Genomic DNA, 69,659 nt, shown 5'->3' with positions numbered 1-69,659 from the left:
TTCAACAGAAAGAATAATTATTTTAAGATATATTTTGTTGTTATCTCCTTTTCATTTCTGATGTTATTAACTTGAATACTGTCTCTGTGCCCTCTGGTTAGTCTGGCTAAGGGTTTATCTATCTTGTTTTTTCCTCAAAGAACCAGCTCCTGGGTTTGTTGATTCTTTATATAGTTCTTTTTGTTTCTATTTGGCTGATTTCAGCCCTGAGTTTGATTATTTCCTGCCATCTACTCCTCTTGGGTGTATTTGCTTCTTTTTGTTCTAGAGCTTTCAGGTGTGCTGTCAAGCTGCTAGTGTGTGCTCTCTCCAGTTTCTTTTTGGAAGCACTTAGAGCTATGAGTTTTCCTCTTAGCACTGCTTTCATTGTGTCCCATAAGTTTTAGTATGATGTGTTTTCATTTTCATTAAATTCTAAAAAGAAAATTTCTTTTTTTTTTTATTTCTTCCTTGACCAAGTTATCATTGAGTAGAGCATTGTTCAGCTTCCATGTGTACGTGTGCTTTCCGTTGTTTTTGTTGGAATTTAAGACCAGCCTTAGTCTGTGGTGATCTGATAGGGTGCATAGGATTATTTCAATCTTCTTGTATCCGATGAGGCCTGTTTTGTAATTATATGGTCAGTTTTGGAGAAGGTACCATGAGGTGCGGAGAAGAAGGTATATTCTTTTGCTTTAGGATGAAATGTTCTATAAATATCTGTGAGATCCATTTGGTTCATAACTTCTGTTAGTTCCACTGTGTCTCTATTTAATTTCTGTTTCCATGATCTGTCGACTGATGAGAGTGGGGTGTTGAAGTCTCCCACTATTATTGTGTGGGGTGCGATGTGTGCTTTGAGCTTTAGTAAAGTTTCTTTTATGAATGTGGGTGCCCTTGCATTTGGAGCATAGATGTTCAGAACTGAGAATTCATCTTAGATTTTTCCTTTGACCAGGATGAAGTGTCCTTCCTTATCTTTTTTGATAACTTTTGGTTGAAAGTTGATTTTATTCCATATTAGAATGGCTGCTCCAGCTTGTTTTCTGGAACAATTTGCTTGGAAAATTGTTTTCCAACCTTTTGCTCTGAGGTAGTGTCTGTCTTTGTCACTGAGGTGCATTTCCTGTATGCAGCAAAATGCTGGATCCTGTTTATGTATACAGTCTGTTAGTCTATCTCTTTCTATTGGGGAATTGAGTCCATTGATGTTAAGAGATATTAAGGAAAAGTGGTTGTTACTTCCTGTTATTTTTGTTGTTAGAGGTGGATTTATGTTTGTGTGGCTATCTTCTTCTGTTTTCTGTTGAAAGATGACTTTCTTGCTTTTTCTAGGGTGTAGTTTCCCTTCTTGTCTGCTGGTCCCAGTTACTTCTGGTGGTGGAACAGATGTTGCTCTCCTCCTCGCCCCTGACCCTATCCTTCTTTTCCCCATATCAAGCATTAAAAGTGTTCTTAGGTTTTAAATTTTATCATCTAATGCTGGGCAATGGTGGCGCACACCTTTAATCCCAGCACTCAGGAGGCAGAGGCAGGTGGATCTCTGTGAGTTTGAGGCCAGCCTGGTCTACAACAGCCAGGGGTGTATGAAGAAACCCTCCCTTGAAAAACAAAAATAAGTTAAGTAAATAAATAAATAAGTAGATATTGTCATCCAATGGAAAACAAAAACTAAAACTTGGAAAGGCTGGAGAGACAGCTCAGTGGTTAAGAGCACTGGCTGTTCTTCCAGCTGATCTGGGTTCAATTCCCAGCACCTTTATGTCACCTCACACTTGTTTGTAACTCTAGTTCCAGGAAACACAGCACTTTTACAGACAGACATGAAGGCAAAACACCAAATAAATCTTTTTTTTTTTTTAAAGTGGCCTCAGGTTTTAAATTTTATCATCTAACAACAACAAAGAGGGGCTGGAGAGATGGCTCAGTGGTTAGAGCACTGACTGCTCTTGCTGAAGACCCAGGTTCAGTTCTCAGCACCCATATAGTGGCTTCACATCCATCTAGAATGTCAGTTTCAAGGGATCCGACACCTACTCCTGGCAGCCTCTGGCACTGTATGCATATGGTGCACTTACATACATGCAGGCAAAACACCCATGCACATAAAATTAAAAACAAATAAACAAAAAAAAAAAAAACTTAAAAAAAAAATCTCCAAGTCTGCATGTGGGAACTTCACCAGCCTCTCTTGCATCGTACACAGGCACGGCTGCCGGTGAAGTGGATGGCACCCGAGAGCTTGTTTGAAGGGATCTACACAATCAAGAGTGACGTCTGGTCCTACGGCATCCTTCTCTGGGAGATATTTTCACTGGGTATGTGTGGCACTCACTCTGCAGGCCTCCCTGGGCTCTGGCTTTGTGTCCTCCACCCCTCTGTACCCTTCCTTTACCCTGCAAGCCAAGGGCAGGTAACACACCACTCAAGACCCTAGCTTCTACTCCTGCCTCTGTTGCCAGTGTTATTTGCTGACATCTGAGATCTGCCTTTCCCACACCCTGTTATTGATTAGGAGGCTTGGGGACCTCTGGATCCACTTGCAGCCCTCAGTACAGGGTGGGTCTGGCACTGGGGAATTCTCTTTGCTTGTTGTCAGACAGAATGTATACCAAATAGACAAATAGGAAGAACAATGTTTGTGAGGCCCCACTGAGCGCGTGTTTTTCTCAGGTGTGAACCCTTACCCTGGCATTCCTGTCGACGCTAACTTCTATAAACTGATTCAGAGTGGATTTAAAATGGAGCAGCCATTCTATGCCACAGAAGGGATGTGAGTACAGCCAGATGGGGGTTGGGTATCAGACATTTACCGTGTGCTCTAAGTCCTCTCAGATGCATTGCAAAAACAAAAGCTTGCTGGGTTTGTTGGTTTGTTTGTTTCTTCTTTCTGTTTTGTTTTCTTTTTGAGCCAAGGTTCCCCTGTGTAGCCCTGGCTGTTCTGGAATTCACTCAGTAAACCAGGCTGGCCTCAAACTCAGAGATCCAGCTGTCTCTGCCTCCTGAGAGCTGTTATTAAAGATGTGCACCGCCACCACACCTGGTTAAAACACACTTTCCTACGACATTGCTGAGATCTTATTTATTTATTTATTTATTTTTATTTATTCATTCATCTATCTATCTATCTATCTATCTATCTATTTAATGTATGTGAGTATATTGTCACTATCTTCAGACACACCAGAAAAGGCCATTGGATCCCACTACAGATGGTTGTGAACCATCATGTGGTTGCTGGGAATTGAACTCAGGACCTCTGGAAGAGCAGTCTTAACCACTTAACCGCTGAGCCATCTCTCCAGCCCTTGTTTGCTGTTTAAAAGCAGAGAAATCTTGGTACAGTGGCACCCACCTTTAATTCCCACAGCGAGGAAGCAGAGAGGCAGCCAGATCTCTGTGATTTGAGGCCAGCCTGGTCGACAGCCAAAGCTGTGTAGTGAGATCCTGTCTTGAAAAAAACAATCACCAATCAATCAATAAATTTGGCGGGGGATGGGGAGGGGGGCAAGGAGACACTTGCCTATAATCCCAGTACTCCAGAGGTGAGGTATGAGGCTGTAGGCTAATCTGTGCTAATAGCAAGACAAGAAAGAAAGGAAGGAAGGAAGGAAGGAAGGAAGGAAGGAAGGAAGGAAGGAAGGAGGGGAGGGAGGAAGAAACAAAGAAACAAAGAAAGAAACAAAGCAAGCTTCAGGTAGCTTGCGCCCTCTTGGGCAGCCTCCAAGGCTTCATTCTTCTGCTTGTGGTGCCTGAGGATTTGACTTCACCTCGCATCTATCTCACTCTCTGGTGTGGTACCAATTCTAGTCCGTGCTTCCCACAAAGCCAGCAGCGCACAGTGCACAGCGCCCCCCCCCCATGCTGCCCTGGGTGTGAACTGTGGGTGGAGCCCTGCCAAGTTCATTCACACCCCCTCACCTCTGCCTCTGTTTTGCTCTCTCACAGATACTTTGTAATGCAATCCTGCTGGGCTTTTGACTCAAGGAAGCGGCCATCCTTCCCCAACCTGACTTCATTTTTAGGATGTCAGCTGGCAGAGGCAGAAGAAGCGGTATGTGGAGGCTTGGCTTAATCATAACGGTCCCCAGGGAGATGTGTGGGTGCCACACCGGCACTAATGGCCTCAGATCCGGTTTAGGCCGATCATCTTTCTCACCTCACTTTGCCTAGATTACCCTTCCACAGTCCTGTGCAGAAGACGTACTATCTGGTGTGGGCTTGGGGGCGGGGCTTTCCTGTGATTTCATCCAAGTGATTAATAGGTTAAAAGCTCTTAAGGGTCCAGTGCAAAGGGCTAGACAACTAAATAAACCTTAACTCCTCCAGGAGCCACTGGCCTTTTCTAAGTCAACATGGTGTGAGGGTGGGTGTGGATGGGAAGGGCTTTAGCCCAAAGCCCTGAGGACCCATTGGGTCTCTGCTGCTCATTCCCCACTGATCTGAACGATGGCAAGTTTCTCCTTTGGCCTCGGTGTTCCCATCTGTAAAATGGGTTGCAAAGGTAAATGATCCTCAAGCAGCAGGATCTTGGTATTACGTCATTAGCCCCTCCTCCTTAGCACTCCTAGCACAGGAGAGGGCTGCTCCAGATGAGGGTGTGGAGCTGTGAACACTCAGAGCCCAGGTTCAGATCCTGCCTCCGTCACTAATGTCTCACATAGTGACTCTAATGTCACTAATGTCTCACGTAGCATTTGCAACTTTAGACTTTAATGTGGACATCTTGTGGGATGATAGGTTCTGTAAAGGACAAATCACCTGCCATCTGCCTTTTTCCTACCTCTCATTAAAAATGAGTGGCTGCTGTTTCAGAAAAAACAAAACCCGTGGAGGGGACTGGACAGATGGCTCAGTAGTTAGAGCACTGGCTGCTCTTGCAGAGGATCAGGGTTCACTTGCCAGTAAACAGGGTGGCTCACAGTCACCTATACCTCCTATTCCAGGAGCTCCAGCGCCCTCGTCTGGCCACTGCAGGCACTGCATTCACATACTGACAAACAGGTGCACACTCACGCACATAAAGTAAATAAAACTTCAAAACAAGCCTGGAAACTACCCAAATTCATAGTTTTATATTTATAAGATTATTTTACTTTTCAATTACATGTAGTAGTGTGTACAGGGACCCTCGGAAAACAGAAGAGGGTGTCGCATCCCCTGGGGCTGGAGTCACAAGCAATCGTGAGCCACCTCACATGGGCTCTCGGAACCAAACTCAGCAAGAGCAGCAGGTGTTTTAACCACTGAGTCATCTCTCCAGCCCCAAACTCATATTTCACGATCTGTATAAAAGTAAGGTGTATTTAAGTACTGTGCTTTCTAGGCACACAGGCGAGTCCTGCTCAGCCGGTCATTCTTGCTGCTTTCTCCCCCTTTCCAGATGTATCAGAACATGGGTGGCAACGTCCCAGAACATCCATCCATCTACCAAAACAGGCGGCCCCTCAGCAGAGAGGCAGGCTCAGAGCCGCCATCGCCACAGGCCCAGGTGAAGATTCACGGAGAAAGAAGTTAGCGAGGAGGCCTTGGACCCCGCCACCCTAGCAGGCTATAGACCGCAGAGCCAAGATTAGCCTCGCCTCTGAGGAAGCGCCCTACAGGCTGTTGCTTCGCTGGACTTTTCTCTAGATGCTGTCTGCCATTACTCCAAAGTGACTTCTATAAAATCAAACCTCTCCTTGCACAGGCGGCAGAGCCAATAATGAGACTTGTTGGTGAGCCCGCCTACCCTGGGAGGCCTTTCCAGGTCCCCCAGGCTTGAGGGGAAAGCCATGTATCTGAAATATAGTATATTCTTGTAAATACGTGAAACAACCCAAACCCGTTTTTTGCTAAGGAAAAGCTAAATATGATTTTTAAAAATCTATGTTTTAAAATACTATGTAACTTTTTCATCTATTTAGTGATATATTTTATGGATGAAAATAAACTTTCTACTGTAGAAATGTCTGTTCTTGTTCCTTTGCGTGAACTATAAGCTCATGGCCTCATCTGTGTGTGAGATTTCCTGTTGTTGTTGTTGTTGTTTTGTTTTGTTTCTCTTGAGCAGATGCATTCTTGGGGGATGCTTAGTGTTGTTTGGTTTTGAGACAAGATCTAGTTATATTGCTCAGGCTAGCCTCAAACCTGAGATCTTCCTGCCTCTGCCTCAAGTCTTGGGGTTAACGTCATCACGCCTGACGAAGGTCAGCTCTTCACCAGAGTGTTAAAGCATCCTGAGGCGACCAGGCTGAGGACCGCGGGCACCACATCTGATCTGTTCTCCCATTCCCTCCTCATTCACTTCTGATCTTTTGAAACTGAGCAAGCTCCAGCCCACAGGTTTATAAACTCACCTTGCTTTGTCCCTTTGTACGCTGGATACCACTGAGTTCTGTCCTTTAATTTCTTTGTTTTGTCCTAAGACAGGATCTCATGTGTCCCAGGCTGGCCTCAGATTGACTGTGTAGCCGAGGATGACCTGGAACTTCTGGTCCTCGTGTCCTCACCTCCTGAGTGCTGGGATCCCAGGGTGTGCCACCATGCCTGGCTTCGCCTGATTCTTTAGCCTCTTTGCCATCTAAGGCAGGGGTTCTCAACCTTCCTAATGCTGCCACCCTTTAATATAGTTCCTCATGCTGTGGTGACCCCCAACCATGAAATTATTTCATTGCTACTTCATAACTGTAAGTTTGCTACTGTTATGAATCGCAATGTAAATAATCTGATGTGCAATCGCTAGGGGGTCACGATCCACAGGTTGAGAATGCTGCTCTAATGTGTCTCTTAGCTGCTGCAAGTTCCATCTCCCTAGGCATTGACTTTGCATGTGGTATGGTATGGTGTCTTGTAAGCACCAGGTCTCTCCATTGATCCAGCTTCCACCCCTCTGCCTCTTTGCCTCTTTCACCTCTAGACACTGGCTGCATAATGTTTTCTCTCTAGCCAAAACTGCCTGGATGGTCCTGGATGTGTCTGGGCATTTCCCAGCCCCCTCTTCTGCCTCAGTCTCTGTCTCCATGCCCATCAAGAATAGCTGCCTCCGTGGCAACCTGTGAGATCTTCTTGTCTATATAATTAGGTTGTCTCTGCACAGACAGCCTACCTATGTGATGCTGTAATTAGCTTCTGTGATAATGTCCTCTCTCTCTCTCTCTCTCTCTCTCTCTCTCTCTCTCTCTCTCTCTCTATTTATTTATTTAATGTATTTGAGTACAGTCATTGTCTTCAGACGCACCAGAAGAGGGCATTGGATCCCATTACAGATGGTTGTGAGTCACTATGTGGGTGCTGGGATTTGAACTCAGGACCTCTGGAAGAGTAGTCAGTGCTCTTAATTGCTGAGCCATCTCTCCAGCCCATGTCCTCTCCTTTAAGCTGGAGTTTGAGCCGTTTGAAGGCGGATGTGATTTAGGGGAATCCAAACACTCAGCTCCAAGGAGGTAAGAGCTGTAAACAGACATTTGGTTACTCTTTAGCCTACTCATGTAAAAGCATAAGATATGCTTGAAGGCAAACATTCAGCTAATATTGTTTTTTATGTAGGTGAGTGGTGATTAGCCATGTAACAAGCATTGGAACACCTCTCCAGCTGAGCTCCGGTTCAGGTGTATTTCTCCTACCTTCCTGTCTGAATGTATTCCTACCGCACACACATGAGCATGCACACACACACATACACGAGTGGCAAGCCGGGGCGGGGGTGTGTGTGTGTGTGTGCAGGATGCAAATGGGAGAGAAGACTTTGTATTAGTTACCGTACTGTTGCTATGATAAAACAGACCTTGGCTTGCTTCAGGCTCTTGTTTACTGCTAATATTGCTGCTGAGAACATCGTATGGAAATTGGAAATATGCCCCCATCTCTCTCTGTCTCTGTCTGTCTGTCTGTCTGTTTGTCTCTCTCTCTCTTTCTCTCTCTCTCTCTCTCTCTCTCTCACACACACACTTTTAAAAATGTTTTATTTTGGGGCTGGTGAGATGGCTCAGTGGGTAAGAGCACCCGACTGCTCTTCCAAAGGTCCGAAGTTCAAATCCCAGCAACCACATGGTGGCTCACAACCACCCGTAATGAGATCTGATGCCCTCTTCTGGTGCGTCTGAAGACAGCTACAGTGACTACAGTGTACTTACATATAATAAATAAAAAAAAAAATGTTTTATTTTATTCTGAGACAAAGGGGTTTTTTTTTGTTTTGTTTTTGAGACAGGGTTTCTCTGTATAGCCTTGGCTGTCCTGGAACTCGCTAGGTAGATCCCCTGCCTCTGCCTCCCGAGTGCTGAGATTCAAGGTGTGTCCCATCACCACAAGATTTTGTTATGCACCCCAAGCTGGCCTTGAACTCGAAATCCTGCTCCTCGGCCTCCTGAGGTCCTGCACTGCTTCTTCACATTGGCCTTCACAGCTGTCTCTGTCGCTTACACCTGAGAAGCTATTATGGAACCGGAGGCCAACTCTCAGCCTCCCAGGCACAGCCGAGTGGTTCGCCAGCGTTCCTTCTCTCTCTGTTAGTCTGCCAATGGCCTTTCTCGCTTTCTCTGTCTTCTCTGTCTTGATGGAATTGGAGGAGGCAGAAGAGATACAGGAATTTGCAAAGCCTCTTGAGCTACTTGTCCTGAGATGTGTGTTGATAAAGCAAGGCAGAATAGTGATGTGAGTTACCCATCAAGCCTCTTCCTTCTTTCAAAGTGACTTTGCCCAGGGCATGTGCATATTGTGTCTGTGACATCCCTCTGGATGGAGCCAAACACACAGTCACATCTGGAGTCATGTCCTTATGTGCAGCGTTAAAATCCTCAAAGGAGGGCTGGTGAGATGGCTCAGTGGTTAAGAGCGCCGACTGCTCTTCCGAAGGTCCGGAGTTCAAATCCCAGCAACCACATGGTGGCTCACAACCATCCATAACGAAATCTGATGCCCTCTTCTGGAGTGTCTGAAGACAGCTACAGTGTACTTACATATAATAAATAAATAAATAAATAAATAAATAAATAAATAAATCTTTAAAAAAAATCCTCAAAGGACTTCATTTCCATGGAAATGGATATTCTCTTGTGGGTTTCGTAAAAGTGGTTTTATAGCCTTTATACTACCAAATGCTTCTTTTAACAGCATGATATTGGAGGTGGAAAGACAGTTAATAGTCCATACTGCTATTGTGGAGGACCTGAGTTCAATTCCTAGCACTCACAACTGGGACATCACAGCCTCTGGCAACTCCAGTTCTGAGGGATCTGACGCCCTCTACTGGCCTCCATGGGCACTGCATTCATGTAGTGCATACACACACTCAGGCACATACACATAAACATAAAATACGTAAATCCTTCTTTATAAAAAGCATAATATTGACTTGTTCTTCATAGATGTATTCATGTTATGCAGTGATTATCCCTAATCTGAAATACTAAAACCCAGAATCTGAGCATGATGAACATCTGCATAATACGTCTCACACACACACACACACACACACACACACACACACACACGGAAAACTCAATGCCTGGCCTCCAGTGAACAGACGTTAGAATGAAGTGAGTTAAAATTATCACAGCAAGTTACCACCAGGCTGTGTACATAAGGCACACATGAAACATTAACTGATCCTTTGAATTATATGTGCAAAAATATTCCAGTCATAGCAAATTGAGTCTGGTTCCTGACACTCCAGCCAAGGGGTACTCTACCTGCCTTACCCCAAGCTGACATTGCCCATATTGCTGATGTCCTATGAAAACACACTCCTTGACCACCATCTTCAAACTAAGGACATTTGAATATGCTTCTGGGCTGTGTGGGGTAGAGGTTTGGAGCATATCCTTCATAGAAAGTGAAGTCAGGGGCTGGTGAGATGGCTCAGTGGGTAAGAGCACCCGATTGCTCTTCCAAAGGTCCAGAGTTCAAATCCCAGCAACCACATGGTGGCTCACAACCATCCGTAACGAGATCTGGCGCCCTCTCCTGGAGTGTCTGAAGGCAGCTACAGTGTACTTACATATAATAAATAAATCTTAAAAAAAAAAAAAAAAAAGAAAGTGAAGTCAGCTGAGGTGGAAACTTAAGGGCTCATTGGAAAGTCAGTGGTGTGGGAAGGTGTTTGCTAAGGCAGACACGTGAAGGAATATTTAGCTGAAGCAGACACAGGAGAAAAGGATGTTCTGCTAAAGCAAGCATGTGATGAAGGACTCTTTGCTAACAACACGCATGCATTGTCTTACGTTGTGTAGCTCTATTTGTCAGGAATCTATAGAGAGAAATGCACCAAAACAAAACAAAACAACAACTTCTGGTGGTGTATTGTGGCTTCTTGCTGCTTCCAAGGACTCTGATTGGCAGAGTAATGTCAGCTGAGACAGTCGAACAGGATGAGGCAAGACCCGTGCAGGACACGTGACGATTTCAGGGAGTATAAGTAGAACTCAACAGACAGTGACGGAGACTGAGCTTGGCTTGTTTATAGAGCTGGCTGTGCAATGTTGTTGGTCTCTTGTCTTCACCAGTCTTCGATCCCCCGAGAGAGGCACAGCTGAGAACTTCTCCTGTGTCCCTCCGGGTCCCTCTTGCTGACTCTGCTAAGTAGGTTGTGCCACCGCTGCTGATTCTGTTTGCTGTCCCGACTCTTCCAAACTGGACTGCTGATGTATCTGTGAAGTGTTTGTGAGTGGATCGAGCTGCTGACCTGTGAGCTGAACTGTTGATTTCCAGACATCACAGACCGGAGTTGCTCTAAAGAACCTTTCTAAACAGGTCCACTTTCCCCGTATCCTTCCCCCCGCCACCCCCCCCCCACACTTCCTCTGGTGGGTGGTGGACTAAAAGGGAGGTTAAAGCATTTAAGAGCCATCATTAAAAATAAGGATTGGCAGAGCCGCACTCAGGCACTGCAGTGCAGCTCAGGTCTGCACCAGGTGCGCGAAGGTGAGCCAGAGCCAAGATGGCTGTCCTTTCTAAGGAATATGGATTTGTGCTTCTCACTGGTGCTGCCAGCTTTGAGATGGTGCTCCACCTAGCCATCAACGTGGGCAACGCCTGCAAGAAGGACAAGGTAGAGTACCCTGTCACCTACTGCACAGATCCTGAGAGTGGGCATATTTCAACTGCATTCAGCGCGCCCATCAGAACATGTTGGAGGTGCACCCTCCCTACCTGTTTTTCCCAACAGTGGGAGGTGTTTACTACCCGCGCATAGCTTCTGGCCTGGGTTTGGCCTTGGTTCTTGGACGAGTTCTTTACACATATGGAGACCCTAGCAAGCGGTATCGAGGAGCCATGGGCTCTCTCGCCCTCTTTGCCCTGATGGGCCCCACCATGTGCTCTGCTTCCCAGCATCTCGGCTGGATTGGACCGGGCTTAGGCTGCGGGGCCAGATCCTGCCACTGAGGAATGGGGGGCCTTCCGACTCTCATTTGCCTCCAACGACTTATCCTGATTTCCAGTTCCACTGTTTTGTTTTTGGGTTTTTGTTGTTGTTGTTGTTGTTGTTGTTTTAAATATAATAAAAACTTACCTGGCATCAGCCTCGTACCTAAAAACAAACAAACAAACAAACAAATTAATTAAAATAAGGATTGAAAAGGTTAAGGTTACAGTTAGGATCACCAAGCATGCCCCTGTTCACTTTAGCGTGGGCTAAGCTGTGTCCCTGAGCGGAGGACACCTCTCTTTTTCTTTCCCTTCCTTCCTTCCTTCCTTTCTGTCTCTTTTCTTCCTTCCTTTCTCTTTTAAAAATGTATTTATTTTATTTATATGGGTGCTCTATCTGTATGTACACCTGCATAACAGAAGAGGGCATCAGATGCCATTACAGATGGTTGTGAACCACCATGTGGTTGCTGGGAATTGAACGCGGGGCCTCTGAAAGAGCAGTGTACTGGCTGGTTTTGTGTCAACTTGATACAGCTGGAGTTATCACAGAGAAAGGAGCTTCAGTTGAAGAAATGCCTCCATGAGATCCAGCTGTAAGGCATTTTCTCAATTAGTGATCAAGGTGGGAAGGGCCCTTTGTGGGTGGTGCCATCCCTGGACTGGTAGTCTTAGGTTCTATAAGACAGCAAGCTGAACAAACCAGGGGAAGCAAGCCAGTAAGCAGCATCCCTCCATGGCCTCTGCATCAGCTCCTGCTTCCTGACCTGCTTGAGTTCCAGTCCTGACTTCCTTTGGTGATTAACAGCAGTGTGGAAGTGTAAGCTGAATAAACCCTTTCCTTCCCAACTTGCTTCTTGGTCATGATGTTTTTTTTTGTTTGTTTTTGTTTTTCGAGACAGGGTTTCTCTGTGTAGCCCTGGCTGTCCTGGCACTCACTTTGTAGATCAGGCTGGCCTCGAACTCAGAAATCCACCTGCCTCTGCCTCCCGAGTGCTGGGATTAAAGCCGTGCGCCACCATGCCCGGTTAGTCATGATGTTTTGTGCAGGAATAGAAACCCTGGACTAAGACAAACAGCCAGGGCTCTTAACCACCGATCCATCTCTCCAGCCCTTCTTTTCTTTCTTAAGAAAGGTTTATTGACTATACCACAAGAGGCAGCCTGCTGGGACATAACTAGGGTACTACTTGCCATGTCTTCCCTTTAAAAATTTTTTTTTCGGAAATTTGAAATCTACCCCCCTTCTTCCCCTTCTAACTCCCCCCATGCTTCCCACAACTGCTTATCAAGTTCATGACTAACATCTTCCATAATTACTGTTTTATACACACACACACCCTAGTGGGCCCACTTAGTGGTGTTCTTGTGATCATGTGGTTAGGGCTGACACTCGGGATTGAATAGCCTACCACGGGACTCTCCATCAGATGCTGCTGACCTACCACGGGGCTCACCACCGAATGCCGATTCTCTCTCTCTCAGCCTCGACTGCCTTTACACATGGTCATCATGCAGAGACTACGTGACTATGGCATGCCCAGCCCCAACTGGTAAGTCTACAATGCAATCCCTACACTCAAGACCCAGGGAACATCAGGACTGAGGCTGTGGAAAGATTTTAAGAGTAGGATGTAGGGATGGGGTTAGGGGAATGGGGAGAGAGGCCATGTGAGGGGAGCCTGTGATTGGGATGTAAAGTGAATAATTAGAACTGTCTGTAACAGACACACATTCAGGCAAGACACCAATGCACATAAAAGAATAAATCATTAAAAAATAATAAATATGCCGGGCGGTGGTGGCGCATGCCTTTAATCCCAGCACTTGGGAGGCAGAGGCAGGCGGATTTCTGAGTTTGAGGCCAGCCTGGTCTACAAAGTGAATTCCAGGACAGCCAGGGCTACACAGAGAAACCTTGTCTCGAAAAACATAATAATAATAATAATAATAATAATAATAATAATAATAATAATTACATTAAGGGGGGAGAGCCAGAGAGGACCAGAATGTCTGCTGCTAGATAGTGCCTTTTAGACAGGAATAGGGAAGTCTCACCGGTCTAATCTCACCAACATAGTTGTCCAGACCTGTATAATGACATCACCGGCTGACATGCCAATATGGATGGGGAAAACTTCACAAGGTTTCACCCCCTTTAACATCCTTTAGCCTGCAGGCTAAGGCCACCCCTTCTAGCAGTGCTTTATAGTGATTGTACCAGCAGGGGGCACCCGAGCACCACAGTTTCCGAAACAGAGTGTCAAAACACCAGGTTTGACTTGTTACTGCCCCTTGGTACCTAGAAGGGCAAATACTGGGCGAAAGGAAAACAAGGTCTCTTTGGGGAGAATTTGTCCAGGGTGCAATCGTTTCTGGACTCGCGGTAATGAGCGCTTTTTGTGCTTGCTCCTAGTCCCACACTGAGTTCTCCTGAGATCAGAGCCCCTCTCCTTCCCACACACTAGGGCAGGGCGCCTCTTTGTGGCGCATGCCCCTACCCCACCCCCTTGCTGTGGTCTGTGGTCTTTCTAATCTTTTCTAGGCTCTTCTCCTCCCCCCCCCTCCCCGTGAAGAACACCACCAGTAACAGCCTTAGATAAACTGCTGCTGTGATAAAACACTTACCAAAACCAATCTAGGGAAGGCAAAGGCTTGGTTCAGTTTATAGTTTATAGGCTGATGTTGAAAGAATCCAAGCCAAGAACTCAAGGTGAGAACCTGGAAGGCAGATTCGACCCTCTCTTCTTGGGCACTTACATACACACACACACACACACACACACACACACACACACATATACATAATACACCTAATTAAAAAAAAATTTTTTTTTAAACGAGAGAAGATAGCACACTCCACCAGAGGCACCTTACCCTGTTCTGTTTACACTAATTAAGTCTATGTTGTGTTAAGCATTTGGAGTTCAAAGAAAGATTAAAACGCAGTGCCTGTGCTCTAGAGCAACAGCAAGGACAGATGAGGTGCGCGTGAGTTACTGTGTGGATGCTGGGGACAGAACCGGGTTGTTCCTGAGGACACTCTCCTGGTAATCCAGGCAGGTCACAGGGCCACCTATTTGGTCTGCAAGTGGTACACAGATTGCATGCAGGTAAAAGCATACATGTACACAAGACAAGATGGTAATGGCACCAAGTGTCTGTCTCATTACATATGACCACTGCCGCCACCTCTTGTTATGGCAACGCCTCGGGTGGAATCATTTGTTCTGTAGAAATCTCTGCTCTCCTGATCATAGCCTTAAGTGGAGGTGGCGGATAGCTCAGTATTCGGGTGCTCCTCGAGCATGTGTGAGACCCTGGGTTCTGTCTCCAGCACACATATTACCCCTACCACCAACAAAACAGTTAAACCTGTGTTTGCTCATTGCAGGACCGTTCTGGATAAGCGCCTCCCAGAGATGTTTAAACCAGGGTCAGCTGCCCTTGCACAAGGCCAGCATGTGTGTTCAGCAAACACAACCCATGACGAGGAATTAGCGTCACTCGCTCCATGAGAGCGGACCACAGGCAGGGCAGAACACTGCCTCCAGTCCAGGATCAGCCATGGACATGGTAAAGGTCAATTCCATGGACTTCGATGAATTTGTGGATGTGTTTGGGAACATTGTTGAGAAATGTCCTCTGATTGCAGCTGCTGTCTGGTCCCAGCGTCCGTTCTCTGGCTTGGAAGACTTAGAAAATCACTTTTTTACCTTTATTGATGCTCTCCCGAGATCAGGTAAGACTTCAGGACCATGCGCATGAAGTCATTTTCAATATCGTATATAAAAATATTTTAGATTACTTTAGCCTCCTTACTCAGTTATTTAGCCGGGATTATTAGAAGGATCTGTAGACATCCTTTCAAACACTAGTCTCTTGAAGGTGGACACAAAAACATGGGGGCGGGGTGGGCAAGATAGCATGGATGGCCAAGGACAGCAGAGGCAGAGGGAGGACAATCTCTGAGGTCGAGACCAGCCTGATCTAGAGCGCGTTCCAGGACGGCCAGGGCTATTGGAGGCCAAGAATGGGAACAGGGCAAAGGCGTTGGTGACTCAGAAGCTGAAGGCCCACTTTGGCAATGCTCTGGATGAAAGACAGGATAGTGAGAACCTCCCAGGGACCCCAGAGAGGAACGGGAAGCACTGAGCGATTTTCCAAAAAAGGGCTGGTTTAGACCAGACAAGGATGCATTCATTCAGATCCCAAGACTCTTTGCAGAAAGAAGTAAAATGGGAGCAAAGCGGTGTTTTCTGGGGAGAATGGGCCACGGGGTGGGAAGAAGAGGGGGTAGAAGTTTATTCAGGATGACACAGAGGCCGAAGGTCCAAAGGTACATAGTCCCTGTTCATAGGCTACTCTGGGTTCTGAGAATAAGCCTGACATGCCCTTGGGGAACAAAGTCAGAGGGCAGGAGTCACCTGCCCTTGAGACTCTTCTTAGTCTTCAGACAGGAGGGTGGTCTCAGGACAGAGCAGGCACTCGAAGCTGCGTTCAGTATGGCTGTGACACCCTGTGGATTCCCAGACTCCTCTGTATGGCTGCCTATGAGAACTTACCGAGGAAGAACACAGGTCCAGGTTATAAAATCAAGCTGAGGACTGGAGAGATGGCTCAGCAGTTAGAAGCACTGGCTGCTCTTCCAGTGGACTGGAGACCAATTTTAAGCACACATTCCCCACCCCACCCCCCAAAGATGCTCGCAAAGGCATCTAACTTCAGGATCTGGTGTCCTGCTCTGGCCTCCATAAACACCAAGGACACATGTGATGTGCAGACATACATGCAAACAAAACACTCAAACATGTGAAATTTAAGTGTGTGTGTGTGTGTGTCTGTCTGTCTGTATGCAAATCAGCTAATCAACTCAGGGTCTTTCTTGCTTATGCTGGGCACTCTACCACTAAGCTGTACTCAGTCTTTTTCACGATGTTTCTAGCAGAGAGAGAGAGAGAGAGAGAGAGAGAGAGAGAGAGAGAGAGAAGGAGAGGCGAGGCAAGGCGAGGCAAGGCGAGGCAAGGCGAGGCAAGACTCAATGTATTTGAAGGGTCATTTAAAAATCCTTAATGGGAAGTGGTAGTGAACACTGAGAAGGCAGAGGCAGGTGGATCTCTGCGTTCAAGACCAGCCTGTTTTACAGACTGAGTTCCAGGACAGCCAGGGCTCTCTCTATACAGAGAAACCGTGTCTTGAAAACAAAAACAAACAATCAAAAATCCAACATGCCTGTGCATGCCAAGGTGTGTCTGTGTACCACATGCACGCAGATGCCTACAGAGCCAGAGGAGGGAATCAGATTCCCCTGAAACTGGAGTTATGGGCAGATGTGAACCGTCTGATGTGTGTGCTGGGAGCTGAAGCCAGGCCCTCTGCAAGAACAGCGAGTGCTCATCACCACTGAGCCGTCTCCAGCTCAATCCAAAGGGTTTTGAAGAAAGTAGGCACACTAGGCTTTTCTAGATTATCTAAAACAAAATCTAGAAAGATGTGCGTGTGCATGCACATGTGGTATGTGTGATGTGTGAATGGATGCACATGCATAGGGGTGGGGTGCATATGTCAGCTGGTTTCTTCAACTAAGGTTTCCTCTTCACAGATGACTTTGGTTTGTGCCAAATGACCAAAAGGAACCAGTGTGTGTGTGTGTGTGTGTGTGTGTGTGTGTGTGTGTGTGTGTGACATGGAACTCTTCCTGGGTAAGGACTTGTTTGGATTATCTAAACAAACAAACAAACAAACAAGCAAGCAAGCAAAGGAGCGAAGAAACTTTCTAGCCAGACAGTGGTGCCTCATACTTTAAATCACAGCACTTGGAAAACAGAGGCATGTGGATTTCTGCGAGTCTGAGGCTAGCCTTGTCTACAGAGTGTGGTCTAGGACAGCTGGGACTACACAGAGAAACCCTGTCTTGCCAAACAAAATACTTCCTTCCTTTCACAGAACTGAAAATTGAATTTTTTGGAGGCAAACGGGATCTGAGCTTCCATTTAGGTTAAGCTATGATGCGTAATGGCCAGTAGATGGCAGTACAGGATTAAGATTGGGCTCAAGCCCTCCTTAACGCTCCAGCCAGTTATTCTCTCTGCTTCAAGCAGAGGCAACAGTCCTGGTAGAGGAAGAAGGGTGGAAACTCTACTGATTTGTGTCCAAAGTCAAAGACTGGGTTGGGGAAACAAAATACTAAGCTACATCTCCAAACCAACAGCAATAAAACTTCTCTCTCCCTCTCTTCCTTCTCTCCTTCCCCCCCTCCCCCACTCCACCCCCCCCCTCTCAATTTCTCTGTCTTTCTTTCTGGTTCCCTGTCTCTTCACTCTGCCCGTATCTCTCCATTGTGTCTTTCTGTCTCTGCTTGTATCTCTTTTTTAATTCTTTTTGTTTTGTTTTGTTTTGTTTTGTTTTGTTTTGTTTTGTTTTTTTCGAGACAGGGTTTCTCTGTGTAGCCCTGGCTGTCCTGGAACTCACTCTGTAGACCAGGCTGGCCTCGGACTCAGAAATCTGCCTGCCTCTGCCTCCCGAGTGCTGGGATTAAAGGCATGCACCACCACTCCTGGCTGCTTGTATCTCTTTCTTCACCCTCTGTCTCTCTGTCTTTGTCTCTAGCAAATAATATGCCCCTCCCCCAGGTGTGTGTGTGTGTGTGTGTGTGTGTGTGTGTACCTTTGCCATACCAATACCATTGTGTGGACTTTTGGGGGAAAGTTGTATAGAAGCTGCATAGGCACAGGGAGATGGGTCAAGGTGCTACTGCAGTAGTTAAAAGTGAGAGGAGAGGTTGTTTGGACTGTGGTTTAGGGAGCGGGCTTAGAGAGAAGCTGCTGGATCCTTGCTGTAGAGTTAAAAGCTAAAGTCAACAAGATTTAGGAGGTGGGTTTGCCTGAGGGAGATCAAAATCAAGAAATGCTAGGTAACTTCCCAGTGTGTGTACATGCATATGTATGCACGCGTGGGCGTGTGTGCATACATGAGGTCGCAGAAGTGAAGTCTGAGAAGAAAACAACACAAGTGAACTCAAAACACCAGAATCAGGAGCTAGAAAGATGGCTCAGTGGCTAAGGGCACCTACTGCTCTTGCAGGGGACTCCCAGTTCAATTCCCAGAACCCACACTAGCTCTAAACAACCTGGAAATTCAGCTCATGGGGTCAAATGTCTCTTGCCTACAATGCACTCACCTCTCTCTCTCTCTCTCTCTCTCTCTCTCTCTCTCTCTCTCACACACACACACACACACACACACACACACACACACACACACACACGTACATAGTTCAAAAGAAAGAGACCACAGATGGAAACCCAGTGTGGTAGAGCTTACTCATAATTCTAGCACTTCGGAGGAAGATCTGGGAGTTCAAGGCTGGCCTTGGCTAGATGAGACCCTGCTGCCCAAAAAAAAAAAAACAAACGACACTGTGGCTAAGAAGAGCAACTACTGCTCTTGCAGAGGATCTGAGTGACTTCAGCTCCCAGCACCTACACCCGGGACTCACAACCAGTCATTCCTGGGCGCCAGGCATGTGTGTGAACATGCTTACATTCACACACATGTATAAACACACACAAAACATTAAAATAAAATAAATATGTAAAAGAGCTCCTTTTAAAATAATGGAGTAAATTTTTAACAAGAAGAACGCTGGTAAAGGAACTGGTCTTTGCTAGGAGACACAGATGGTCCATTGTGTCAGGACTGGGAGCCTATGACAGGGCTATGGGCAGTTGCCTCTTGCCCAGGGGGCTCTGTTGCCTACCCTGCCCTTCTCCTATGGATTCTTAAAGAGTGCAAATCTCCTATGTACAGACACCTGTGTCCTGCGTTCTCAGTAACTAATGCCCCCACTACGTCTACTCTGCAGTCATGACACCCAGTGGCATAGCTGGAGAGACCAGAATTTCCACAAGAAGTTTAAGAGGTGGATGAGGGGCTGGAGAGACTGTGCCGTGTTGGGCCACCCAAGTAGGGAGACTCAGGAATCCAGGCTGGCCATCCACAGTGTCCAGCCTCCCGCTGGGATTAAAGGGCACAGCTGGGGTACCTTGAAGGAGATACTGTGTTGGTGGGGACTAGCAAAGGCCCTTGCTGTGGGCCTGTAGGTAGATGCTATCCAAGTACCCAAGGCATCGTGATTTGGAGCAGTGAAGGTGGGGTCTTTGGCTGGGCAAACCAGCTTTGTTTCTTTTGAGTAGGCTACCATCCCAGAGTTCAACTGAAAGGTGCGTGTGTGTGTGTGTGTGTGTAAATTTCGGTTCCACTAATTTAGCGTCGTCCCCCCCCCCCCCCCGCCCTTTGCTCTACCCTATTCTGGGCCTCTTTTCTTTCCCCTCCTCTTGTCCTCTCTGCAAGAGTAGAAAACACATCTCACTGCTGGGCAAACATTAACCCGGGCGATGCTTTCAAGAGTGAAGATAAACCCTAGGAAGAGTGAGAAGAGAGATGTAAGGGCAAGAAGGTTTGGGGGGGGGGGGGGAGACGCGGCTAGGCAGCGCTCTCTGGCCTCAAGCTCCACCCATGCATGCTGGGAGGCTGGTGAGGGACAGTGAGAGAAAAGACCTCCCCATTTCCTAGAATCCCACCCATAACTACTTTGTTGACAGCTTGGAGTGCCCGGAGGGAGGACGCACAGTAGAGCAATTGGATCCCCCTGAGGAAGGGGATTTGGGGGCTGTTTGAAACTCAGAAGAAGAGAGGCTAGATTGGGGGGTGTGCAGTTTTTTAGTAACTCAGAGATGCCTGACTCCCCTGCAGCAGCCCCAGCTGTGTGTCCATCCTGGGATTGGGTAGATGTGGGGCGACCCTGCCCAGAGTGGCGTGGCACCGCTAGCCCCTGGCCCTCAGGGTGGGGAATTTAACACTCACATTTTCGCACCACACGGAAAAGCCCAGCTACAAGCTACAGTATGGAAGAGAGAGCTACTCTGGGTGGCCTAGAATCAGGGTGCTCATGAAAGGGGAGTCGGAAACAATGGTGTTGGAAGACTGGGGTTGGTGGCCTGACTGTCCCTTACGTTGCAAGGGCAGGCATGGGTTTAAAGCAAAGGGTACAGGTGTACAGTGTGCCCTAGGGCCGATGACCTCGCGTTTGTTTTCTGAGCCCTTAGTGAATGCCCGATTTTAGAATATATTTTACTTTTAATTTTCTATTTATGAGTACGGTTGTTTGCCTCTTGTTTGTGCGCTGCGGTATCCAAGGAGGTCAGAAGAAATTATCCAGGATTCCTCTGGAGCTAGAGTCCCTTCCATGAGACTCTAGCCATGAGTTAGCTTTGGCAAATGCTTTTTTTCCCCCATCTTGTTATTGGGGAGGGGGGAGGGGGGGTAGGCTACATTTGAGGAATCCAGGGCTGCATCATGTTTAAAGGGATTTTCCTCTTTGTGGGGTATTGAGATACATTTACTAAAGGACCTTTGAATTATTTCCCATTTCCAACAAAGCTTCATCTATTCCCACTGCCAAAGATAGACACCTGCTTAGTGGAGATGGGGGGCGGGACTGGCAGTTATACCTTGTGGTTCCACTTTCGTGGACTTCCTACTAGCATGAACTGCTTGTGCATTCGGTGCCAGGCTGTGGGGAAATGAGTTATCTTTAGTTCTCTATAGTAAGTTAGGTGTGAGGACCCTTCTTTTTATGGAGAGCCGTCCTTCTGGCCACATTTGAGATCTTGTCTCTTCCCCAGAATTCCATTTCGTTCTTTAGAGTGCTTAAAAGACACAGTGTGCCAGGACACCCAAGAACCCCCCTGGTGTTGGCATTAAAAACCCCGGTGGCACTCCATAGCTAGGCTTTCAAGGCCTCCATGAACAAAAGCTTTTGTCCACTTGGGTTCTTTCGGGTTCTGAAGTCAGTCGGAGAAAGAGTCACAACACAACCCCAGAAGTGGGTGTCCGTCATTAAACACAACAAAAGAAAGCAAACAAAACAATAACAAAAGGTCGAGCCACTTTCATACAAGGGCGGAAGAAATCCCGGTGAAATGAGTTTCTTTGCCCTTAATCGACCTGCGAGGCTCCTTGGCTGTCTCATTCCAGAGACCCAGAACTCAGAGTCACAAAATCTGGGCATTTATTTGTCAAGCCCCTTGGATATTATCCCCTGGACCCACCCCTCCCCTGTCTTTTCACCTTTGAGACAGAACGAAGCCCATTCCAGGGCTTTTGGCGGAAGTCTTCGGGCCCTCGCATCCGGCCCCCTTTCAACATCAAAGCCCCCCTGAGAGCAAAGGACTTTGAAAAGATAGGAGTAGCTGGGACCTCTTATCACTCCCCAGCTCTCGGCAGAGCAGGTCATAAATTCCCAGCCTCCCGACTGCCCTCTCTCCTCCTCTACGCGTTCCCCCTAGGTCTGAAAGACCAACCTGACACTCGCACCCCGCCCTCAGGTCCTGGCAGGGACCAAGGGGCTCGCATCTCTTTAGTGGAGAGGGACACCACTACCTGGGGACCCGGCTTGGCTTTCTGATCTGCAGCGAGTAACCCTCTGAAGTGTGTCTGTGTTTCTCCTCAGGCCAGGAGGGCATCCTGCGTTGTCACCCAGATCTAGCGGGCCGCGATCTGCAGCAGGGCACGCTCACTGCTGAGTCACAGCGTGAGCAGAGCCAAGCGGGTCTCACTAGCCTTGACACCAACGACCGGCTGCGGCTGCAGCAACTCAACGCACAGTACCGTGAGCGCTTCGGCTTTCCTTTCGTTCTGGCAGCACGCCTGAGTGACCGTGCCACCGTGCCCCGGGAGCTAGCCCGCAGGCTTCACTGCCAGCCGGAATCCGAGCTGCGCACCGCCCTGGGTGAAGTGAAGAAGATCAGCCACCTGCGCCTGACAGATTTGCTGGGTGCCCACTCCGCCAGGGTGGAACTACCGTGAGACTGGGGATCAGAACGCCAGCAGGATGCTTCAGAGAGGGGACACCCTGCGCCCGGGACTGGCTTGGGCCTGGAAAGACAATTCATACACCCACACAAAGGAAGTGGAGAATTGAAGCAATCACACGAGTAATGCATCCTTTGTGCACTCATCCACATGAGCACGCGTCACCAAAATAAGTCACTGTTCTAGAGGTTTAGCGCTTTGCCCCTGATTTATCCAGATCGTTGCTTCAATTCTCCACTCCGTGCCCTGCCTACACTCTAGCCTTGGAAGATTCCAGAGCTCCCACTGGGCTACTGATTCTTTTCCGCTTAGTCGGGGAGAAGCGGGGGAACTGGCAGCGGAGGCAAAAGGCACAGGAAGACAGCGGTAGGGGCTTTCTTTCTATAGTGGTCTTTTATCTCCCACTTCATTTGATTCACCTGATATTTACATGTGAGCAAAAGCGACTTTCTCGCTCTGAGAGCCTATGGGGGGAAAAAAGTGTGTGCGTGTGTGTGTGTGTGTGTGTGTGTGTGTGTGTGTTTGTGCGCGCGCACGCGTGCCCAAGTTGGAAAGGTTTGATGGTCAAAAGCCGGTGTCACCCTTGTCCCTCCAGATGGTCAGCCCTTAGTGGTGGCCTGGAGTGTCCTGACAAGCCATGCAATGTTAAAAATAGCAATATTTATAGGACAGCCCTGAGTGTTGTGGAGCCCAGGGTGAAGACTGTATCCCATGGAGCTGATAATATGGGGGTAGGGACGATGCTTATAGAAATCTTTCCAATAGAACAAGACTTGGGAGCTTGCGAACCTGGCACTCCAGAGTCAGTCAGCTTGCTGTGGCCACTGTAGAAGCAACATCACCAGCAGGGGGGGGGGACCATGACCGAATTCCCCCTCCTTCCCCCAAAGAGGAAGGGAGGGAGGGAGGGAGGGGGAGAGAGAGAGAGAGAGAGAGAGAGAGAGAGAGAATGAATGAGTCCCAAGAACACAGTGTTAAGGGCTTCTCTTGGCAAAGAAGCAACAAACCATAAATGACTTCCCCAACATGGACAGAGACAGGTGAGATGGAAGAGGAGTTGGTTTCCATAATGAACAGCAAAATAAACTCAAAACAAAAACAAACAAAAAAACACCACCACCCTCTTTCCCTTTCCATAAAGAGCTGTGTCACAGCTTTTGGGCTCTGGGCATGCATGACGGTACACAGATCTAATCCCCTCCTGGAACACTCAGAATCGAAGTAAAGTTGCCTGTTGGCTCTTCTGCCGCCTCACCCATGTCCCTGAGCAGTGAGAACAAAGTGGGGATGCGGGAAGGGATGCCTTGGAAGCTGCCAGTCCTCAGTCAGCATCCTAGGCCTGAACCATCCAGGGAAGAGGGACACCAGGTGCTCGAGGATGCCAGCCCTGTTTGGCTCTGCTCCCTGCCCCCACCCCCCTGTGTCTCCTCTTTGTGTGTCTCCCGGTCTCTTTTACAAACACACACACCACACTCAAAACACACACTCAAAATCACCCACTATAATTCAAAGCATTCTGTCTAGCCTTGGGATAAACCCAACCCTTAGATAACCAGACTCTAAAATGCGGAATCCACCCTCTTTATGTAAATTTGCTAAGTCAGCGATGCAGAGAATCCCAAGGAAACAAGATTTCCAGGGCTATTTTTACAATTCTAGATGTAACCTGTGCCTCTCTGGAACAACCCGGTCTATCCAGCGACATAACTGCATTTCAGGGCACCGGTTGGGCACCTGGCGTCTTGGGTGGTGGGGTGGGGGACCAGGGGACTTGAGTGGTCTACTCATGGACTCTTCCAAAGGAGTGCTGGTAGCCCAAAGGCCAGCGCAGGATGCTCGATCCGGGACCTGGGAAAGACGGGTTTCGGCAACTCAGACCCCTTTCTAGGGAGCCAAGTAGCAGAGGCGGGTTCCCACACTGGCAGGTGATCGGTGTTGCAGAGAGATGGTCAGTACTTTCCTTCCTCCGTATCTGGGCTCTAACAGTGACAAGCCTGTGCCTGGCGCTAGTCCTTGTTTCTTCTCTGTTGCGCAGCATGCGGGAGACCAGGCTGCGCTGCAGGCACCTCAAAGTGTTCGCTCCTGTGAGCCCAGAAAACTCCAGGAGGACGCAGGGATAGCTGTTTTGCATTCGGTGGGAACAATTAATATGTGACTTAGGAATTCTTCAAGAAAAAAAAAAAAAAGATTGAAAAGGAAAAAGAACCAGACAGTCTAATTTGAGGATAAGGTGTTTTGACTACATTCGGAAACCAGACAGTTCATTCGTGTACGCGCGCTACACACACACACACACACACACACACACACACACACACACACATACACACACTGGAGCGATGGGGGGTGCTTCCTTCCTCACCTTCCCCATTGTCACTGTCCCTTACAAAAACATCCGAGCCCAGCAGGCAAACTCTCCTGTTAAAGGGCCACCAAAGCACAAGGCTCAGCTCAGAAATCAGGAGCCCATCTCTGTGAGCTTGGGTCCAGTCACTTTTGTAACTGGAGACTGTGAATGGGGCTTTAAAAAAAACTTATTCTGTGCCTTGACTAGTTAAGGACTCTAGTAGTTAAAGAAGGGAAGAGCGACCGGGGAGACGGGAGACACACATTCAATTTGTAACCTTTACTCAGTTTATACTGACACCTTTCCAAGTTGAGTCACATGATATCAGTTTCAACTTTGTTTTTTATGGAGATTTTCTTTCCTTCTTCACCCCTAGAAAGTGTTTACTATGAAACAAAAGTAAATGAAGACCTTTATAGTCAGTTGGAGAAAAATCTAGAATGGAACTTCCAAAAAAAAAAAAAATGCATCCAAGCACTGAAGTGAACAGGTGCTTCAGAGAGGAAGCAGTATGGAATGTGGTTAGAGCCGCAGCAAGTGGAGAACCTGATGGATCTGGCATTATGATGTATATAGGGTGGGAGTTTGAGGCCCCAAATCAAGACAGCTGGTTTTGTACTGGGGTTATGTGTCCAGGGTGGCACCAACAGACACAGTAATAATTAACGTCTGTACAGACTGCTATGTGTGGCAAAGACATAGTGGCTTGTCTAATGCTAGAGCCTTCCTCAGGTCGCAGCGTTAGCTGCGAGGCCTTGGAGGATCACCAGTTCTCTCTGGTCTTTGTAAAATAGCAGTGTGTGCAGACTCTGGGGCCCCCACCTCCCCCACTCCCCCACCCCACCCCCACCCCCCCACCTCCCCATTCTGCAGTTAGGTAAGGCAGCCAGTCAGTGGCTACTCACTGAGACTGGCTTGTCTGTACTCCTCCCCGAACTGGCCACATAAAATTTAACCTGTAGGCTTTCCTTGGAAGAGATTTTCATATGACAAACAAAGGTCATTCCAGGCCTGAGACAATGGTGAGGGAGCTTGTGTTAGCAGAAGGCCCCCCCCCCCAGGTGATGTTTGCTGCTGTGAGCCTGAGATACTAGCGCCACACACCACCACTATGAGAGCAAAGGAGAAAACTGAGTATCTCCGATTATTTGTTTTGCACCCAGTGCAAAACCAGATTTCTAAAGGCACACATGTAACCCTTTTTCAACAGCAGTTTGTTTGTTTGTTTGTTTGTTTGTTTTTTAAATCTCTTGGCTGTGAGAATATATTTTGGACAGGAGAGAAGAACCAACTACACCCCCTACATTGGATCAGAAGGCTTGGTGGTCCCTCTAGAAGAGGCATAAGACAGCTCTGTGTCCCACCTAAGCTCTGGCATCTTAGAGTAATAACAAAATATCAGAGTAATAACAAAAAAGCTCGGCCCTCAAAGGCCTTGCATGAATTCAGGAAGCTTTCCTTATTTAGAGAGGACCAGGCACCCAGGGTGCTTAAGGGAAAGCAAGCTTCCGTTTGCCAGATGAGACCACATCTGCTCTTGCTAGCAGCTGTGGGCAGCTAAAGGCCCTTCTTACTCCTCTGGGTGGACACTTGGGTCGCCATTGTAGCTTAATGAGCTGGACAGGTGGCAGACTCTGGGGAAACCCTTCAGAATACATAGCACTATTGACCTCCTTCCCAGGGATGTTAGCCAAGAGGTTTGCAGCAGGGTGGGCTGGGTGCCGTTGTTGGGGCCAGTTCATGCATTATTGAGTCTTTCTTTGTGTGGATGGATTGCCGTTGGAGTAGAGTAGCTGAGGACAGATTCCCAAGATCCCAATTAAGTAGAGCACTCTCCCTGCCTGACAGAACCGAGAGAACTCACCGGAAGCTCTCCAGCTCTTCCTGGCTAGTTTTTATGAATGGGCTGCTTCTTTACTGAGCTCAAACTTGTCTTCATGGGACTCAGAAAGAAGACTTAAATGTTAAAGTACTCTGTGTGAGGTGGGTCACCCACTCCCCAGCTGCAGGAACCCCAGATGTGGGGCAGAGGCCAGGTCCTGTCACAGTAGCTGGAACAGACAGAGAAACTTTTGAGCAGAGTTTAAGGAGTACCGCATCGGCCTGGTGAAGGAGCCTGCCCCTTCCTGTAGTCTCTAATCCTGTTCTGTCCAGTGTGTCCTGTGTCCCTGCCCCATCTCCCCATCCCCCCACCCCAGTCAAAGCCCCTGCCCAAGTCACCAGCCTGGATGCTGAAAAGAAACCCTCTTCAAAGAATGTATAATGGCCTCTACATTGTCAGCAACAAAGGGAACCAGGTTGGCTCTCTCTGCAGTCTTCCTTTGGCTTTATTTACCTGGATCTTTTTTTTCCTTCCTACTCTCTCCTGCCCTGGCGGCTAAAGGTTTGTCAACATGGAGGACGGGTGACAAGATAGTGTGCGGAAAGAAGCCACCTACAGTGAAGTTGGGGACAGTCAGAGTGGTCCCTTATAGTCTCAGTTCAGACAAAAACAACCCAACAACAACAAACCCTTAAGCATGCTGCTAAGCACTTCAGCTCAAGAGTAAGGGAGTCTAGAGAGAGGACTTTGATGCATTTTGCATTATGTTATGCTAAAGGTGTGGACCAGCCCCTTGTCTAGAGGACATGCATGCCTCAGCCCAGTGGGGATTTCCAGAGGATGGGCAAGGACCTGTTAAAACTGTCCCAATGGAAGGACACCCAGGACTTCCTTCTTGTTTGTCACCTTCTTCAGAACTCAGGACTGTTCTAACAACCCTGTCCCTTGAGGGGAGCCAGCTTGACCCTTTCTTGCCTGAGAGGGGAATCCATCCACGGGGAATGGGGGGTGGTGGAGATAGAGGGGTGTTGAAGATTGAGTCAGAGACCACCACTCCTTGGCTTCTTTCTTCTCTCCAAATAGCCAGGCTCTGCTACTGCAGTCCTGTCCAGGCTGCTGCTGGGGCACCCAGGTTTTTCAAGTCAAGGAAACCAGTTCCTGTTAGTATCATTTTCTATCCTGGGTCCAAGCACCCCAATTAATTAAAACTCTCTGTTGTTTGGTCAGCTCAGAGGAACTGGCTTGACCTGGGGGGAGCACAGTAGCTCTGTTGGTCTCCCAAGCGGTTGGGTGCCCAAACTGGAGTCCTTTCTGGAGTCCTTTCTCCGTGGCAGAGCACAGAGACACAGCTGGAAAACAGGGACAATTAGCCAGTGGCTGGCAGCCCCGGGGGTCATAAAAACTCAGGAAGTGGCTACCACAGGGCTGAGGGAATGGCTGTCCCTAATAAAGTGATTGTTTCAAAGCAATGCCAGAATGCCGGCATTCGGAAGACACAGGCTGGGCCTGGACCTGGGCCTCTGCTCCAGAGCTTAAGCCTGGGAAGGGATGTGAAGGGTGGAAGGAGGGATTGAGTCTCAGGAAGGGGAGGGAGATAGTCCTAAGATCAAAAGTCTGCAGTGCCTACCACTTAACCTTCCACATTCTGGCCACCCCCTGGGGACTTGAACACCCTTCCTGGTCCTTCCTTCTGTAATGAGGTTTGGTTCCTCCAACCCCACACCCACCCTCAGGTTTATTTCTTGGAAAGTAAGATGACACCTTTGCTGTTCCTGCAAGGTACCTGGGAGGGCTTTAAAGAGGAGCAACAAGGGTCCTTGGCTTCTTGAGGGACAGCTCTCGAAGATCAAGCCACCCCCCTGGTTTTAACCCTTCTTACAAAACACAAACTGTCAGGAGGGTGTGCAAGTTTCCAGAGCTGTAAGAAATGCAGGAGGTGGGAATTGAGGGGATAAAGGAGCCTGGACAAGTGCCCCCCAGGAAGGACACACAAATGGATACACAAGTGCAGGTCTCTAGGGAGGAGAGAGCATTGTCACCATGCTTGGGTTGCAGACAACCATCAGCATGACTGCCCAGCGTGGACCTGGGTAGTTTGGAACATCATGTCTGAAGTGGCGGCCCCAACCTCACCAAGCTGCCTTTACAGACAGACTAAAGGGCCAAGGTTGGCTTTCTCCCACACCCACAGGATCTTCTGTAGGATTCCACCTCAGCCTTGGCCCAGAAAAGTATTTTCTTCTGTACAGTAATGAATAGCGACAACGGTGGATTCATTCCATGGGATGAAAAGCAAATTTCTGCAGAGAGAGCTTTCACTTTATAAAGGACAGAGTGCTGTTTTAAACTTAATTTAATGCTTTAATATTGATTTTATTATTATTTATGGGTATGGTTGTTTTTGACTGCATGTATGGCTCTGTATCACTCATGTATGGTGGCTGGACACCAAAAGAGGGTGTCAGATTTACTTGGGCTGGAGTTCTGGAGTTGTGAGCCCACCAAATGGGTACTGGGAATTGAACATGGGTCCTCCGCAAGAGCAGGCAGTGTTCTGGCTGAGCTATCTCTCCAGCCTCAGAAGAAAGTATTTTTAAGCATGACATAAGACAAGAATAACTAGATAGGTGTCAGCACAAATATTTCCCTTGATTTAAAAACAAAACAAAACAAACAAACTCTTAAATACACTCAGGAAAAACACAAGTGTAATTGAGGAAGTTTCAAACTGAATATGTCGTGTAATTAGCATTTTGCTTAAGGGATAATATATCAGGATCCCGGCCATCCACTAATTACTGCCTTCCATATCGTGGGTCCAGTTGTTGGCTTTGAAGAGGGTTTCGGTTGTTTAATGTAATAGTTTTTAAAAATGAATTGCTTTCTTTGAACTTAAATCTTAACTGTAAGACAAATCCTGGGGTGTGGGGCGCAACCTGGAGGTAGAATGTCTTTTCTTTTTCGTAGAGGCCGAGTGGTTTCCTTTGACAAGGAAATAAATGTATTGCTGAGGGTTGTCCGTCCATCCATCAGTCTCCTCCTGGTTCTCAGAGCGGGAAGGAATAGCCTTCACCGCAGCCCTACAAGCCACCTACCTCCTGGGTTGGTCAGAACGCTCTTCAAAGCAATGACTTCTTTCCCCCTGCCCCCCCTTTCTTGACCACCTCCTGCCTGAGAATGTACGAAAGGCTGCGCCCGCCCGTCTCCAAACCCAGCTTCCCACCAAGCCTGCCTTTCTGGACTTCCCAAGGCGTTTGCAAGTCTCTTCATTTCAGTCTTTGAACCTGTGATTGGAGGTTAAAGTGCACCCAGGTTGGAAGGAGGAAACTCGTTGCAAGAAGGGACTGAATATTCAGCTGTGATCTGGTCGCTGGCCTCTCAGGAGCGCCCCCCCCCCAACTTTTAAAATGCAAATCGTGTTTCTGGGGGTGGTGGTGGTAGGGACTGTGTGCGTAGCGCGCTGCGCCTCGACGTCTCCAGCCATTGGTGTCTGTGTCATTACTAATAGAGTCTTGTAAACACTCGTTAATCACGTAAGGCCGCTGGCCTGGGACTCCGCGAGCCAACCTGCGGCGGGTCATCCCCGCCTCTACAGCCTACTGGCAAGGAGGTGGGAGGAAAGAAGGAAGAGAGGGGAGGAGGCAGGACGGAGGGAGGGACTGCCCGGGAGGCAGAAGCTCTGCAAGGAGCCGGCCGAGCACCCTGGGCTGAGGTGCAGCCAGCTACCTTTATCTCTAGCCCCCTGCGCCTCGCGCCTCTGGCAGCCTTCAACGTTTGTCCCCAGACAGCATGGTGAGGTCTGCTCTGGGTCCCTCGCCACCATGTACGTGAGCTACCTTCTGGACAAGGACGTGAGCATGTATCCTAGCTCCGTGCGCCACTCCGGCGGCCTGAACCTGGCTCCGCAGAACTTTGTCAGTCCTCCGCAGTACCCGGACTACGGTGGTTACCACGTGGCGGCCGCGGCGGCTGCTACGGCTAACTTGGACAGCGCTCAGTCCCCAGGACCATCCTGGTCCACCGCGTACGGCGCCCCTCTCCGCGAGGACTGGAATGGCTACGCACCCGGGGGCGCTGCGGCAGCCAACGCGGTAGCCCACGGTCTCAATGGTGGCTCCCCGGCCGCCGCTATGGGCTACAGCAGCCCCGCCGAATACCACGCGCACCATCACCCGCATCATCACCCGCACCATCCGGCCGCCTCGCCGTCCTGCGCCTCCGGCTTGCTGCAGACGCTCAACCTCGGCCCTCCGGGGCCCGCAGCCACCGCCGCCGCCGAACAGCTGTCCCCCAGCGGCCAGCGGCGAAACCTGTGCGAGTGGATGCGGAAGCCCGCGCAGCAGTCCCTAGGAAGCCAAGGTAAGCGGTGCCGGGGCGCGCCCCAGGTCCCGCGTGCGTTGGGGCTGTCGCGGGCTGTCTGCCAGCTCCTAGCCAGGACAGGAGAAGGGGCAAAGGGGGAAATACAGGTGGATTCATCCCAGGAGTGTATATTTGTGTCTCGCTCCCCCAGGTTTGTTTAGGGCAGTACCCCATTGGCAACCTCGGGACGCCTTCGGAAGCTCCCGGTAGTGTCCTAAGCACTGTCGCCCGCCGCGAGCTGAATCGTGCCCTTGAGTTGGCTGCCTCCCGCATTCCTTACACCGTTCCTGGCCGAGAGGGTCCGGCCGCTTGGATTCCCTTTGCTGTGCCTACTCAACTTAGCTACCTGCTTTTCTTCTTCCATCTGAGGTACCCCCCCGAAAGGGTCAGGGAGTGTGGAGGCTGCGCCAGGATCAGTTTGGCCATTAGGGTCTATTGAAGGGGTCGGTGCTGCTGCGAGCACAGACGCCGCGGTGCGCCCCTGGAGAGAAGGCGGAGCCCCCAGAAGCCTCAGAGGAAATGGATCCCTGACTCTTCCCCCTTTCTGCCAAGCAAAGTCTCTCATAGAAATCCTCTCTTAGCATCACAGCGGACTCGGCTTCTTAAGAAGGTTTCTTCCTGATCCTTCCCTTCTAGAATCTCGTGTGTCTGAGAGTGTTGTGTGTTGGATTCGGGAGCTTTTTCACGAAAGACCCGAGATTGCCGGTCTGTGGGACTCACAAGCTCTGTTTGCCCTTTCTGATGTCCAGATGTGTATAGGAATGGGAAGGAAGTGAACAAAGTGTAACAGGGAGTGCTACTAAGAGTCCCCCCTTTTTTTGTTCCTTGAAGCCTTCTCCAGCTCTTTGAGCTTCCGCTTCTCTGGATTTGCTTCTTGTTGGCACAGCCGGGCCACATGCCCGGGTTATGGCCACTTTGAGGAGGTTTATAGCCAATTACAGCCGTATAAATCAGAGCGGCACTTGGGGGCCTGTCGCTGGACACTTCTGCGTCACTGCGCACACCCCGTCAACATCTTGGTGGGCAATGCTGCCGGAGAGAAGCCTCCAGATTAGCCTCCAGTGGGCTTTGACATTGTCGTTTCCAAGAGGACTTACTCCTAAACCGGTTCTCCGCATAAACCCTACTTTCCCAAGCCTGCCTGAAGTGGAGGATCGCCGGTAGGGGTCTTAGCCCTCCGAAAGAACTTTTGCGTTCAGGGGGTGGGTGGTCTGAGACTAGGGTCCTGGGAGGGGGAGGAGAACCTCGGGAGCCCAGGCCGCGGGGTCAGCAGATGAGAGGTCGCTGTGAAGTCCCGCGCCGAGGTGGCAAGACCGCTGTCGGCGCCGGGCGCCCTTGTGATGTTAATGTAGGGAAGCTGTGGCCCGCAGTGCCGGAGCCCGACTCTTCTGCAGAGCGTCATCTGTCAAGGGGCAGAGGCGTGTACGCCGCCCGGCCGGCTTTGATGTACACCTTTCAGCCCGGCCATTGTCTCTTTTAGGGCCCGGAAAGAGGGTGGTGACTTTCGCAGTCAATAATGAATTCTGACAACTCCTTCTCATCCCTCCCCTCTTCCAGCCCCCCTCCTTGGTTCCCAGGGGGTGCGGGGCGCCTGCAAGCCCTTGGGGAGCGGACCGCAGGGCTCACGGATCATCTTTGCGTTCCTCAGCCAGCGCGTGGTGCTCTAAGAGCAGCATCCGTTCTAGGGCGAGGACCGCTGGGGGAAATTGTTCTGCGCCTCGCTTCCCAGGTCTGATAGTTTTCCTTAGTACTACAAGCTCTTTGCTATTCGGTCTGCACACTTAAGATTTGGTTCTGTCGTCTTCTGTGGAGTGGGGCACTAGCGAGTGTGTTACAGGCTCCAGTGAGCCCGCTCGGGACCGGTTGGATCCCTTTACTTCCAAAGCCGGCGCGGGGTCGGGGCCGCAGCGCCCATTCAAATGCGCCTGCGGGGCTGTGTTTATGTTAATGCTCCTGGCGGGGAAGGGGATGAAAGCTGAGGCCGCCATTTGCTCAGTAGTGGTAATTCAAACAGAATGCGGTTGTTATTAAGGCATTGAAAGCGCTTTTCTTTGATAAGATCGCCTTGTCTTGCATTGTTTGCGGCTGTGTTCCCCTTTCAGCGGCGGGGGGACCTCTCTCTGATCCCTCCTGTATCTTCCCAGGACACTTTTGTTGTGGTTTGCAAAGGTTTTTACCTGAACAAAGTCAGCCTGCGGGGCCTTAAACACCCCTGGGCAACTCCCACCCCTTAGATCTCCTTGTTCAACTAGGCACTGAGCACTAAAATCTATCTGTTCTGATGTGAGATCTCTCCAACTTTGGACGTGGAACAGTTCCTGGTCAGCATTCTGTCCACAGAAGCAACCCCGACTTAACCGGGTTGAATAGCCAGACTCCAGCCTGATCCAGCAGCCCCGCGCTATTTGTCAAGGTCCTTCAGTAAAACAATCAATCCAAGATTTAATATGTTGACTCAATCCAATGACCACAGGTCACTTGGCCAGGATAGTTGCCTCGGGGGATAAATGGGGAATTAAAAAAGAAAGAATGCCTCAGGCCAAACCTAACTGGGCAGGTGTGACGTGTTCCAAGTAGAAGGATTTTCCTCCTGACAACATGGAGCTAGCACTCAGAATTCCAGGGCAGGACTTTGTGTGTGGTACTGGTGACTGGTGGGGATCTGCCAGCCCCTGCATCCATCTTTCCACTATATTGAAACAAAAGGTAACTACCAGCTTACCCTGTCGCCACATCCCAGGTATTTTCAAAGTGGGCTGCCGTTTCGCTTCTAACAAGTCTGAAAATGTGGATATTGATATTCCTGGGGACTCTGGTCACTTTCCCCACCGCCCTTTTTTCTGATCCTAAATATACTATATTTGATTTATGGAAAGGAGTGGGGGCTGTGTGAGAGGTGTTCTTTTCAGGTTAGTTGTGCCTCCAGGCTTACACACCCCCTTCCTCAGGATCCTGTGGGTAGATATTGTCAACCTGGGTAGTAGACACCCACCTCCATCAGTGGATGGAAAGAAATGACTCCTGGGTTAGGGAAGTTTGTCATTACCTATGACTGATGGATTGTAGCTCTTAGCCAAAACTTCTCCTTCCTCCACAGTGAAAACCAGGACAAAAGACAAATACCGGGTGGTGTACACAGACCATCAGCGGCTGGAGCTGGAGAAGGAGTTTCACTTTAGTCGATACATCACCATCAGGAGGAAAAGTGAGCTGGCTGCCACACTTGGGCTCTCCGAGAGGCAGGTGGGAATCGCCTTTCCTGGGTCTGGTTATTATGGCCTGGGGCAATCTTAATGGGTAGCATTAGAAAGTTTGGTTGAGGGAGCTGTTGCCTTTTGAGAATCCTTGAGTGTCCAGTTGTTTTTGCCACTCTTTCAATGGATCAGAGAGCTGTAAGGGAAAAGCCAAGTCGAGACTGCAAGGTGGAATTGCACTTGGACAGAGAAAGAGTGACTGGAACCATGGTTCTCAACCTATGGGTCGCGACCCCTCAGCTTGCCTCTCAAATACACTGTGCTTTATAACAGCAGCAAAATTATAGTTATGAAATAGCAATTAAAATAATTTGTGATTGGGGGTGTCACCACAGCATGAAGAACTGTCCTAAAAAGAAAAACAAAGGTCCAGTCTACGCATACAAACTAAAGAGGCAGGGGCTGGAGAGGTGATGCCAGCGCTTAAGAGCACACACTTCTCTTGCAGAGGATCGGGAGTTCTGTTTCCAGCACCCATGTCAGGTGGCTCACAGTGTCACAGTGTCGGCTAACTCTGATTGCAGGGGACACCCTGTGCCTCTGGCTTCTGTGGATATATATGGATGTATACAGACATATACACATAGCAAAGATAAAAAAAAAAAACCCTTGAAATTTTTTTTTCTTTAACACAAAAGAGGCCCTTCTTGGCACACCAACACTTTCTGTAGGGAAAAGGGAAGGAACAAACAAGACAAATTCATAGCCAGAAAGTTTAGGACAAAGTTTCATTGTCTGTGCCAAGGTGAAGAAGAACATCGCAGTACCAATGAGCTATGGGAGCCAAAGGGTGACCCATGAGGCACATTTGAGCTGGCCAACCATTTGTATAGGGAATAGCTTTCGTCATGGTTCCGTTCCCTGGTTCTGAGGTTCTGTTGCTAGTAAAGGGTTTTTTGTTTGTTTGTTTTTTGAAAGCAACTTGGGGAGGGGGCAGGCAAGTAAAGAGGACGAGGCTGGCCTGGCTTTGGGAACATTTCCGGCATCGAGTTAAAGCTCGGTGAAAGAAGGACGCTCCCCGGGTGGCGCCATTTCTCCGTTCTTATCTTCTTCTACCTTCTATTTTGTCGTCTCTAGGTTAAAATTTGGTTTCAGAACCGCAGAGCCAAGGAGAGGAAAATCAAGAAGAAGCAGCAGCAGCAACAGCAGCAGCAGCAACAACAACAGCCTCCACAGCCGCCGCCACAACCTTCCCAGCCTCAGCCGGGTGCCCTGCGGAGCGTGCCCGAGCCCTTGAGTCCTGTGACCTCCTTGCAAGGCTCGGTGCCTGGTTCTGTCCCTGGGGTTCTGGGGCCAGCTGGAGGAGTTTTAAACTCCACTGTTACCCAGTGACCCCTCCCGTGGTCTGAAGCGGCGGTGGCACAGCAATCCCAGGCTGAGCCATGAGGAGTATGGACGCTGCGAGAATCCTCAGAAGAGACCCCTCTCCTCCTACCCACGAACAGCATCTACTGATGGAGATTGAGGACAGAAGATGAGTGGGATTGTGGACCTCAGGGGAAGACATGGTTTAGATTTTATTTTTTTCTTTTTAACTTTTCCCATTCTGACTTTTCCTGCCAGCAACGACAAACGAAGTGATTCCTGGGGCTTCATCGTTCATGCTCTTTGCCAGGACTGACTACAGACATGAAGCTTTCAGCCTCTTTTGCCCCAGCTCTTTGCCTCTCTGTATTTCTGTGTGGAGCTGAGGAGAGAGTGAGGCTGGATGGGGTGGGGGTAGCAATACTTGAGCCAAGGTGGCTGTTTCCTGCTGGCTGCTTTCTGAGAACCAGCTGGCCGTCCTGCCTCGGGCCAGGGACTATTCAAACTACAGGAGCCAGAGGCAGCTAAGATAGAAAGCTGGACTGACCGAAGTCTGCAGAACCTCCCCCACCAGGTGGTCTGGGCTTTCTTCTCCACAGATCAGGAAGGGGTGGTGGGTTCAGGGGCTGCGGTGTGAGGGGGTTGGTTAGCCAACGCCAGGCCCCTGCGACAAGGGCTTGTTTAGAAAGCCTGTCACCAGAGCTGCTGTAGGCGGAATGTATGTCTGTGTTGTAAATGCCAGAGCCAACCTGGACTTCCTGTCCCTTCCCTCGTCTTTGGCTGAAGAAGACCGGAATTGTTTGCTGCTGTTCGAGTCACTGATCTGTGTAACAAGCCAAACAAGCCTTTTAAAAAGCCTTCTTGATCCATGGGTAGAGACGTTGTATGGTGAAGGGAAGTCGGGAGGGGGGGAAGGGGATCCGAACACAGTTGACTTTTATTTTGTAAAAAGACAAAGATAAACGAACTTTAACAGATTTCAGATCATGAATTTTATCTTCTTTGGAATTTGAATGAAATTTTTATTATTTTTTTCCTTAGGAAATAAAATATCTTCTCTGGTTGCAAGCTAAACGTGTAGGGGTGGAGGTGATGAGGTAGAGAAGGTTGTCTGGGCAGCCCATTTTTTTACCCAGGAGCTGAAGGAGCAAGTCCTGAGCCTTCCCCCACCCACCCCCCCCATGCCTCAGTCCAGCAATGGGCTGTGGAATGTGTGCTTTTCCTGGGGGTGCCTTTGGGCAAAAAGCTCATCACAACGGTTAGCTGCTTCCAGCTGCTGCAGAATCATTCGTGGGGGTGGGGTGAGAGGGCTTTAGCTCCCTTCTCAATGCAAACAGAAGGCAACTTCCTCCATTAGCGACCCCCAACCAACCCAGCCACCACGCGCGCGCTCAGGTATGCCCTTTAGCCAATCAAATTGAGCGCAGCATTGACTACTATTTTTTTTTTTTTCTGTTCTTTCAAGACAACGCTTTTAGGACAGATAGTCCTCTGAATCCCTAGGTATTTTCATGGCCTCCCTCTGCCTACACTCCTTTCTAACTACCCGGAATGACATTATCTTCCCACTCCCACCCCCACCAAACACAAGAATTCAAGATCAGAATAAGATCCAAGAGGTGGCTACTTATCTGCCTGATCTGCTGCCTCTCCTGAGTGTCTGGGTCCTCTGGCTAGGTCAGAAAGGAAAACTTTACCACTTCCATTTAGGACTAAGCCGTGCCCTAAAGTACTGGATTCACATGGAGGGAGGAGGCAGGCAAGCAGGGCAGGGAGTCTCTCGGTTCACCACCCCACCACCCGGCGGCACCTCCCCGGTTTCTCCACTCTAACAGGTGGCGAATTTGCTGTTAGATTGGGAAAGGTGTCTTCAGTAGGAAAGGAAGGGTGTTGGAGACTCAGGGGGGAAGCTGCGTGGGTGTCTGCGGGGCGGGGGCTCCCCAGGTTCAGGGCCAGGTGATCCTCGTTGCCCCCAGGTGCTTCCCGCCCCAGCTAGGATAGCAGCCCTGCGCGTTGGCCGCGCCCACACGCCAGCTCCTCGCCGGCGGCGCGGTTGCTATGCGTTGCTGTGAAACGCCTGTCAATAAACTCTGTTTGGACAGTGGAGCAAGAGCACAAGGGTTGTTTGCTTAGTGGTTAGAGGTTCAAAAGTCGGCATTGTCCCGCTGCACGCGATTACAAGTCCCCCCCCGCCCCCCACTCTTCCCGGGGCTCTCTGGCGCAGAGATGATGGGCGGGGGGGGGGGGCGCTCTGAAACGCAACCAAGCTCGCAGTAGCAGACCCTCCCCCTCTCCCGCTTTCTGTAGCCTGAGCCTTCCAGGCCAAGGGAGGAGGGAAAAAAGGCCCTTCCGGGCCAGTGACGCTGTAGAGAGCTTCAGACCCAGAGACACTGTGTCATCGGTAAAGCCAGCTGGAGGAAACGTGGGATGTGGCGCGAAGTGGCAGACCAGCCTCAGTTTAGAGAGACTTGTACCTGGAGCTTGAGGCTGTTTTAGAGCGAATAATCGAGAGGCTCTATAATGCTCCAGCTCCGGGCCCTTGAGACATCAGCTCTGGGTTCAGGCCGCTAGGAGGCGCGTGTGCTCTGGGAAGAGCTGGGGATTGGCCTGTGCTCTGCGCTCAAAAGGGCTCCAGATCCTGCCCAGCTAGAAAATTTCAGCCAACGCGTCTCCTCACCTCAGCTGCTGTCACACCAAGGCACCCGAGATCTCCCAGGATAGTTCTTGGCTTGTAGAAAATGAGTTAGGGTTGAAGGTGTAGGGATGGGACACAGCGCACTAACAGGGCTTAGCATGTGAGAAGGTTCAAGTCCCCAGAGCTCACAGTCCAAACGCCCAAGTTCAGACTGCGGGAGATTCTTGGATCTGTTGACTTTAAGAAAACAAACCTGGAATAGAGATTCCTCACCATTCTAAAAGAGCCCCTTTGTACCGTTTCTCTCTTTTTTCTTTTTCTTTTTAGATTTACATTACCCTGAAGAGATGGCTCAGTGTTTAAAAGCATTGACTGCTCTTCCAGACGATAAGGGTTTGATTCCCAGCAGCGAGACGACAACTTACACCCTTCTGTAACTCCCACTAGTCCAGGGGATCTACCACCCTCTTCTGGCCTCCTCAGACGGGGTGCACTGGCACACATACACGCTGGCAGAACACACATGAAAGAAAGATAAACGGGATAAAACATCAGTACGGGACATGTATGGAAAGACGCAGGCTGTGTCCAGCTATTTTTTTCCCCCTGTGAACACTGTGTTGTGTCATTATACCCATCTAATAAAGTTAAAGTTTGAAAGGCGAATTTAGTATTTAATCAGATGCTTACATTAGTCAAGAAAATAAATTTTATTTTAAATTTTAAAAAATTATTTTTTTATTATTTATTTATATAAATACATCATAGCTGTCTTCAGACACACCCGGAGAGTGCATCAGATCCCATTACAGATGGTTGTGAGCCACCATGTGATTGCTGGGAATTGAAGTCAGGACCGCTGGAAGAGCAGTCAGTGCTCTTTAACTGCTGAGCCATCTCTCCAGCCCCAAGAAAATGAATTTTAAATAGCAATTAAAACAGAGAGCCAGTTATTTCCTTGCCGTTGTGATGCATAACCATCAAGGGAGAAAAGACAGCAACAGGAGGCTGCTGAAGGCCAGAAGCAAACTTTGGGGCCTGTCATTTGCACCACAGGCTGCTCTTTCAGGGTCAGTCGACCTTGGGGAGGTCACAGCTTTCCTATCTGTATAATGGGAGTCAGGTGGGAGGTTGTAGGTATCTTTACAGCACACACTACAATTGAGCCTTCGAAGGGACCTGGCTGCTTTTTATCACAAAGCGTCTTCTGAAATGTGCTCCAGGGCCCTGACGGAGACCCTTTGAATAGGATAACTTCTGGAATCCTGATGCAATCACCCCCTTCCTGGAACTTCTTTTTTTTTCTCTCTCTAACTCCTTCAGCCCTGGTTGCTCTGACAAAATAGCCTCCAGTCTGTCCAGTCTCCTCTCCACCCACAGCTTCTTCATACCCTCTGGGGTGGCAGAGCCCTGACCTGAATTCCAGATGTGAAGACAAGCAAGTTAACTGATCTGATCGCTTCCCTGTTCCTCCTAGAAGTGTCCAAACCCAGCTGGTTTCCAGGAGAGTGAAAAGCGGTCACAGGCGCCTCTGAGGTCTCCTTACCATTGATAAGTACTTTTCCTCCTTTTGTTTTGCTTTTTAGCTCAAAAGGGGTGTGTGTGTGTGGAACTGACCATCTTCCTTTGGAAATTATCAGCATCCCGACAGCGCCTTATTAATCCCATACGGTTCCAGGAGGCATCCCAAGAGCCAGCTGTGGCTCTGACTGAACTAAGGTTCACTCTTTCCTCAAGTGTCTTTAAGGCCAGTTGTGACTGTAGGATACCACGCAGGTGTTCCTGATGACAGCTGGAGGAACAGCTGAGTGACCCCAGGGCCAGACAATCACTCAGTGTCTCAATGTTTGTTTGTGTTTGTGTGTGTGTGTTTGCCTTAGCTACAAACCAGAGACTAAATCCACTTCTTATTTCAGATTTCTAAGGAATGTTATGAAGTTAGATATAGAAAACAGCTTAGAATGTGTTATTACTATTATCGTGAGACTGGGTTTGCCTGTGTAGCCCTGTCTGTCCTGGAACTTGCTGTGTAGACCAGGCTGGCCTCAAACTCACCTGCCTCTGGAGTACTGGAATTTAAGGCATGTGCCACCCCCCACCCCCAATTCTGAACTTTTTTTTTTTTTTTTTTTTTTTTTTGAGACAGGGTTTCTCTGTATAGCTCTGGCTGTCCTGGAACTCACTTTATAGACCAGGCTGGCCTCGAACTCAGAAATCCGCCTGTCTCTGCGTCCCGAGTGCTGGGATTAAAGGCGTGTACCACCACGCCCTGCTTTTTTATCTTTTTTTTTCCTTAACTTTTTGAAAAAGGTATTTGTTCTTATTTTGCCTCCAGACATGCATGTCCCTGTAAGAATGTCAGGTCCCCTGGAACTGGACGTAGTTGTGAGCTACCGTGTGGGTGCTGAGAATTGAACCCAGGTCCTTTGGGAGAGCAGTCAGTGCTCTTAACTGCTGAGCCATCTCTCCAGGCCCCCAGTTCTGAAATTCTTAAGAAAAAAAAAAACTAAGCTAGTTTTAGTGGTCCACATCTTTTAATCCTAGCACCCAGGAGGCAGAGGCAGGAGGATCTCTGTGAGTTTGAAGTCAGCCTGGTTTACAGAGTGAGTTTGAGGATGGCCAGGATTACACAGTGAGAGTCTGTCCTCACTTTTGTTTGTTGGATATAGGCTCTCACTGTGTAGCTCTGGCTGTCCTGGAACTCACTAAACCAGGCTGGACTCAAACTCTCAGAGTTCCCTGCCCCTGCCTCTTGAGTGCTGGGATTAAAGGTGTGTACCTCTACACTGTGGCTGTGATCCTGTCTTAGGAAGAAAGAAAGAAAGAAAGAAAGAAAGAAAGAAAGAAAGAAAGAAAGAAAGAAAGGAAGGAAGGAAGGAAGGAAGGAAGGAAGAAAGAAAGAAAGAAAGAAAGAAAGAAAGAAAGAAAGAAAGAAAGAAAGGAAGGAAGGGAGAGAGAGGAAGAAAGAAAGAAAGAAAGAAAGAAAGAAAGAAAGGAAGAAAGGAAGAAAGGAAGGAAGAAAGAGAAAGAGAGAAAGAGAAAGAGAGAAAGAGAAGAAAAAAAGCAGGCTTAGAGTAGCACACACTAGACATTCTTTTGGGAGGAATCCAAGCAAAAAGGGAGGGGGCAGGCGTATGCATGATCTTTTGTCTTCTTTGTCTCTACTACTCAAACACGAACATTTGCCTTAACAACTGAGCATCTCCAAATTGGAATTTGTGACTAGCAACAGCAGGTATTGATACTATCAGCTAAGTTACCAAGCCCCGGAGTGAAATGACCAGTCTATTTTATTTCCTGCAAGCTCCGGAACAGCTGATGTTTGACATTTTCCCAGGGATGAAGTGGCTACTCAGTCATCTCTCCATGCACATACATTCCCGTGCACAATAATGTTCAGCTCATGCATTGGGCTCATGTGTCTAGTATTTTGGTGGTAGTAGAACCCCAGGGAGTTCATAGACATCAGTTTTAGCTTCTTTTCTCTTTTCTTCGGGCTCATGCCTTGTCACAGGACGTGTGAGGTTAGCCACCTACTGTCATAGCACCTTCTACCTGCAGCAGGAAGGACAGTGTAAGCTTTCAGAAAAACAAAAAACAAACAAACAAAAAACGCTACTTGAGGGCTGGAGAGATGGCTCAGTGGTTAAGAGCACCGACTGCTCTTCCAAAAGATCAGGGTTCAACTCCCAGCACCCACACGGCAGCGCACAATCATCTATAATTCCAGTTCCAGGGCATCTGATGCCCTCACACAGACACACATGAGGACAAAACATCAACAGCATCAATGTGCATAAGAGAAAAATAAATAATCAGAAAATGCCACTTGACAAGAAAATCCTCTTTAATTTCAGGGAAGCAAACACAGAAAATAAGAGTTAATCACTGCTATATAACATACAGTGGTCTGTTATGTGGCATCTAGGTTATTTGAATTTATTGATCAATGGTGACATCCAAATAAAGATTAATTACCTCCACCACAGATTTAGGAGTTGTTAAAAGTGACCTGGGCCACGTGGCTTTAATTCCACCACTGGAGAGACCGATATAGGTGGATTTCTGTACATTTGAAGACCAGTTTAGACTATATCTATCCAAGCTTCAGGCTGGCCAGGGCTACACCGTTGAGACTCTGTCTCAAAGAAACAAAGCAAAATAAAATTCCTCAAATGAATTAAATAACTAAACAAAGTTATTTTAGACCAACAAGAAGTAGCCTGAAACTCAGGAAGTAGTTGAGGCTGGCTGGCCTTGAATTTCTAATCGTTCTGCCTGCCCCTCCTAAGTTACAGGCATAGCTCAACAACAGCTTTGGCCCACAGCTTTCAGTTTATTCCTTCTTCACTCTACCCCGGAGAAAACAGTTTGAATTTGAGCCTGATTTTTTTTTTTTCCTACAGAATTCCTAATTGTCTGAAATATACTTGGGGTAGCACTGACCACATATCAAAATACCCGTGTGCAACCAAGCCACTACGGAGAACAAAGGTCAGCAGACTTAGCGGCAAGTACCTTTACCGACTCAGCCATCTCGCCAGCCCCACTGTTTTTAATTCGAAACGCTAAGGCAGCAGCCTTGTGTATCTCCTCCAGGTAACAGGAAGAAGTCATTCCAGCTTCCTGCAGGCACAGCCCAGGCTCCTGCGTCTTCCCCAAGGTCACTGGAGCAGCCCGCCTCCCAAGGCACACAGGTGAGTCGCCTTCCTCTGGAGGAGGGCCAGAAGGCGGCGCTCTAAGCCCCGGGAATGTGTGCCCGGGGAGCGGTCACAGCGTGTCCCTAAGCGTGGCGACCCGCATAAGACTGCAGGAACTCAAAGCCCTTGCACCGCCTCTTCCAATGCCTGCACCTAGACGCATCACTGTGAGATTCAGAGCACCTTTTAGCACTTCTTTGAGGAGCTTGGTTCCGATGAGAGCCTTTCCTAATTACTTAATTGTCTAATTAAACATGCCCTGACTTTTAATAGTTATATTTATTTTTAGAGATAGGTTCTCACTGTCGCCCTAGCTGGACTGTAACTCATTAAGTAGTCCAAGCTAGGATCTGCCTGCCTCTGCTTCCCAAATGCTGGGGTTAACTAAAGACATATGCCACCACTCTCAGCTGTTTATATGCTCATTTTAAAATAAATATTTATGTACGTTTGCTTGCCTGAGTTAACATAATTAGAAGAGGACATCAGATCCCCTGTAGCTGGAGACGGTTGTGAACCTGTGGGTATTGGGACCAGCATTCGGTCCTTTGCAGTCCTAGATTCCCTCTTTTTTTTTTTTTTTTTTTTTTTTCTGTGGGGTCAGGGTAAGGGTGCGGTTGAGACAGGGCTTCTCTGCGTGTCCCTGGCTGTCCTGAAACCCAGGCTGGCCTCAAACTCACAGATGCCTCTGCCTCTGTCTCTCTGCCTCTGTCTCTCTGCCTCTGTCTCTGCCTCTCTACCCCTCTGCCCCTCTGCCCCTCTGCCCCTCTGCCCCTCTGCCCCTCTGCCTCTGCCGTGCTGGGAATAAAGGCAGGGGCCAATAGGATCCCAGCTTGATTCCCTCAATTTTAAACAGCACAAGCCTCTAAATTCGGAGCAGCGGGCAACTGGCCACCCGGCGCTGACATGCCTGGGGCTAGGAGCACCTGGAGTGGCCTCAGGCCTCAGACCCTGCTGAGGGCCCCAGGCTGCCCAGCGGATTTGTGCAGCTGCTGCAAATCTGTCCCCACCTGCCAATCACCTATCCCAGTGCGGGACTCTTTTGCGGCCGCATGCGCACGAGGATCCGGTAGGGGGCGCTTGCTGCTCAGGCTGAGCTCAGGGAACCCTGCGACCGGAGAGCAAGGTAAGGCAGTCTGGGCACAGCAGGATTGGGTGGCACCCAGGGCTGAGCAGCAACACTCCGGCCCTGCCGCTGCTTCTTGGCTTGGTGGCCAAGGACACCAGGCTGGGGTCAGCCCTAGGGGGATGTTTCATGGCACAAGGTGTGAACGGACCTGCACATTTCTGCCTTTCCGGGTTACATGTGTATTTTCTCCCCTGACTCCTCTTTAACAACTGAAGGCGAGGTGTGCAAGCTGTGTGTACCAGGGCCAGGTCCAATCTCATCTCAGCCAGAGGGATGCCTCTGGTTTGCCTCTCATTGTCATCAAGTCTTGCGCAGTGGCCTGCAGCTACCGTGAGTGCCATTGAGCCCAGGAATTTAGCCAGTCTGAGTAATGTAGCAACAGCCCCTCCTCCTCACCCCTCAACACCAGACATTTCCCTGGCTTCTGGCAATCTGGTTTCTCCTCTTGGCTTAAATTAGTGGGTCGGAGGACTGGTGTGAACCTGGGCCCCTTTTGGGGTGTGGAGAAGGACGAATGACTCAGTCTTGTGTCACAGCTAAATAATTTACTCAGGGCCCTCTCTTTGGGTAGTTTCCTGCCCCGCACCCTGCTTTTGACTTCCTGCTTTGTGAAATCCAGGGAAGAGAAAGGCTGGGTTTTAATATAAGTTAATGTTTACAGTGGCGGAGACACATGTTTCTCCAAACACCTAACCTTGTGCTGTCCTCCCCACTCCCCGCTTCCTCTGAGTAAACCTCTCTCCTCCAGCAAGTCTTTCAGAAATGGAGCCATGACTTGGACACGAGGGTACATTCTGAAAATCAGGAGTCTAGAGAGTAAGAAGAAGGGCAGTTGGGCCCTGTTCTTCTCCCAAAACCACATTCTTTCCTGGTTTCCAGCAGAGCCGAGCTTGTGGCAAAGGTCGAGCTTGTACACAGTCGCTGCCACAGACAGGAGTAGCGCCCCCTTTCCCCGCTAGCCTTGCCCGGACCCCTTAGAGGGCCGGAGAACACAACCTTAGAGATAAGCAGAGGCAGGCTCAGTGGGGGAGAGGAAGTGGCCAGCAAGCCAGCCAGCGGCAGAAGTGGAGAGGCAAATTCGCTGAGTTTCAACACCCAGAAAAGATGTTAAAATGGGTGGGTGGGAGACACCGTACAAAGAACACCCCTGTCAAAGCCTGCCTGGGGTTGAGGTTCTATTAATGCACACCAACAACTCCCTCAGACATTTCCTGCCAACGCCAACACATTTAAATGGTGCAAGGGTGAAAAATGGGAAAAAATATGCAAACGTTCTTTCAGGATTGTGTACATTCTAGCCGGCTGGGTTATTGATGTTGCTCTGGCTTAAGCAATTCCAACCAAGATTTATGTGTGTGGGAGCTGGAGAGATGGCTCAGCTGTAAAGAGCACTGGCTGCTCTTGCAGAGGACCTGGGTTCAGTTCCCATCACCCACAGTCACTCATATGGTGCACGCTGTAGATATGTACAGGAAAAAACACAACTGGGAAAACAAAACCAACAAAAATACCCAACACTAAATCAATCAATCAATCATCAATCAATCAATCAATTTTAAGTAAAGAGAATTGTATGTGTGTACTTACACATATATGAAATAATCTTTCTTTTCTAATATTAAAAAAACATAAAAATGGAAACTAAGTCACATTTCCTTCTGTAATTTCTTTTCTTTTCTTTTCTTTTTTTTTTTTTTTTGAGACAGGGTTTCTCTGTGTAGCTCTGGCTGTCCTGGAACTCACTTTGTAGACCAGGCTGGCCTCGAACTCAGAAATCCACCTGCCTCTGCCTCCCGAGTGCTGGGATTAAAGGCGTGCACCAACACGCCTGGCTGTAACTTATTTTCTAAATCTGGTATTGGAAAGATGTGGTTATTTCCTAAATCATTTTGTGTATGCCCAACAAATACTTTTTTTCTTAACTTCTTTTTTTTTTAATTTAGATTTATTTATTTATTTTATGTATGTAAGAACATTGTAGCTGTACAGATGGTTGTGAGCCTTCATGTGGTTGCTAGTAATTGAACTCAGGACCTCTGGAAGAGCAGTCAGTGCTCTTACCTGCTGAGCCATTTTGCCAGCCCCAGATATTTTTTTAATATTCATTTTATGTGTATGGGTGTTTTGTCTAAGTGAGTGTCGGGTGCTTACAGAGATCAGAAAAATGATACCAAAACCTCTAGAACTGGAGAGATGTATGATTGAGACCTATCATGTGGGTGCTGGGACCCAAATCTAGGTCCTCCGAAAAAACAAGTGCTCTTAACTGCTAAGCCTTTTCTCCATTCTCACAGCAGGTTATTTTGGATGTCTATTCAATTAGAAAATAGGTATTGTGATTTAAATTTTTTTTATTTATATGTATGTGTCTAGGTGAGTGCATGTGGTTGCCCATGGAGGCCAGAAGAGGTTGTGTGAGCCTCTGGAGCCAGAGTTATAGGTGGTTGTGAGCTGCCCTAGTGGGTGCTGGGAACTGAACTCGGGTCCCCTAGAAGAGTGGCAAGTGCTCTTAACTTATGAATCATTGGGGTGGGAGTTTCAGGATTCTTTGGAGACTCGGTTTTCTTGTGTGATGTTTTCTGGAGCTGTCTCACGAGAGGATGTTTTGTTGAGAACAGACACATGCTGTTTTTCTGGAAGCTGCCTGGTGTAAGAGCATGTGGCATGTTGCTGGAATGGACGCTTGAGAGGATGCGCGATGTTTGAAGAGAGCATAACCCAGCAGACCGTGGACAAGGCTCTGGCATTGACTCACATTGCTCTATTTGCTGATCTTCACTGTCAGGACTTCCTAGAGAGAAACACACCAAAGAATGTCTGGTGATATTCCAGCTGCTTCTTCAGGCTTCAACCAGCTCATGCCAAACGGCGAAGCCTCGCCCTTTCTTCTGGATGGAGCCACTGCTGCTGAATCAAGTGGACTGTACTGCTGACAACAAAGACGGGAATTGCCCCACAGAACTACTTCTAAACAGGTCCAACGTCCCCATTGTCCTATTAGCCATCTTCCTCCCCTACCTTTGGTCAGTTGGCTCTAAGGGAGGTTTAAGTATTTTAAAACCTTTATTAAATTAGGTTTTGAAAAATACAAGCCTACAAGTCATCTCTTCAGCTCCCACTCTCAATGTTTATATATCAACACCAGAATTTTACTTTCAGTTACTCAGTCATTTCTTTTTTTTTTTTTAAAGATTTATTTATTATTATATCTAAGTACACTGTAGCTGTCTTCAAACACACCAGAAGAGGGTGTCAGATCTCATTATTGATGGTTGTGAGCCACCGTGTGGTTTCTGGGATTTGAGCTCAGGACTTTCAGAAGAGCAGTCAGTGCTCTTAACCACTGAGCCATCTCTCCAGCCCCAGTCATTTCTTTTAAATACTTACTATACACAGGATGCTGGGAAACATCAGGAAGTATCACAGACGAGAATTAATGCTCGAGGGTCAGGAAGTGTTTAATTCCTATGGGAGACACTTAACCATTTAAATGTAGGAGTCAATGAACACTTGGGTTGTTGGGTTTAACAATAACAAGTTTTAAAACTTGTAATAGGTAAACCTCTATCTATCTATCTATCTATCTATCTATCTATCTATCTATCTATCTTAGTTAGGGTTTTACTGATGTGAACAGATACCATGACCAAGGCAACTCTTATAAGGACAACACTTAATTGGGGCTGGCTTACAGGTTCAGAGGTTCAGTCCATTATCATCAAGGCAAGAGCATGACAGCATCCAGGCAGACATGGTGCAGGAGGAGCTGAGAGTTCTACCTCTTCATCTGAAGGCTGCTAGTGGAAGACTGACTTTCAGGCAACTAGGATGATGGTCTTAAGCCCATGCCCACAGTGACACGCCTATTCTAACAAGGCCATTTCTCCAAATTGTGCTACTTCCTAGGCCAAGCATATACACACTATCACACTATCACACTATCACACTATCATACTATCACACTATCTATCTATCTATCTATCTATCTATCTATCTATCTATCTATCTCATTTCATACTTTTTAAGATTTATTATTTATGAATATGAGTGCTCTATTTGCATATGTGCCTACATGACAAAAGAGAGGATCAGATCCCCTTATAGATAGTTGTGAGCCACTAAGTGGTTGTTGGGAATTGAGCTCTGGAAGAGCAGCCATTGCTCTCAACTGTTAAACCATCTCTCTGGCCTTGCTTGCTTGTTTTCTGAGACAGGGTCTCACTGTGTAGCCTTGGCTGGCCTGAACTCAGTTTGTAACAGGGAGTGCTGGTCTCAGACTCACAGAGATCCACCTGCCTCTGCCTTCTGAGTTATGGGATATAAAGACTTGTGTCACCATGCCCGGTTGGCTCCTACTTTTGTATTTAGACAGCCTGGAGGGAAGGCTAAGCAGTTAAAAGTGTTTTTACAATCAGGAGGATGGGAGTTTGGATCCCTGAAATTAAGTAACAAGACTGTGATTGTCCCAGGCAGGCCCGTAACCTGGGAGCAGACAAGGTGGCTGAAGCTTGTTAGTGTTTAGCCTAGTGGAGGAAAATTCAAAGCCCAGGAAGCCCAGGTTTAGGGAGAGATCCTGCCTCAAAGAAATAGGAGGAGGCTGACATCATCTTCTGGCCTCCTGTGAGTGCAGACATGTGCACCATCACACATACATACATATATACACACACACACACACATAACACATACATACATACATACATACATACCAAGCAGATACAGACACAAAGGAAAGAGAAGACTAGCTATGCTGCTTTGGTAACTGTGTGTCATGACCACTCAGACAATATCCATTTCTTAGAACCTGTGAACATTGCCTTAAGGCAAATAAACCATCAAAACTTGGCCAGTGTGGTGGCGCACGCCTTTAGTCTCAGCACTTGGGAGGCAGAGGCAGGTGGGTCTTGGTGAGTTCCAGTCTAGCCTGGTCTACAGAGTGAGTCTCAGGACAGCCAGGGTTAACTGGTGAGACCATGTCTCAAAAACACATTCCCCAATCCAGCAACGTAAACAACAAACAAGAACCTCTCTACCTACCAACGGCCTGTTGGGTAAAGGTGTTTGCCACTAAGTCTGACACCCTAAGCTTCATTCCTGTTGATTCCTGGATGGTGGAAGGAGAGAACAGACTCCTGCAAAGTGTCCTTTGTTTGACATCCATACATGCACTGTGATTGGAGAGCACTCGTGCATGAACACACACAAATAAACAATAAACGTAATTAAAAAAAAAAAACCTTTTTAAAATACCCTCAACTGAGATAAAAAATACATACAGGTCTAGCTGAGTTAAGTATCCCGGGCTAAATGCTGAGCTCAGAGGAAAAAGTGCTTGTCTCAAATGCTTGAGTTCCTAGATGTGATTACTATAACACAAACACAGACACACACACACACACACACAAAGACACAGAGACAAACAGGCAGAGGGACAGAGAGGTGAGAGAGTCAGAGACAGACAGACAGACAGACAGACAGACAGACAGAGAGGTGAGGAACAGGGTGACACGGAAGAGTCTGTTGCTCTGGGCCTCTATGGTCATATGAATTCTTTAAAGCATCCACAGGGAACATGCAGTGAAGCAATGACTGTGTGATAGTAAACACTGGCAAACTTGGTGTTTCACAACTGTGTCCCCATGTTTGCTGATTCTACAGGACAGGACTTCAGACAGAGTACAGTAGGGACAGCCAGCCCCATTCCACGGTGCCTAGAGCCTCAGGCCACTTAGATGGACCTGAAGGGCTAGACTCTGGAGGTTTTCCTAATCCCTACCCATGTTTTCAGAGATTATTGGAGTCAAAGGCCAAGTCTGTTTAGGTTTATTTATTTATATCCTCACCACCACCCCAGACAGGATTTTACTATGTAGCTCTGGCTACCCTGGAATTCCCTCTGTAGAGCAGGTTGGCCTCAGATTCACAGAGATCTGCCTGTCTCTGCCTCTCAAGTGCTTGGATTGAAGGTCGCAGCACCATACCCGGCTCTCTTTGTTTATATTCATTTCATACGTATGGGTGCTTTGCCTTGCCGGCATGAAGATCTGTGCATCTAAGGAGGTCAGAAGAGGGTACCCTGTCGCAGCCCCTGGAACTGCAGTTACAGGTGGTCGTGAGCCCCATGTGGATTCTGGAAATTGAACTCAGGTCCTTCGGAAGCCTTAACCACTGAGCAGTCGCCCCAGCCCCTATCCAGGCTTCTTACACAGTAGTTTAGAGCTTGGGACGTTAGTGTTCCCAGAAAACAGGGTATGAGGTGGGTGACCTACTTACAAGGGTCTCAATTTGAAACTAATTTTCACCCTCAATTCCACCTTGATTGAATAAATACATTATTCTTAAAAAAAAAACATAGTGAGGAAGATGTTAATCCCAACACCCTCTAAGCATATACTGCACACTATGGTTTATCCCCAGCCCTGCCTCCTGATAACACCCGGTCTGAACCATCACTCCCAACTCAATTTAAAAAACAAACAAACCTGTATTTGTACATTTTCAGCATATCGAAGTTTGATAATCTCAGTTCCTCTGTACTGTCTTTTTTCTAAAGATTTATTTATTTTATGTTTATGAGTACACTGTAGCTGTCTTCAGACGCACCAGAAGAGGAGATCGGATCCCATTACAGATGGTTGTGAGCCACCATGTGGTTGCTGGGATTTGAACTCAGGACCTCTGAAAGAGCAGTCAGTGCTTTTAACCGCTGAGCCATCTCTCCAGCCCCCCTGTCCCTGTACTATCTTTATTGTCTTTGGTCTACCCTTTCTGTGCTGGACAATTCATGGTCCTCAGGCTTGAAGTCTCAGCAGTCTATGCGCATACTCAGCTAACCAAGCTCCCGGTTCATACCCTCACTTTTTTTTTTTTCCCTCTTAGATCTTCAATTTTATCTTGTTTTGTTCTTTGAAACAGGGTTTCTCTGTGTAGCCCTGGCTGTCCTGGAACTCACTCTGTAGAGCAGGCTGGCCTCAAATTCATAGGGATCCCCCTGCCTCTGCGTCCTCAGTGCTGGGATTAAAGGTGCGCTCTCCTATGCCGTGTTTAGATTTTTCAATTTTACTTTATGTGTATGAGCGTTTGTCCTACATGTACGTATGTGCACCACGTATGTACCTGGTGCCAATGGGGGTCAGAAGAAGGCATCCGATCTCCTGGAACTCGAGTTACAGACAGTGCTGAGCGGCCATGACTTGAAATTTGCTTGACAAGTATTCTTTCTCTCTCCGCCTCTCATCTCCAGCCCCACCTTTTTTTCTTTCCAAGAGAATACAAGCTGTTTTCCAGGACAGGTCTGTGCCAACTAGACATGGACAATAAACAGACTATAAACAGGCAGTGTAGACTTATACATCAGAGCTTCTTTCTTTTAAAAAAGAACAAAATAAACCAACCAAACAAAAAGTCTCCCTCTTCAGCCTGGCCAGAGATGTGCTATGTAGAACAACCTAGCCTTGAACTCACACTCATCTTCCTGCTTCTGCCTTCAGAGTGTTGAGTACACACTGCCATGCCCAGTGCCACACAAGCTTTTTGTTTGTTTGTTTTTGTTTTGTTTTGTTTTTTTCAAGACAGGGTTTCTCTGTATAGCCCTGGCTGTCCTGGAACTCACTTTGTAGACCAGGCTGGCCTTGAACTCAGAAATCCCTCTGCCTCTGCCTCCCAAGTGCTGGGATTAAAGGTGTGTGCCACTACTGCCCGGCTGCCATACAAGTTTTAAGAACTGCTCAGACCAGGAATGGTGGAGCATGCCTGGAATCCTAGTATTTCGGTGACAGAGGCAGGTGTATTTCTATGAGTTCTGTGGGACACATAAGGGACTCTGTGACACTGACAGACCAGTCCAAGTGACTCACTATGTGTCATGTACTCTGAGACTTCTCATTCTGTCTTACTAGATTATTGTTAAGTATAAGTGTGTGTGTATGTAGTATGTGTGTATATGTGTGTATGTGGTGTCTGTGTGTGTGTGGTGTGTGTGGTGTGTGTGTGTGGTATATATCTGTCTGTGTGTGTATGTAGTGTCTGTTTGGTGTGTGTGGTGTATGTGTATATGTGTGTGTGAGCTATGTGTGTGGTATATGTGAGTCTGTGTGTGTGTTGTGATGTGTGTGTGTGTGTGTGTGTATGTGGTGTGTGTGTGATATGTATGTGGTGTGTGTGTATGTATGTGGTGTCTGTATGTGTGTAGTGCTAGTGATGGAATTCATAGCCTTAGGCATTCTAGGTAAGACCTGTACCACTCACTAAACTACATCTATAGCTCCTATTTTATTTAAGTAAAAATATTAACAAACTACTAAATTGGCTTCATCATCTGCTAATTAGTTACAGGCAATTGTTTGAAAATTATCAACTCAGAAGAGACAGGGAGTGTGGTTATGTGACTATAGGTAACATTTGTCATCTTAGAAAACACTTTTCAAATATGTTATATATTTTTAAAGTTCTTTAAAAAGGTATTTAAAGTTATTTAAAAAGGTGTTTAGGGTCCATGCATCTCTAGGCACCATGCATGCAGTCCCTGGGGAGGCCAGAAGAGGGCGTTGGATCCTATGAGACTGGAGTTAGAGATGGTTGTGAGCCACCATGTGGCTGCTGGGAATCAAAGTCTGGTTTTCCACAAGAGCAGTCATTGCTCTTAGCCGCTGCGCCATCTCTTCAGCCCCTACATTCATGATTTTATTTAACACTCACAGCAGTCCTGTGGAGTATTTCCCCTCAACTGACTAATATAATATGACAAAGGCTCAAAGACACTGACTTTTGGGGGTTCAGAAGGGAGCTGGGCGGTAAACACAGAGCCAGAAGTAGATTTTTTTTTTTTTTTTCTGATTGAAAATCTCAGCCTTCCTGCGTGTCCTGTGTTAGAAAGGATACAGAGCTGAGCTCTGCCTGAGCACTAATGTAAGCTCTGTGCTTTCTGATTGCTAGGGAAAACAGTGGGCTCCAGTGTCTCACTGTTTGATGAAAGCAAGCACAAGCATTTGAATAAACTTCCTTCTGGCACTAAATTCCAGGACATCGGCTCTCCATACAGGGAGTATTGTACAATAATGAATATTGTTTCCACCGATGGCTTTTTCGTTAAACACCAAATTGTCAGAACAAGTTTTTTTTGTTTTTTTTTTTAACGATTTGCCTCTGTGTGTGTGTGTGTGTGTGTGTACATTCAAATACAGGTAGGTCTCTGGGGAGCCCAGGGGAGGGCATCAGATTCCCTGGAACTAGAGTTCTCGTGATATAGAGTTATTGAATTCTAGAGATGACTCAGTGTTGGGGCTGGGAACAGAACTCAGGTCCCCTGGAAGAGTGGTACATGTTCCTAACCACTAAGCCACCTCTCCCACCCTTCAGGACAATTTTTGTTTGTTTGTTTGATTATGTTTGTTTGGTTGGTTAGTTGGGTATATTTTTTTTTATCATCATTTATTCATTTATTTTATATGCCTTGCTGTTTTGGCTGCAGGTATGTTTGTATGGGGATGTTGGATCCTCTGCAACTGGAGTTACAGACAGTTGTGAGCTGTCAGGACACATTTTAAATAAAGATCTTAGGTCCTAGCCTTGGAGATTGCTGTTGCCTCTGAGGGTCCACTTCACATGTCTTTAAAATTTTTTAAATTACATGTATGGATTTATTTGTTCATTTATTTCTATGTATGCGTGTGCAGCAGTTGGCAAGGGCCTTTGTTTGCTGAGTTGTTTAGCTGGCCCAGAATCAGTATTTGTAATCCTTTACCATCAATATTCTCTGTTTAATTTCTCTCTCCCTTTGAACAGTTCTGGGCACTGGACCTAGAATCTCACACATGCCAGGCAGGAACTCTAGTGCCGAGCCATAGCCACAGCCCTATCCCTAGCCTGAGGTAGGAGGTTGCATGCAAGCTCACCATAACCTATATAGTACACAGAGAGCCTTTATCCCACAACACAGCACAAAACAATACTTCCTCCCCAAGGCTTAAGCCAAGATGAGGGTGTCATTTCAGAGAGTTCTTTCCAGATATTTCACCCTAGTTTACTCTGCTGTTTAGCAGACTTTCAGTCTTTGGTTGGAAAACTGCTGCCTCACGCCCCTGGCCGACTGTCCCTTTAAGGTCCCTAACTTAATTATACCACTAAAAACCCCTTTGCTCTGTAAGGGCCCGCATTCACAGATTTGAGGCGTTTTATCATCATCTTTCAATCTTTTAGGGACTGCAACTCTGTCTTCCTCTTGCATGCTCATTACCTCTTGCTGCTTAAAAAGTAGGTATGGAGCTGGAGAGATGGCTCAGTGGTTAAGAGCACTGACTGCTCTTCCGGAGGCCCTGAGTTCAATTCCCAGCAACCACATGGTGGCTCACAACCATCTGTTATGAGATTGGATGCTCTCTTCTGTGTGTGTCTGAAGATAGCTACAGTGTACTTACATATAATAAGTTTAAAAATATTTTTTAAAAAGTAGGTATGGTGGCTGAAGTACCCCATGGGACTAGACAGACAAGGCAGGGCTGGGAGGGTGGATAGTCCAGGCAGCCCTTGCAACATCTCAGCTTGGTAGGAATTAACTTCCAGATTTCCGTGTCGGGGAGAAATGCATAAGTGTAAGTTACTGCTATTTGAGGTCTCTAGCTAATCATGCCCAACTCTGATGGATATAGCAACAGTCAAGGAAATGACTTATAAGTGAGGTCTGGGGACAATTGGGTCTTGGGGGTCCTAAGAATTCCTATGCAAAGAACTTGTACTGGTTAGTTTTGTGTCAACTTGACAAAGCTGGAGTTATCACAGAGAAAGGAGCTTCAGGTGAGAAAATGCCTCTATGAGATCCAGCTGTAAGGCATTTTCTCAATTAGTGATCAAGAGGGAAAGGCCCCTTGTGGGTGGGACCATCTCTGGGCTGGTAGTCTTGGGTTCTATAAGAGAACAGGCTGAGCAAGCCAGGGGAAGCCAGCCAGTAAGGAACATCCCTCCATGGCCTCTGCATCAGCTCCTGCTTCCTGACCTGCTTGAGTTCCATCCAGTCCTGACTTCCTTTGGTGATGAACAGCAACATGGAAGTGTAAGCTGAATAAACCCTTATCTCCCCAACTTGCTTCTTGGTCATGATGTCTGTGCAGGAATAGAAACCCTGACTAAGACAGCCCTCCTCGTCAAAATGCTTCTAATTAGATAATGCATGCATGTCCTGTGTGGCGGAGCCGGAGCCGGGGATGGAAGAGCGCCATCACCACAGGATGTGAATAGGTGCTCTGTAGTTTGTAGCCATTCCTTTGCTCGTGCCTGGCCAGGACCAACATCACGTTACAACACACACACTCCTGCCAGGGCCCTGGACAAGACAAGCTGTGTCTATCAGAGAAGGGCTCCAAGGCCCTGAAAAAAGCTGCATTTCACTGCTGATGTTGCCTCTCCTGGGGGTCTCTGGAGGAAACTCTGCCACCTCTCTAATAGGAGAGTCAGAGCACAGCATTTGGGGAGGGGAGACCTCATGTACCTGAAAAGCCCTACTCCCCATCAAATACACTCGTTACATAAGCTATTTCACAACAATCACAGAAGAGGAGAAGAGGCCTAATTCCAGGGGTCATAGACAGGGTCAAAAGGATTAAGTTATTTACCCTACTTCACAAGGGCCATAAATACTGGACACAGCGCAGGAAGCCAGCCCCTGTCCAGGGTTCTGAGGAAATACTTTCCTTTTTTGCTGTTGGCCAAGGATCTTTCCCCTTTCTCTTCTACTGATTCTGAGGACTAAGGGTGGCCTGAAAGATGGCTGTGCCTCATCTTTGCTTTTGTCCCTGTGGAGGGGCTCACTGATGGGGAGTGGGGGAGGGGCTCACTGATGGGGAGTGGGGGAGGGGCTCACTGATGGGGAGTGGGGGAGGAGTTCACTGATGGGGAGTGGGGGAGGGGCTCACTGATGGGGAGTTGGGGAGGGGCTCACTGATTGGGGGCAGGGACATCATCATTGGTTGCATTTCCTTTTTTAAAAACTTTCTCTTGCAACGTTAAGTCCAAATAAAGTACTCATACATTTATTATAATGAATCCAACAAACACGGGGTCTTCGCATTTTCGATATTTGGTGATACATGTTTTTTTTTTTTTTTTTTTTTTTTCTGAAGTAGAAACAGTTCCATGTAATATAGAGAGCGTTCCCACACTTATTTAGTGAACCTTGTGAGTGATTTGGAGCATGGGCAGAGAGGAGACATGATGCTTTCCAAACCTCATGGCCCTACAAATCAGGTCTAGTAGAGAATTCACAAAGGAAAATGAAAAAGAAAAAGATTTACTCAGAAAACAAACCAGGGGGCTGGTGAGATGGCTCAGTGGGTAAGAGCACCCGACTGCTCTTCCGAAGGTCCAGAGTTCAAATCCCAGTAACCACATGGTGGCTCACAGCCATCCGTAATGAGATCTGACTCCCTCTTCTGGAGTGTCTGAAGACAGCTACAGTGTACTTACATATAATAAATAAATCTTTAAAAAAAAAAAAAAGAAAACAAACCAAAGTTCATTCATAGGATATAGCAAAATATATCACATTATGGCTATGTAACCATACATTTGAAGGATGCAGACAAGAGCCTTGGATGCATGATTATGAAACAGACTTAGTTACAATGCTGGACACTGAACCCAGGGTCTGGTACAAGTGAGGCAAATATTGAAGCCCCAGCCCCAAAAGTATATATTTTCACTTCCCCTGTCTTAGGAAAAAAAACTCTGGGCAATTCAATTCCTTGAATTTATTTGTAGAATATAGCTTAAAGTTGGAGTTATCTGTGTTTTCAAAAGTCATGACATCTCATTTATAGACCAAAACATGAATGCGTTTTTGCAAGTGGAACCCAGGGCATTGTGCACGCTAGGAAGGAGCTCTGATACTGAGTTACACACACCCATCAGAGAAAATACTTTTTTGGCCACCTCCTGCAGCCAGGCAGGACTTCCAGTGAAGACAGACACCAACCCACCCACAAAACCTTCAACCTAAAATTTGTCCTGCTTATAAGATATGCAGGGATAAAGACCGAGCAGAGATTGAGGGAATGGCCAACCAATGACTGGTCCAACTTGAGACCCACTCCATGACAGTATTAATGAAACTCTGCTATGCTTGCAGACAGGAGCCTAGCATAACTGTCCTCTGAGAGGCTCCACCCAGGAGCTACTGAAACAGATGCTGAGACCCACAGACAAACATTAGGCGGAACTCAAGTGGTGTTGTCAGGGAACACCACAAAAAGGCCTACAGAGCTAACCAAGCTGGGCCTATGGGCCCTGCACCACCAACCAACAAGCATGCATGGGCCGGACCTGTATGTAGCAGGTGTGCCACTTGGTTGTCATGTGGGTCCTCCAACAATTGGAGCAGGGTTGTCTCTGACTCTGACTCTATTGCCTGCTTTTGGATCCCCTTCCCCTAGCTGGGCTGCCCTTGCCTGGCTTCAGTGGAAGAGGGTGGGACTGGGAGGAGAGGAGTGGGGGGGGGCACAATCAGGATGTAAAGTGAATTAGTAAATTAATGGAAAAAAGAATAATTTCTGTGAGAAAAGAACAAAGTTTTCTCCTGCTCTTTCCGCCTTACTCATGAGCAAATTCAGTTTTGAAATGGTGTTAATGCCTGCTATCCCAAGGAAGCCCTGAAGACCAAATCTGGGTCAGCCAGTCTTGTTTACCCATAAAACAGCTATTTGGAGTCAGTCTTTGTCGAACTTAGCCTTCATTGCCTACTGTGTCTGGCTGCTTTTCCCTGCTTTCCAGTCTATCCACAGAGACGCATTTCCAGAAGGCTCCGGCTACCACCAGTTCGGTTCTTACAGAGACAGACACAACTCTACCTCCTGGCACCCTACCTCAGTTCCCCATTTGCTTGCCTGAGGCGGGCTGGAGTTCAGTTTGATTCCATCTCAGCTGGGAACTCTGCTGTCCTCTGACCCTTCTAGGTCATTTAGTCATTTAAGTATGTGAAGCTGTTAAGGTCATCATTGGTGTTTGCTGTGAACTCAGTTCTTTTTTTTTTTTTTTTTTTTGAAAACGTTTAAAAACTGCTCTAGTGACAGAGGGCTGAAACTTTGGCAGAAGGGGTAGATTGCACAGACAAATTGTTTCCTGCCTTCAATGTTGTTCAGGATATGAAGAACTGAGACAATTTTCATCAGAGCAAGGCACTGTGTGTCAAGGATGTAGAGTGGCTGTGTTCAGGGCAGGAAATTTTGCCTGTGTGGGTATAACCCTTTGTTTCATCTCTAGAACACAGAGAAAGAACGAGAATGGAGGAAGGGAGGAAAGAAAGAAAGAAGGAAGGAAGGAAGGAGGAAGGAAAGGAAAAAGGGCATGGTGATGTACACCTTCAATTCTACTACTTGGGAGGCAAAGGAAGGCAGATCTGATAGTTCAAGGCCAGCCTGGTCCACATAAGGAATTCTAGTCCAGCTGGATCACATATTAAGACCCTGTAAATAAATACATGAATAAGGGAGGGATGGAGGAAGGGAGGAAGGGGGAGAGGGAGGGAAGAAGGAAGGAAGGAAGGAAGGAAGGAAGGAAGGAAGGAAGGAAGGAAGGAAGGAAGGCAACAACAGCACCCTGGTGTTAAGTGCTACCTGACCACTTTCACTGTGGCAACCTACTTGACATATAGTAAACATATAAAAGCATCATATGGGTTATGCAGGTATATTCAGACACACAACGTTGGACTCATCCTTAGACGTCAATTATACAAACACAGATACACAGAGAGACACAAACTCAGAGAGAAAGATTGGTGGAGGGTGTATATGGGAGAACTGTAATAGTAGAGGCTGGAGGGATGACTCAGTACTTAAGGACATAGACTGCTCTTCCAGAGGCCCTGGCTTTGATTTTCAGCACTCACATGGTGGCTGACAACCCGACATCCTCTTCTGGCTTCCACAGGCACCAGGCACACACAGTATCTTTAAGGGAATGTATTAGGGAGGCTTCAGGAACTTGATCGAGCAATGCTTACATTTCATTCAGACGTCGGTGGCTGGACTAAGGTTAATTGAAGGAGATGTGAAGAGATGGCCTTACCAGGTCAGGAACCTAAAGATAACTGGGGAAGCTGAAACTGCCCTTGTTCTTCAAAAGAGACACAGGGAGTCTGATTAACTCCTGTTCACTCTGGTAAGTTCACAGATAATCATGAGCGCCCCCAGGGTTCCTTGAGTGTTAAGAGTAAGAGGGTTATAAAAACCTCCCTGGGGCTACCACAGTAGGGGTTCTAGCTTACGAAAAGAACCGAATAAATGTTTCTGTGGCAGCTTCTGCCTTACACACTGTGCGTTACAAGCACCACACAACTGTGTAATATGGATCTGTTGGAGATGAGCTCTCTGGACAGTTGAGAGCAGTCACAGGAAGAGGTGTATCCAAAGAAAAGCAAAGACTTTGTTTGTTTATTTGTTTGTTTTTTCTCCTGTACCACCTCGTTCTAGACTGGGAACCCCTCCAGGGTTAGGGAAATCCTGCTCGCAGGAGCCCCTTAGCTCAGGGGCTTGTCATTTCCGGAGGCTTCCAGGTGAGGGTGTGCGATTGGGAAGCCTGAGGAGTTCTCCAGGTCTCTACTTCTTATCCACAGCGAGTTTAGGGCTGATCCATACATCTGTATCCGGGAACGCCTCTCCCTTGATGAATTCAAGAGGAATTGTGGGGCAAGTGGATTCTGCCCGGGGCAAATTCGTGGAAACGGAGTGGGGAAGTGGGTGCAAGCAGGCACACTCTGCGCTCACACACCCTCCCCTAACACTTTCCAATGTCGTTGCAGTGGTGTCTGTTCCTTACGTGAACAGAGCACTCTAAATGGAGGAGCGTAGAAGTCCCCCAGTCGTGCTCCACTCCCATCCTTAAGGCTTCAGCGCTTAGAAACCTAGGCTTAAAACAAACAAACAAACAAACAAAACAAAACAAAAACCAGGGCCTGAGCTTGGAGCTTCCGGCGCTTCTAACCCACCCCACACCCCCAGGGTCCTCAATGTGTGTCCTCAGGCTAGTCAGCTCTGGATGGCTCCCCAGTTCCCGGTTACACAGGTGGAGCCCGGCATTGGAGCTGTAGACTCTGCTCTCACTTCTGCGGTTGAATCTTATCGGGCTGGCTACCCAAGGCATCCCAAAGAATTCTCCCCACGCCTACAGGCAAACCCAGCGTGGCTTCTCTCACTTTCTTGAGGACTGTCTGGCCAGCAGCCTCTCTCAGCAAGAGAGCTTTCTACTGGGAACTACGGGACAACACCCGCCCGTATTGGAGCCCCTTCAAAGCCCTTGGAAGACATCATCTCCTTCCAATCTTTTTCTGAGCCCCAGATACATGGGAGAATAGAATTAAGTAACTCGGTCAAAGCCATGTGTAGGAAAGGGGATGGGACATTTAAGGACAGGGTAACCAGATTGTTTTTAGAGACATAACGAGCAAAGCCCTTGCCTCAGCTTCCCCAAACCTCCTGCGATCCTCCTGCACAAGCACAAGCGGAAAGGCATGCCGATCTCTCTAGCTGGTCGTAGAGATCGCTGCCAGCTCCACCAGTCAGCCCTGCAACTACCTGGTGCCCCAAATTCCCAGCTCCTGCCAGCCCCTCCCTGCCTTTCTTCCTGAGCACATCCTAGATAGAACTCCAGCCAATGTGAGTAAGATTGAGATTCCAGACTCCAGAACAGGCTGGTTTACTCTGGAACCCAAACATTACATAGACGCAAAAGGATGGATCTCAGCCTTTCCACCAAACCCAACCAAACATCCTAGGAAGAAGCACAGAGCGGGTGGGGCTCGGGTAGGGGGTGGAGGCTGGGCTTGCTGTGGGCAACAAGGGAGTTTGATAAAACTAGGAATTGCTTAGCTAAGACCAATGGGTACCTGAAAAATCACTTCAACTGTACAGGGGTTTGCTAAAGGAGAGACCCTTCAAGGACCCATGGAGACTGGAAGAGGCTAGTGGCCAGCTTCTAGGCCAGCTTCTTCAGGAAAATGGTGATGAGCAAAACAGTTTGCTAATAGTATGGTCGGATGAATCTTTTCTATATATTAAGTAAACCGGTTTACATCTTTAATTTAAACCCTACAGCAACCCTAGAAGGTAGCCCAAACTTTGCCACTATATTAAAGTGTGAGAAGACCTTGAATTTTTTTTTTGATATCTCTAATGTAGATTTGTCTCACCCCAGAGCTCACACTGTGTGCAGCATCAAGAAAGGATGCATTTACACTAAAGAGAGGGGGGGGGGAACCCGCATTTCTGATTAAGAGAGTTTCTTTCTACCAGTGTAACTCGTATTCCCTAAGAAACACAGCAAATTATTAAACTAAATAAGTAAACTGCCTAGCCTCCTCCCCTCTCATTTGGGAGCTGCCTTCAGAACATAAGGAAAGGAATTTGAAGCCAACTAAATCAATTCAGCTTTGTGGTTAATACAAGGGCTCTGCTGTCTGTCGGTTTTCAAGAGCGTGTTTCTCTGCATAGCCCTGGGCTATCCTGGAGCTCACTCATAGACCAGGCTCAAACCCAGAGATCTGCCTGCCTCTGCCTCCCAAGTGCTGAGACTAAAGAAGTGCACCACCACGGCCATCAAAGAAGAATTTTTTAAATCAGAAAAACGCTAGTTAAGATTTTAAAATGAAATGGAAACATCGACCTCTAGGAAGGTTTGAAATCAGCCAGGTTGCCTTCAATCCCTCTCTTGCTATTCATATTTATTAAGCATTTTCCACAAACAGTATAAAGACAAGGCTCAGACCTTGAAAGGAGCAACTGACTGACTTCAAATTGTAGACCTGTTGGCAAAGAATGGTTAATTTAACGCTTTAAATGAAAACAACCAGTTTTGCCCTGCCCCTCCCTCCCATCTTCTAATTCGGGCGTTGTGACTAGTTTTCCAAGGTGTACCAGGGCACCTGCCTTCCTTTCAGGAGGATATTCGCGCTCTAAAACAGAAACTTCAAATGTCCTTCTGCCCCTTTGTCCCTCAGGACCCTGGAGGTCCCATTAGGGGCACAAAGAGGTCCGGGTGTGAAGAATTTCTGATTTTCAAAGGAAATGGTATAGGTTGAAGGATAGAGATTAATGAAATATTTGGCTAAAGAGGGGGAAAGATTCTAGGAAAGGGAAATAAGGAAAAGGAGGTGAGGGAGGGGAAAGAGGAGGGAGGATTGGAAGAAGTACTCGCTTTGAAACCTCCAACAGCCCCCTTTGTTATTCTTAACCTTAGCTTGCTCAGCCGGTCTGTTTCTGGGCAGACGAAGGCACCCGGTTCAGCTCGCCTGCTGGTCCGTATTGGACCGTTCAAATTTGTACCCTTTTTATTGTCCTCAGTTTGGAGCCCAGGTTGTCTAAATTGGTCCCAGGAAAGAGTCCTAGAGTCAGATCTGGCCATTCGCTTGGCATCAGAAGCAAACTCAGTTTTCAGAAGCTCAGGTCTGTTTTTCCAGAAGTCTGCCAGCTTCTCTCGGGCTATACCCAACTGGCTCTCGTGCCCTCAAGAATGTTCTTCTTTGTTGACGCCTGGGTTAAGCCTCATGATCCTTTCCCTTTTCCAGCTGCCCGCTCCCACGTCCACACTCTGGGTCCCAGACCCGCTCACCCTCAGCCTGCTGTCCTCACCGGGGTTCCTGCGGTCGCAGTGGCGCGATGCTGGAGGTCTGTGGCGACACGCTAAGGCCTGAAGGCAGTCGGCCCTCCCGGACTGCAGCTGGGACGCCTGGGGGCACCGCACCTCCGGGAGGTGGCAGCGGTGGCACTGCCAGCAGCTCCTCGCCCGAGGTCACCGCACAATCTTGCTCCGGCTCTTCGCTTCCACCGCCCCCGCTCGGGGTCCCGCTACTACGTTTCTTATCTTCCTCTTTTTTCCACTTCATGCGACGGTTTTGGAACCAGATTTTGATGTGTCTCTCGGTCAAGTTCAACATCACTGCCAGCTCCACCCGGCGGGGCCGGGAGATGTATTTGTTAAATAAGAATTCCTTCTCCAGCTCCAGCAGCTGCGCCCGCGTGTAGGCAGTACGGGTCCTCTTGTTCTCCTCGGGTTCCGCTGTGTAAGCACCTCCTGTGGGTGATACAATCGGTCAGTGAGGTCCCCCGGGGCCCCATGAAGCTCAAATATTTTATTCCCAGGCCAAGAACAGCCCTCCTACTGATCGCAACAGTTGAATCCAGCCGCAGCCTATTGCTCCAGAGACCCACTGCGGTTCCGCCTGAGTCTTCCCTAGGCAATGGAGCCGTTTTCTCAGGCCATAGCCATGCCGGTTCTCGCCTCAGTATCACACTTGGAACTGGCAACCAGTGGTTTCAAAATTAGTTCATTTAATTGTTGTTAAAATGCACATAATAGAAAAATTGATCAACTCCTTTCTACTTAAGGATATGCCTTAAACGCAGGATTTTAAACAAACGTACTGATGTTGACCCAGTTCAGTTCAGTCTGATTACTATCTCGTCCTTATAGGGATATATATAAATCTCCAAGAAACATTTCTAGACTAAACTTTTACCACAATGAATGCTAATTTTCCTCTTTATTCCCTGTTTCATTAAAACAATGATAAGCTCAACACGCTAACTTATTTTACTGGTGGCAAGGTCTTTACTTCTGGTTCTCTGGAGGCAGAAGCAGGGGGAGGCAGCCAGAGGCGAGCTTGGTTGCCTAGCTAGTTCCAGATCAGCAACAGCAACGTAATGAGTCTCAAAAATAATTTTAAATGAATGTAATAACTCACTAATAGATGCAGACTATGGTTTGAAAGGTTATGGTGCTCTTTAAGTTATGGACATATTTTGTTATATCTTTTATTTATTTGTTATATCATCTTTATGCTTTACATCTTTATTATTGTTGTGTGTAGAATATGCTTGTCAGAACAAGGCAGTGAGCATAGGGAGGTGGGGAACACCTTTGGGGATTTGATTCTCTCCTTTTATTTTAGGTCCTGTGGATTGAATTAAAGCTCTAAAGCTTGAAAGGGAATGTGTTGTTTTGTTTTTGTTTTAGTACATTTGTTTGTTTGTTTCAAATAGTCATCTCCCTGGGCTTGTATATTATTTTTAATAAAGTTATAATTAACTCTGAGTGTTAATTGTTACTGTGATTTCAGTTAGCCCTCTGCCTCTGAGAAGAAGAAATTCTGTTTTGGGAAAGGTTGTGCTTAGCAGGAAAAGACCACAAATGTTGCTGAGGCCAGATCTGTCCTGAACCAGAGCCACTCTGAGAAGGGACGGATGGCTCACCAAAGGGCTTGCCCATGCTTGCTGCAAACCCGCATCTAAAGCAAGCAACAGACCCAAGTCACCGGGAAATCAGTGAAGCCAACCAGTGTTTCCCAGGTCTGGGTCCTTCCTTCCCAGCTCGGTAGAGCATCTACTGCACTGGACTGTGTGTGTGGATGCAGGATGGAGAGCTCTCCAGCAAAGCCCAGACTGAAGTCGACCTGATTCAGGACAGGGGTGAGAGACAGTTTCCAAAGAGCTGAAAGGTGAATGAGTGTGTTGAGGGCAAGGGGTTAATCTCCAGGATGGAATCTGCTCCCAGGGTCTTCCCCCAGGTACTGGGGAGGCACTAGAAGCTGAAGTCAAGTCCCTAGACCACTCTTTGGAAAGCGACACAAACCTGTGTCCCCAAACCACACAGGCCTTTCCTGGTGTAGGAAAGGACAGATACCTAACCTTAAAGAGACATCTTAAAATGCCAACAACTGGCAGATTCTTCCGACTACTGCCCTCAGCTGCCTACTTTGCCAAACCCTAATGAAAGACTATAGGGACCTGTGCTCAGCTAGAGGAAGCTAGAGGAAGGGTGGGAATTAAAGTTAGAATCTGCTGGTGAGATGTTCAGAGTGCCCGTTCTGACTATTCTGGGGCTCAGTAGAACTCACCAGTAGGGATTATGAAGTTCTTTTAAGTCCAATTATTTACAAGCGGTTATTGCCATTAGCATTTGTAGTCCTACTATAAGCCCTTCAGTCATTAAGCACTTTCCAGGGGTTGTGAACCCACGAAGCACACACGCAGGTGGGTTCGCTAAACCTTGCAGTCCTTCTGAAGTGGGACCGGCTGGAGCTCTTTGCAGGTTTCTACAGGGAGAAGAGAGGGGTAGTCTGCCTCAAGTCCTGCTTGCTGATGGTCAGAAAGGATCTGCAAAGGCTTCTGATACCCAGATCTCACAGTCGGGAGGGGTCTCCAAAGTGTTCACCAAACATAGGAAAGGCTTTCTGCTTCCTTCTGCTCAGATTTAACTCCCTGGCTTCTTCCTGCCCTAGCCCAGAACAGGAGTGGATAGCCAGAAAGAATCAACCTCCGGGGCTCTGCTTCGTGGAAATCCTTGGCAAGGAACTACGAGCCAAGACCCCCTTTAGGTGGAGGGTCTGTCTTTAGGCAGCCCAATGGCCAGGTCTCAGCGCCCTTTGGTCTTGGCCTTGAGAGGCCTCTGCTGCGGCCTACCTGCTCCAGCTGCTTGGAATTGCTCAGAGGTAGGGGAATCTCCCCAGCAAGAGTTTGGGCCGTTTTAAGTCAGGGGTTTTTTGTTTTTGTTTTCTTCCTCGGTGAGAAAATGAACTAGCTAGAGGAGCCTTCCCCCTTCTTTCTCCACCCTTGAGTCCTTGGTGAACCTAGTTACCCCCATACCCTCTTTGCTTGGCTGCTCCTGGGATAGTGTCAGACCCGGCGCACCGAGGAGAATTCTCAGGGGATGGCAACTCCAGCGTCTTAACCCTTCGCTCCCATTCCCGACAGTCAGTCGGAAAGAAAAAGAAAAAGCAGCTATTTGCAGTCCAGGTGTGACCAGAAGTGGCTGCAGACCGGAAGAGATAACATTGTGGAGCGGCGGGCACAGGCCCCCACACGAATTGGCTGCCAGCATCCGGCGGGAAGGGACCTAGGGCTTGCTCCGCTTTGCCTCTGCTGGAAGGAAGGACTTTATCACAAAGCAGGCGCCTAGGGCTAAGGAAAGCCAGGGGGTCTTGCTTCTTTGAGCCGGACAGCAGGGAGGAGGCCCCTTCTTCTGCATATTTGCTCCAGAGAGGACCCTTCAAACACTTTGGGTTGGTTCAAAAAGAATTGGCACCTCAGAGACCTCTGCCAACTGCCAGACTCCGAGAGAGTGAACCACCTGCCTTTCAACCCTCCTGGTGAGCACCTCGCGTTGGTACAGCCTCTCCTTGTTCATCCCCCACCCCTCATCCTACTCCAGGGCCTCTGCACCCTACCTGGATGGACGCAATTTTCCTTTCCCTTCTTCCTGTGTTTCTCCTACTCCTACTGCCCCTAGGAGGCCCCGTTTCTCTAATAAGGCCACTAGGATAGAGCCGGGAAGTGAAGGGGCCTAGGGTTTCCAAGGGACTCCATCATCAGAGACATCTTGCATAACTTGCTTGGGGCCCTTAGGGTCCGGGAGTCCAGGTTCCTCTCTGCAGAAAGATCCAGAGAGTTTGGGAGTTCTGAGCCTGGCTAGGCCTCTTCTTTCTCCAGCGTGGGAGTTGGCTCCCAGGGTAAGAAAGGCTCAGGACAAGCGCAAGGAAGGAGGAGTGTTGAATGGAGAAAAAGCTGCCAACATGAGTGGACTTATTGGCTTGCATAGACTTTATTCTAAGCCTGCATTATTCCTGCGGGTTTCAGAGGAACTTGGGGAAAAAGGCCCCGGGGAGTTCTTGAAGACAGTAGCAGCCAAGTCCAGACTAGGGAAAGAGAAAGGGAGAAAGAGCCAGGCTTACCTGCCCACTGGCCTTTCCACGCGTGAGCTTTGGTGGATTTCATCCACGGGAAAGGGAGCTGGACGCGGTTGGGCTCTTCCAGGCCCCCAGGCTCGGTTCCATTCGGGAAAGGTCCGGGAGGTGGATGGGAGAGCCCGAGCTGAGCTGGAAGGTGGTGGTGGAGGTGAGCGCCAGCCGGGTCGTCGGAGGCGAGCGGGGGCACTTCGTATGGGGAGATGTCCGGGGGACTTCCCTGCTCCAGTGATCCCAGCGAGCTTGCAAACTGGGGTGGCGGCGGAGGTGGGGGCTGGCGGCCCATGTACAGGCACGCAGGGGGGTTAGCGCTGAACTCTGGCACTGGGCCCCTCTGGAATGCGCACGGGTCCTTGTAGAGCTGTGTGGCCGCGTAGTACTGCTCCTCACTGTTCATGGTGGCAGCCGGCACTTGGGGGCCAGCAGCCCCTGGTCGGAGCTACAAGCCAGGCCTTAGGCGCTGGGCGGCTCGCGGACTCTCTACGCCACCCTAGATCGCTTTGACAGTTCTCCACTGCTCTCCCGGGGAACCAGAGGCTGGCTGGGGACAAGCCGGCCGCCGTGCCATAGGCTCTGGGGCACCCCACGTGGTTTACCCTGGAGCCATCATTGGCCTGGAGGACTGCCTTAAGAAGAGGCTTAGGTGCCCGCGAACACACGCACTCGTTTCAATTTTCTTTCTCAGTTGCCTGACCCTTGCCTGCTGCTGTGGAGCTCTCCAAAACGGGGCGCGCAAAAATACCAGAACCTTTACTCTTTACAAAACCACTCCCAATGAGCTTAAAAAAAAAAAAAAAAGTCTACATCTCCTCTTCCCCCTCGCTATGTTTTTTGTTTGTTTTTGTTTTTGTTTTAAGACAGGGGGTGGAGGTCTAATTTTGTAGCCCTGGCTGGCCTGCAACTCAAGATGTAGTCCAGGCTGGCTTCAAACTCCCGCAAGCCTTCGTCCTTTTCCTCCCCAGTTCTGGGGTTGCAGGTGTAAGGCACAGCGTCTAACTTTTAATTTTCTTGTATTTTTGTATAATGTATGTAAATATCAGCTCAATAATATGATTTGCAAAACGTTAGGGGTGCAACTGTTGAAAAATACAGTTTTTGAGAAATGCTTGCAGAACCCAGCGCTGTAAGCCTGAAGCTGTCGTTTTTTTTTTGTTTGTTTGTTTGTTTTTTGCTCAAACTATCCCTTTATTTCGTTTTATTTTTATCTGTATCTGCGTTCCCTATATTTCTAGCCTTCTGACTGTTAGGTCCGGGGTGGGGAAATCACAGTGGCTTATATTTTTTCTTAAGTTGAAGTTATTAAATTTAATTTGGGGGATTGGAACCTATTTGATTAACTCAGAACACACTCCCAAATGTGCTCGGAAGGCACAGAGAAGTGTTGTCTTTGTGGTTGAGCAGTTGGGAAAGGAGTTTTCAGATCTGTGACCGTCCTTTAGTGGAATCTCTAGTCTCTAGTTTTTCCCTGCACAGAAAACCCATTTTTCCTGTTGTTGAAACAGGGCAGGCAGCTGGGCAAGGCAAGGAGTGGGGTGCTGAGAAAGCGTGATTAAAATGCTGCATATTGAGGATGTCTGTGCCTGGCTTCCATCTGTCAGATACTCTGGATACTGGGGGTGAGGGGACGCAGCCTTTAAAGTTGGTTACTTTAATTTGGTGTGCACAGCGCTGGCGAGGATAGACTAACTGCCAGTGGTCACAGTGTTTCTTGTCTGGAGTTGATATGACCGGGGCTGCTGACTCATAAGTTGCTTGCTCTGCCTCTGACCTGGTCCTCCAAGGACACTGGAAGGTTTTTGGAGAATTTGGACCTCTTTGCACCTTGCAGAGAGCCTCTGTAAATGAAGGTGGGAAGCAACCAAGAAGAAAGAAATCCGTATAGCCCAACTCCCACTCCACCAAACTATACACTCAGATATACACCTTTGCAAAGTTTTAATAATTTTTCTCCTAGTGGAAAACGTGTTTTAAACGCATTCAGATGGAACGAGCTATTCTGAACATCAACTATTAAATGCAAAAAAAAAGGAGTTTTGTACTCTGAAAATACTTTCCCTCTTGGGATCACCGAGGGAACTCCGGGCAGAGGGGAGAGTGTCTCTGATTTCTTCAGGGAAAAGAGCCACCTGTGCCGGTCAAGGGGCCTGGGAGTGAAAGGCCGGGGCACCCGGCGCACCTAATCTCTACAGGCCTGCCTCAATGAGTCCATTGTTCAGGGTGGCCGCCAGGGACTCGATGCTATCTCCTCGGCCGCGAGTGGCCACATCGATCGGAAGGACAGGGCCCGAGGGTGGGGGGTGGCTCAGCGGCAAGGTGTTGACCCTCACAGATAATCTACCTAGTGGCCACGGGTTGACTTGGTGACACGGTTATGAGCGAGACTTGGGACAAAGATAGGGACCTTCCTTCACGGTTCCGGTTCCTCCCCTCACCTGGTCACCCCCTTAGGGCTAGACCCCCTGCTGTTCTCTCGAACCCCACCCCCCACCCCCAACCCCTGCGCAGCCTGCCTAACCCACACCCCAGGATGTTTGCTTAGCACTTCTGGTCTAATTGCATGCATTTTGGTAAATTGGCTTCCATCTCGACGCTTCATTTATTCCCATTTAATATTTTTGCTGTGCTTTGCAAAAAGAAAAGGGTTTCTCAGCAGAAAAACAAGCTCGCTGCTTTTCACAGGAAACAAATAAATAAATTCTCACAGGATGAATAAAAACTTGAGGGAAGGATTTCCCACCGTATGTGTGTGTGGATGTGTGTGTGTGTGTGTGTGTGTACAGAGGCACATTCTTTGATTTCAGAATTAATGTTTTCTGCCATCTCCTTCCTTTAAAAGGGATTTAGGAAACAAAGATCCAACAGCTATTTAGTATACCTTTAGAGAGGCCAAAGTCAGCCCAGCTTTTGATTTGGCTAATGGTTACACACAGCAGAACCCTGGGGGTCTTTCTCTGCCTCTCTGGCTCCCAGCACCATCAGGTGGCTAAATCCATTATAGGTGATACGCATTTCCGCTCTGAATCCAGGCCGCCTGTGCCCTCCTCTGCCTCCAGAAGGCCTCTGAGATACCCAGCCATTAGGCAAGAGCCTTCCCGAGCCATTTAACAGCAGCTCTTATGGATAAATAAACAAAAACGGCTGTAAACCAATTATACTGTGGACAGTGAAAAAGTCTTTTATTAGCAGGA

The 69,659-nt window shown here is 48.0% G+C and overlaps 4 protein-coding genes and 1 pseudogene across 5 annotated transcripts in view; 4 read left to right on the top strand and 1 right to left on the bottom strand.

Annotated features, from left to right (window-relative positions):
* Window positions 1-5,797, top strand: part of Flt3 (fms related receptor tyrosine kinase 3) — a 70,004-nt gene extending 64,207 nt beyond the window's left edge. Inside the window, exons 21-24 of the mRNA XM_021162840.2 lie at window positions 2,186-2,297; window positions 2,653-2,752; window positions 3,928-4,033; window positions 5,363-5,797. Of these exons, the coding sequence (XP_021018499.1) occupies window positions 2,186-2,297; window positions 2,653-2,752; window positions 3,928-4,033; window positions 5,363-5,497 (453 nt within the window). The 3' untranslated portion in view covers window positions 5,498-5,797. The remainder of the gene's footprint in view (window positions 1-2,185; window positions 2,298-2,652; window positions 2,753-3,927; window positions 4,034-5,362) is intronic.
* A 5,085-nt stretch (window positions 5,798-10,882) lies between these two features.
* Window positions 10,883-11,343, top strand: LOC110293858 (glutathione S-transferase 3, mitochondrial pseudogene; annotated as a pseudogene).
* A 3,456-nt stretch (window positions 11,344-14,799) lies between these two features.
* Window positions 14,800-23,454, top strand: Urad (ureidoimidazoline (2-oxo-4-hydroxy-4-carboxy-5-) decarboxylase). Its single transcript, XM_021162896.2, has 2 exons — window positions 14,800-15,067; window positions 21,839-23,454. The coding sequence occupies exons 1-2, from the start codon at window positions 14,893-14,895 to the stop codon at window positions 22,192-22,194; spliced, it is 531 nt and encodes a 176-aa protein (XP_021018555.1). The 5' UTR covers window positions 14,800-14,892; the 3' UTR covers window positions 22,195-23,454.
* Window positions 23,455-30,190: 6,736 nt separating this feature from the next.
* Cdx2 (caudal type homeobox 2) lies at window positions 30,191-35,314 on the top strand. Of its 2 annotated transcripts, none has more exons than XM_021163692.3 (3): window positions 30,191-30,728; window positions 33,826-33,971; window positions 35,060-35,314. In XM_021163692.3, the coding sequence occupies exons 1-3, from the start codon at window positions 30,191-30,193 to the stop codon at window positions 35,312-35,314; spliced, it is 939 nt and encodes a 312-aa protein (XP_021019351.1). The 2 variants fall into 2 exon arrangements, with proteins under 2 accessions (XP_021019351.1, XP_085692477.1); XM_085836351.1 differs by having other exon boundaries at window positions 33,802-33,971.
* A 27,044-nt stretch (window positions 35,315-62,358) lies between these two features.
* Pdx1 (pancreatic and duodenal homeobox 1) lies at window positions 62,359-66,868 on the bottom strand. The gene is made up of 2 exons (XM_021163838.3): window positions 66,460-66,868; window positions 62,359-62,804 (listed from the first exon to the last, which is right to left on the bottom strand). Exons 1-2 carry the CDS (start codon window positions 66,866-66,868, stop codon window positions 62,359-62,361), a joined length of 855 nt encoding a protein of 284 aa, XP_021019497.1.
* Window positions 66,869-69,659: the final 2,791 nt, after the last annotated feature.

This window comes from Mus caroli, unplaced genomic scaffold (assembly GCF_978045245.1).
Source record: "Mus caroli unplaced genomic scaffold, Mus_caroli_1 scaffold_4, whole genome shotgun sequence".
Classification (NCBI taxonomy): domain Eukaryota; kingdom Metazoa; phylum Chordata; class Mammalia; order Rodentia; family Muridae; genus Mus; species Mus caroli.
The sequence above is the reverse complement of the archived record's forward strand: the minus strand, read 5'-3'. Positions and strand labels throughout refer to the sequence as shown.

Excerpts from the sequence above, each read along its gene's own strand:
- Pdx1 (XM_021163838.3), bottom strand. The coding sequence starts at position 66,868 with ATGAACAGTGAGGAGCAGTACTACGCGGCCACACAGCTCTACAAGGAC. Across the intron at positions 62,805-66,459 it reads GTGGAAAGGCCAGTGGGCAG|GAGGTGCTTACACAGCGGAA; the intron begins GTAAGCCTGGCT and ends TATCACCCACAG.
- Cdx2 (XM_085836351.1), top strand. The coding sequence starts at position 30,191 with ATGTACGTGAGCTACCTTCTGGACAAGGACGTGAGCATGTATCCTAGC. Across the intron at positions 30,729-33,801 it reads GCAGTCCCTAGGAAGCCAAG|CCAAAACTTCTCCTTCCTCC; the intron begins GTAAGCGGTGCC and ends TGTAGCTCTTAG. Across the intron at positions 33,972-35,059 it reads TTGGGCTCTCCGAGAGGCAG|GTTAAAATTTGGTTTCAGAA; the intron begins GTGGGAATCGCC and ends TGTCGTCTCTAG.
- Urad (XM_021162896.2), top strand. The coding sequence starts at position 14,893 with ATGGACATGGTAAAGGTCAATTCCATGGACTTCGATGAATTTGTGGAT. Across the intron at positions 15,068-21,838 it reads TGATGCTCTCCCGAGATCAG|GCCAGGAGGGCATCCTGCGT; the intron begins GTAAGACTTCAG and ends GTTTCTCCTCAG.